Source organism: Corythoichthys intestinalis, chromosome 1 (genome assembly GCF_030265065.1).
Source record: "Corythoichthys intestinalis isolate RoL2023-P3 chromosome 1, ASM3026506v1, whole genome shotgun sequence".
NCBI classification, from domain to species: domain Eukaryota; kingdom Metazoa; phylum Chordata; class Actinopteri; order Syngnathiformes; family Syngnathidae; genus Corythoichthys; species Corythoichthys intestinalis.
Window position 1 is genome coordinate 49,442,298 of NC_080395.1, and position 62,314 is coordinate 49,504,611.

Consider the following 62,314-nt stretch of genomic DNA (forward strand, 5'->3'; position numbering starts at 1 on the left):
CACCAAGGCCAAAATTCAAAACAAGCACGATAAATAGATTGGTTGTGGTTCCCTGACCAACACTTTTGTTTCCATAACACTGTTCAGAGTTTATTTACAAGCCCAAAGCAGACCGAAAAATTACGCGTGAGGAACATTTGACTGCCTACGGTTAAACAGTAAGTGACCTCACGTCATGTGATGGCCACGGCTAGTTAGGAGCTCTTTTTATGGGAGCCTTTAACAAGAGGTCATGGGATTTATACTGCTGGGATGAATTTTAAATTGCCTTGAATGAGCCTCTCCCACTGCTCTGCTCAAAACACAGGCAGCACTCTCACCCAGAGAGGGAGGAATAGGCTGCATACAGAAAGAGTTGGAGTGGTCAGCACCGGATGAGAGGAGGAGGGACGAGAAAAAAAGGGGGCGGACTGAAGAGGGAGTGGGGATGGGGGGGTCACCAGAAAAGTAGATGAGAGGGAGAGGAAAGAAGGAAACTGAAGGAGTCAGAAGAAGATACTGCAAGCGGAAGAAAGGGGAAAAAAGACAGCTCGGCAAATGATCCTCCCACAGCAGCGTTGATCCGAGGAAAGCTCACCGGGGAGAAAAGAAATTGCGCTTTTCCTTTCTTTTTTTTTTTTTCTTTCTTTTTTTTTTTTGTGGAGGAGAAGAGGAATCTGGAAGCTCCTCAAGTCCCACAAGAGAACATGGACTCTGACTCCGGAGAGCAGAGTGATGGGGACCTCTCACCAGGTACAAAACACTTCATTTCACCTATGTGTCCATGTGCATTCAACGAATTACACGCACTGAACAGGTGCAGGTACAATTGTACCGAACGCTCCAGGTATTTAATAATTATAATAATAATATAATATAATATAATAATAATAATTTAATAATTCATTCATATAGGACATGGGGTCTCAAACTTGCAGCCCAGGGGCCAAATGAGGTCTGCAGGACCATACTGTTGATGGCATGTATTTTGCAATGGTCAAAAAAAACAACACCATATTATTAATTTCAAATGAAATGGATTAATCATTTTGGAATAAAATGAATTCATTAAATCATAATAAATATAATGAGACTAACCCTAACCATTAATACAGACAAGTATAAATAATTCAAAATAAAATAAATCTTTAAAAACAATAATAAAACTAGGTATTTTGCACTAGGAATTTTAGTTTTGTTATATAAATCTCTTGTAAACTCACATAGCTTAACTCTTTGGCTACCATTGACACCATTAGACGTCCAATCCATTTAAACCGAGAAGGGCTGGAAGCGCAGCCCTTGTCATCAATAGGTTTTTTTCAATATCAATTTCCTTTTACTCTGGGCTGGCAGTGAATACGTTAAGACGATGACAACCATCGCCACCCATGGCAGCAAATGAGTTAGTTTAAAAAAAACAACAACAAAAAAAGCTTCCTTTGAAAAATTTTGATTTTTTTTTTTTCCTCATCTAATCTACACTTAATTTCTAAGTAGTTAAAATGTGTTTTTCTCAGCTCTGTTATTCCTCCAAAAATGACTATTTGCTGGTGTTAAGCATGTGGTCAAAGCTGCTGTGCCTTCAGAGTTCAGTCCTGTCGGCGCCAGTTACCGGCAAGCTCCAACACGCGTTTGCTCATCAACACGTCTGAGCGCAGCATCCCTTAGCGCTTCTCTTTTGACACATCTCGTGTAAATACTTTAGCACTTTGTGTGGCTATTGGATGTTATCTAAGCTATCTCTGTTGAATTGTTGCTGTTTGTATGTTAATAGTACTTTGTTGAACTCCACCATCTGTTTGTCCATCTGGCACATGATCGGTCTGTCTTTTGATCCACTGGCAAAGGTTGTGGAACACTGACACACGAGCCAGGTGGCAGCAGAAACGTGGCAGCACCACTTTCATGCAGACATGGTCTGAGATGATCTTTTTAAACTTCCTATTTTGTCAGAGAACAGTACATTCAAGTCCAGGAGAGTTTCCTGAGAGTGAAGGAAAATTATCTTTTTTTAAAACATCCAATTGAATGACTCATACTTAAATGCATCCTGCTTTGTGGCTGCACTGCACTTTTATCATTCGCTTGACTGTCAAGGGAAAGAAAAAGTGGCACGGCTGTCTTGTAAAGGTCAACATTTTTGCTATACGATATTTAATGAAGTCAAGCTGTACAACTACTTAAGTCCTTTGTATTTGAGATGTTAGCAGTGGTTGGCCTCCATTTATAATATATATATATATATTTAGGGGTGTGACAAATTATCGAAATGGTGATATATCGTAATACTTTGTATCCCAAAAGGTTATCGATATGCTCCTGCCAAGAATCAAGATATCATTTTAAAAAGGTGTCAATGTCAAAAAAAATAAAATAAAAAGGAACTAACAAGTTGCTACCAAAATTTTCCACCATAATAGTGTTTCAGTTAACTCTAAGGGTGCATTGATGGTGCACGACGCCCTATCCATTTAGACTGGGAATGTTCGATCATTCGAAACCAGAGCATTCAGTCATTCTGTCCGATTTTCAGGGCATTTACAGGTCACTTGCAGTTCATTTTAGGGCATTCACAGGTCGTTTCCTGTCGAGTTTGAGTCACTGCCTACTCATTTGGGTGATTCCCAGGTCACTTTCTGTTCTGTAACTTAAAATAAACAGAAAGTGGCCCATAAAATACCCCAAAATCAACAGGAAGTAACTGAACATCAACAGGTAAATGACCTTAAATGGCCCAAAATTACCTCATTGCCTGGCATTGGCTGCCACTGACGGGCATAGACGTTCAATCCGTTTGAAGTGGGAGGGATGGCAGCGAATGAACGAACGTTCATTCGCTGCCACCCTCCCAGTTCAAATGGATTGGACGTCTACTAGTGATAAACTCATTCCAATTCACATCAGAAGCTTGTTTTTCTGTTTGTATCCCAAATTGTATCGTATCGTATCGTGAGGTACCAAGAGGTTCCCACTCCTATATACGTCTTTGTTATTAATTAATCTTGACTGGTCGTATAGAAATACAGTATTTGTCCCAAAGAGCTATTATTATTATTATTTTTTTTTTTTTTAATTTGAAAGGATTTTAGTATGCGATTAATTGCACTTTGATACAGAACAGAATGGAAAAAAACTACAAGGGCAAAAACCTAAAATATTTTAAGACATTAATTTGGGAGTGAAAAAATGGCGGGGTGGCATAAAATGTATCCTTTTCATCTATATATTGTTATCTGAGAGGCCTAAATCTCCACGTAACTATAGCAAAAGTTATTTATTTTGTACTTTAGGCGATTTCACGTGAAGACAAATAGTATTTTGACGTACATTTTCAAGGAGCCCCTAGTTTTATGGGTGAATTATGTAAAGGCTAGCACATTGAATAAGTACTGTACATAGATAGATAGATAGATAGATAGATAGATAGATAGATAGATAGATAGATAGATAGATAGATAGATAGATAGATAGATAGATAGATAGATAGATAGATAGATAGATAGATAGATAGATAGATAGATAGATAGATAGATAGATAGATAGATAGATAGATAGATGATCGATCGATCGATCGATCGATCGATCGATCTAAATTCGAAGTTAATTCGTTCCAGGAGCTTGTTTGTAAGTCGAAATAGTCGTATGTTGAGCAGGATTTTCCTATAATACATTATAATTCCATTAATTCGTACAAAATTCTTAATAAATACTGCTGTTACTATTGCAAATAGCAATTACAAAGGGCAAAACAAATGCATTCTGAATAAAAATCTGAATAACAATAATGTAATCATAGCAATAATAATGATAATAATAATACCTGTAATAAAGTAATGAATCTGGTTCTGATGTGGCAGACTTTTTTTTGCTGTACCTGAACGCACCGCGGGTCTGACATGACGGTAAGCAAGAGAGCGCTATTTTACTTTCTGTTTTGATTTTTGTGAGCAGTATAGTACAGTATATACCGTACTGCTCACAAAAATTAAAGGAACACTTTGTTTCTTTAGTTTATATAAGCAGTATATGGCAGAAAACACTCAGGTGACTTGAAGTTCCGCTCTGAGACCCCCAATTTGGCCAAATTTCAAAACTGTCCGATATGCATGTGTGATATATCATTGGAAAGCTTAAAAACCTAAATTTTGGGGGGGGAAGAAAAACAAGAAAAACATTTAAACAGCAAAACCCTAACTGGAGATGAGAGCATGCAGGAGCAGAATTAAAGACGCTACGATTTTTAATGCGATATTATCGCGTACTTACAGTGGGGCAAATAAGTATTTAGTCAACCACCAATTGGGCAAGTTCTCCTACTTGAAAAGATTAGAGAGGCTTGTAATTGTCAACATGGGTAAACCTCAACCATGAGAGACAGAATGTGGGGAAAAAAAAAACAGAAAATCACATTATTTGATTTTTAAAGAATTTATTTCCAAATTAGAGTGGAAAATAAGTATTTGGTCATCTACAAACAAGCAAGATTTCTGGCTGTTCAAGAGATATAACTTCTTCTAACGAGGTCTAACGAGGCTCCACTTGTTACCTGTATTAATGGCCCCTGTTTTAACTCATTATCGGTATAAAAGACACCTATCCACAACTTCAGTCAGTCACACTCCAAACTCCACTATAGCCAAGACCAAAGAACTGTCGAAGGACACCAGAGACAAAATTGTAGACCTGCACCAGGCTGCGAAGACTGAATCTGCAATAGGTAAAACACTTGGTGTAAAGAAATCAACTGTGGGAGCAATTATTAGAAAATGGAAGACATACAAGACCACTGACAATCTCCCTCGATCTGTGGCTCCATGCAAGATCTCACCCCGTGGTGTCAAAATGATAACAAGAACTGTAAGCAAAAATCCCAGAACCCCAAGGGAGGAAGTAGTGAATGACCTACAGAGAGCTGGGACCACAGTAACAAAAGCTACTATCAGTAACACAATGCGCCGCCAGGGACTCAAATCCTGCACTGCCAGACCTGTCCTCCTGCTGAAGAAACTACACGTCCAGGCCCGTCTGCAGTTCGCTAGAGAGCATTTGGATGATCCAGAAGAGGACTGGGAGAATGTGTTATGGTCAGATGAAACCAAAATAGAACTTTTCGGTAGAAACACAGTTCCTCTTGTTTGGAGGAGAAAGAATACTGAATTGCATCCGAAGAACACCATACCCACTGTGAATCATGGGGGTGGAAACATCATGCTTTGGGGCTGTTTTTCTGCAAAGGGACCAGGGCGACTGATCTGTGTAAAGGAAAGAATGAATGGGGCCATGTATCGAGAGATTTTGAGTGAAAATCTCCTTCCATCAGCAAGGGCATTGAAGATGAGACGGGGCTGGGTCTTTCAGCATGACAATGATCCCAAACACACAGCCAGGGCAACAAAGGAGTGGCTTCGTAAGAAGCATTTCAAGGTCCTGGAGTGGCCTAGACAGTCTCCAGATCTCAACCCCATAAAAAATCTGTGGAGGGAGTTGAAAGTCCGTGTTGCCCAATGACAGCCCCAAAACATCACTGCTCTAGAGGGGATCTGCATGGAGGTATGGGCCAAAATACCAGCAACAGTGTGTGAAAAGCTTGTGGAGAGTTACAGAAAATGTTTGGCCTCCGTTATTGCCAACAAAGGGTACATAACAAAGTATTGAGATGAACTTTAGGTATTGACCAAATACTTATTTTCCACCATGATTTGCAAATAAATTCTTTAAAAATCAAACAATGTGATTTTCTGTTTTTTTTCCACATTCTGTCTCTCATGGTTGAGGTTTACCCATGTTGACAATTACAGGCATCTCTAATATTTTCAAGTGGGAGAACTTGCACAACGAGTGGTTGACTAAATACTTATCTACCCCACTGTACCTTGTTTCGATCCAAAAACTCCATATAGCATGTATCACCGAGATTCAAGACACAGAGGTGAATGGCCACAGCCAGATTTTTGGGGGATTTTATGGGTGAAACATGGTAATATAACAAGGGTCGCGATACAGAAATCGCAGACATCAAGGAGTGGTCAAGATGTTATTTTTCATATATAGTCACACATATATATCTCAAATATTACCCTTTTAAACGTTCTTTTTTTTTATTATTTTCTTTGTTTAGATCGATTATTTATCATCTAAAATATTGGGGAAAATGCGACAGTAACGAAAAAAAAATACAACTAAGTGATAGTTATGAGGTAGATATCCGTGACTTTTTTACAGACGGCAATTTTTTCATTGTGACGTAATTTGTTTAAATGTTTAAAATTTGCAACTAAATAATTTTTTTAAGTTTTTTTTTTTTTTTTTTTAAACTAAATATTAGACATCAATTAATGATTCAAAGCTAAAAATGAAAGACATTTCAAATATTAAATACGATTACTTACTAACTAAAAGTTCCATGTTTTGGAATACACCCCGTATTTAAAATGTGTGTGTTCTTCTTTAACTGGTAAAATCTTTTGTAATTAATTTATTTTATTAATGCATTAAAGTCCCACCCCTACTTGTGAGATGAGAAATGTGTGCTAAATATAGAGTCCTTACTATGTACACTGGAGCGAAGTGTCAAAAGAGGAAATATTGATGTGTTTTGTACAAAGTGACCTTTTTGGCTTGAACAGTTTATGGTTGTCATTAGTAAGCATATTTTATTATACAACTTGCCTCCACTCGGTAACCTCTGACTCGCATCAGGGGAGATGCTTGATCCAAGCCTGTTGAAAAACATCATTTGAATCCTAGTGTTCCAATGCCTGAGGAGTACCACTTACATAACTGTAACAGTGTTGAACAGGGTCTTAAATGGTTTGGTGCAATAGATGGAATAGGAAATTTGCTCTTTACAAAAAAATCAACATTCGCCTGTCAGTGGCTATTCACTGCATTACCATCCAAAATTTTGAATTGATTTTTTTTTTTTTTGTTGCAACTCCAGTACCTGTTTCACTTTCTCGGCCAAAAACTTTTGTGGCTGAAGTAGATTCCTCTGGCGACTGCCATTATACTGGTGGACAGTGAGTCAGCTCGCAGCCTATTTTGGCAACACAATCCTGATGATTCAGTCGGCCAGAAATCCTTCTGCCATCTGCTAAAGTTATTTCCACGCATTTTTGCCGACTCTAACATTGCAGTGGAGCTCAGACTTGTTCCGGAACTGTTTGGGAGTGTAGTGTATGCCGACTGTAACATCCATAGGGGCATGATGGCTGTTGGATTGTATTATAAACAAAGACACTACAGTCTTTATTTGATGACACAATAAAATGTAACCCTCAGCCAGGACATATCTGTATTCACAACTGTCCTCACTCACAAGTGACAAAAAATGCACTGTTGTTATTACTTTTATGAATGTTTTTTTTTTTTTTTTTTTTTTTTTAACCAATCAGTATTAACCTTTTCTAGAGCAGTCATTGAACTCATTGGCTGCCTTTGACAAATGATCGCTGTCAACCCTCCCTATCAAAATGGATTGGACGTCTAGCACCATCAATGGCATTGAAAGATGAGCATTTGCAATCAATAGTGGGCAATGAGTGTATTGCTATTTGTATTCATTCTGCATGTATTTATTTTGTTTTTAGCAACTTTTTATCGGTTTATAAATCTTGAATGAATAGAGTGATTAATATTTAAATATAAGACCTGGTGTCCATACATGTGGACATTTTTGGATCATGTATGCCATAGACTTCACCATCATCGTCATCTGATGGTGAAGTCTATGTGTAGGCCTCATTTGTGTGCCAAATGTTAATATTAAGGCCTACAACTAGTCTTAATGCGCCATAATCTACTGTACTAATAAGCTCAATTGTCTGAATGGTGGTGACAAAGTGCACATTGTCCTGAAAGGCCATTCTATAAGAGACGGTGTGTTGGTCCTGCTTCCCCCACGTTTTTAATCAGATCCACAGATGGAGCGTGCTCACTGCACCCCAGCTCACGACACACACACCCCTCCCACATCCCAGACTCCACGAGCTGCTTCTGGAAAATTGAAACACAAACTGTAAAACAAAAAAAGAGCAAAGCTGAAAGTGGAAAAGGCAACTCAGGAGATTTTTTTCCTCTTATGGTTGCAAAGAGCAAACGCTTGGACCCGCAGGTGTTATATGCATCATGTGACAGGTTTCATAACGATCTGTGGGACATTCGGAGAGGAATTTAGTTTCTGTCTGCTTGAGTTGGTAAAACACGGACATAAACCAGAGGTATTTTGAGCAGACCTCACAAAAAGTGTGTGGTTTGATTGGACACAAAGCGAACAGCGATTGGCTATTGGGCTATTAGTTCAATGTCCAGTTGTGGTTTTGGACTCACAGTAGATTGTAATAGTGATGGAAAGTAAAAATAACAAAAGTACCTAACACCTAAACTCACAACAAGAACAGAGCCAATAGTGCTATTATGATGTATGAGTTGGAAGAGCAATTAGAGGGACCTCATTTAATGTTATTACAGTATTCCCAATATTCAGCAATAATAGTAATACCAAAATCAGGGTGGCACATTTTTTTTTTGTCTTGAGAGCAACATTTCAAACAATCAACCCAAAATTTTCTACCTACCTACCCACAAACACACGAATACTGTATACAGTGGGGCAAATAAGTATTTAGTCAACCACTAATTGTGCAAGTTCTCCCTCTTATTAGAGAGACCTTTAATTGTCAACATGCGTAAACCTCAACCACGAGAGACAGAATGTGACAACAACAACAAAAAAACAGAAAATCACATTGTTTGATTTTTAAAGAATCTGTTTGCAAATCATGGTGGAAAATACGTATTTGGTCAATAACAAAGGTTCATCTGAATAATTTGTTATGTACCCTTTGTTGGCAATAACAGAGGCCAAACGTTTTCTGTAACTCTTCACGAGCTTTTCACAGTGTTGCTGGTATTTTGGCCCATTCCTCCATGCAGATCTCCTCTAGAGCAGTGATGTTTTGGGGCTGTAATTGGGCAACACGGACTTTCAACTCCCTTCACAGATTTTCTATGGGGTTGAGATCTGGAAACTGGCCAGGCCACTCCAGGACCTTGAAATGCTTCTTACGAAGCCACTCCTTTGTTGCCCTGGCTGTGTGTTTGGGATCATTGTCATGCTGAAAGACCCAGCCACGTCTCATCTTCAATGCCCTTGCTGACGGAAGGAGATTTTCACTCAAAATCTCTCGATACATGGCCCCATTCATTCTTTCCTTTACACAGATCAGTCGTCCTGGTCCCTTTGTAGAAAAACAGCCCCAAAGCATGATGTTTCCACCCCCATCCTTCCCAGTGGGTATGGTGTTCTTCGGATGCAATTCAGTATTCTTTCTCCTCCAAACACGAGAACCTGTGTTTCTACCAAAAAGTTATATTTTGGTTTCATCTGACCATAACACATTTTCCCAGTCCTCTTCTGGATCATACAAAAGCTCTCTAGCGAACCGCAGACGGGCCTGGACGTGTACTTTCTTCAGCAGGGGGACAGGTCTGGCAGTGCAGGATTTGAGTCCCTGGCGGCGCATTGTGCTACTGATAGTAGCCTTTGTTACTGTGGTCCCAGCTCTCTGTAGGTCATTCATTAGGTCCCCCCGTGTGGTTCTGGGATATTTGCTCACCGTTCTTGTTATCATTTTGACGCAACGGGGTGACACGGGGTGTCTTGCATGGAGCCCCAGATCGAGGGAGATTATCAGTGGTCTTGTATGTCTTCCATTTTCTAATAATTGCTCCCACACTTGATTTCTTTATACCAAGCATTTTACCTATTGCAGATTCAGTCTTCCCAGCCTGGTGCAGGTCTACAATTTTGTCTCTGGTGTCCTTCGACAGCTCTTTGGTCTTGGCCATAGTGGAGTTTGGAGTGTGACTGACTGAGCTTGTGGACAGGTGTCTTATACCAATAATGAGTTAAAACAGGTGCCATTAATACAGGTAACGAGTGGTGCCTCGTTAGACCTCGTTAGAAGAAGTTAGACCTCTTTGACAGCCAGACATCTTGCTTGTTTGTAGGTGACCAAATACTTATTTTCCACTCTAATTTGGAAATATATTCTTTAAAAATCAAACAATGTGATTTTCTTTTTTTTTTCCACATTCTGTATCTTATGGTTGAGGTTTACCCATGTTGACAATTACAGGCCTCTCTAATCTTTTCAAGTAGGAGAACTTGCACAATTGGTGGTTGACTAAATACTTAATTGCCCCACTGTATACGTGTATGAACCCCTAAAGTACACAACGACTGAGAATATTTTTGGTCATCACCTTGCTCCAATGACTTGCACTGAATGGAAACTCACTCAGAACGAAGCCTTGCTGATTTCCTTACCTTTAAGAAAAAATATCTTCCCCTGCCACACCATTACCTTTCCTGCTCCGCCTTGTCATGTTCTATCTCTTAGTACTGTAAGTGCAATTTTTCCTCACTCTCAATCGCTTAATAAGACGTAATAATTTTGTATATTTGTGTTCTATTCCTGTCCCCTTAAAGCCTAATCTGTCCAGTTGCAATTTCTCAATAAACATCATGATAAGTATAAACAACCGCAAGAGGAGTACACTAAAACTCCCCTGTGGCACAATAAAACTGTTCCAGCCGTTCCAAACATTCAGATTTACTATTCTGTGGGAAAAACAAAAACAAAAATTTGGCCCAGAAAGAAAAATGAATGACTGGTGCCTGAACAAAAGTGATTTTCACTCCATCTTTCTCCATCGCAGCTCACAGACACCCTGTTGGGCAGCTAAGGGGGTTTGGGAATATACATATTGTGCATGACATCTTGTCGTGGTTGTGGTCTTTGAGAAAGTGCGAGGCCGAGTTGGGGAATCTCAGTGGAAGAAATAACATTTTTGCTTTGTCTGAATTAAAAGAACTTTGATTCTTTGCTATTCAGTCACGCTCATTGACCAGAGTATCTCCGAGTGACGTGTGCCAGAATGTCCCAGAATACAAGGAAGTCTCAGCTCTCCAAAACAATATGGGTGTAGGGGAAAAGTCATTCTACCACATTGCATGGATGTGGTCATTTCTTTGTTATACTTGATTCTTGTTTTATTAGTGTCGTAAATGACAGTCAAAGGCTAGACACCAGGGAGGGTTGGTGCATGATAGGCTAGTAGGGCTCTGGCACAGGTTCCTCCACTATACCTTCACTGTCAGCTGCTGCTACTTCACTTCTATTCACACATATTTTATGCGCAATACTTACGTGCAATATATTAACATGCAATATTCAATGTCTTCACTGTCAAACTGCTGCTACTTCACTCGATTATGCACTACCTGAACATAGGAATATCCCATAAACTTTTCATATTTTTTGGGATTTTATAATTTTATACTTGCAAGTCACTTTGAGATTTCTGTAAAGGGAGATCTATTCTATTCTATTCTATTCTATTCTATTCTATTCTATTCTATTCTATTCTATTCTATTCTATGCAAAGCCTGACTGGTTTACCTGTATGTTAATCATATGAAAATTCCAATAGCCAGGAGGGATGACAGATATGTCTGTGGACAAGTGGACTTTCTGTTTTATCTCGATTTTAACGAGGACACGGATCGAACAGTCAAATGCGATCAGTATACAGGTCTTCTCGGCTAGCAACGTACCTAAATTACGCGATTTCAACTGTACAACGCCGGAGTCGCTTCTGCCATTTTAGCGCAGGTCGACTGACACGGATATTACCGCGTCATCGTATAATGTCCAGGACTTAACTGGGGCGCGGCATGTATAAAAGCAGCCGGTTAATTCCCGGGCCACAGCGCGAAGGCTGATGACGTAAATATCATGGCGGGCTGATCGTCATTTCCTCCATCTTCGTAGCGATGAAAAGCGGTAAGATGAAAAGCGGTAAACAAACATTGCAATTTCTGGCAAACCAGAAAGCTAGCAAAATTAAAACTGAAAACATAACGAAATTAAATTGCTACTGGTTCTTAGAGCCGAGTAAACGAAAATTTCCATATTTGGAAATGAGTGGTTCATATTGTTGTTGACCAAAAATGAAGTAATGTCTGGGTTATAAAATCCCGTCTGAAAGTGTCCAACCCGGGTAATTCCTGGTACATCTCCCCATATCTGAAAGCCATGACAGTCACGTAACAGTAACACCTCTCATTATTGATGGTAAGTACAGTATCTTATTTTTTACTTTATTTTATTAATACGACGTATAATACATGTTTTTGGATAGTTATTTTGAGTTTTAGGGGGTGTTTAAGGGTACTGAAAGGGTTAGTTCTGATTTAAGAGTAAATTCCAGTTACGTTGCCAGCGTAGGATTGGAACTCGTTCGTAACCTGGGGACTACCTGCATTAGGCACTTGTGACCTTAATGAATCAACCCAAAGAAAAGAAATGGTATGTACAATGCTCATTACACACTGGAGAGATCAGTATTTAGTGAGCAAATAGAACATTGAGGCAGTAGTTTGAACTTGCCAAATAGTGATCCTACTCATAAATTGTTTAACTGTTCATTACATCATTATAACCCAATGCAGAAAATTGAAAACCGTGAAAGTGTTCCTCTCCAAATTTCAGATCATTTCCTATCCAAATAAGCTCGTGGGAAACCAGAACTATATGTGTGGTTTACAACATTAAATTAGAATAGGGAAATGGAGATTCAAATGTGAGTTTTTCTAGTAGGCTTGGATTAGAGCAAACACATGTGGGGGTTGGATTTACGCTGTCAGTGCAAGAGGGTTCAGTTTCCAGGAGGGATTTATTCTCTGCCAAGCTGAGACAACTTTTCAAATGCATGTTTGTGAGAAGAAGTGAACCGCAGTTATTTCCTTGTCATTAGTTAGCGGTGGTGCACGGCCGGCCCAGGCCAGGCGGAGAACAACGCTATGGCCTTGCACGCAACACTATCAGGTCTTCAAGGCCTACGTTTAACTGTGTTTCAATGCGTTTAAAACAAAAACTGACATCACGAATCAGGTTTCAATTGCAAATTGTACAACTTCAGGGACATTTAGCTGTAGGATTTTACTTCATGTATTGTTTTTTTAGAATGTGAGATCATTTAGCTCACCCACGTTTTATTTTATTTTATGAGTTTCCGAAATGCTAAATGGTCCTCGATTTGCTGAATGCGCACTGCCGTTATCTAACTCCGAGCGTAATCACTCAACTTATTTTTATTCCTTGTGGTTTGAATAGAAAAAACACATGTGGTCCAGCTTCAATGGATGCCGATTCAACATGTGAGGAGAGCAGATGTGGCCTAAGGCGGTTACTTGATTGTACTGCAAAACCCACAGTGTGACAGAACAACATCAAATTTAGCCAAAGGTCAAATTTCATTGCTCATGAGACTGACAAGCATCTTTGAATTCAACATAGAAAAAAAAGCAATTCATCAATTTCAAACTTTAAACAATATAAACAATTCCGTGTGATGAATTTACTTATTTTTGGCAAGTCAATTTTCCCCATTGGAATTAAGTAAAACCACAAAATATAATTATTAAAAACATCTTTGTAAATAGGATAAATTTATTTTTGGGATACAATAATATAGAACAGCTCCTGATCATGATCCCGTACAGATACCATGTTGTTTGAAAAATATGGTTATATTTTTTAATACCAAATTTCTGCATACTGCCTTGAATGTAAAGTATTTGCTATCATAGCTTGGTCAGACACTGCTAATTGTCTGGCATTGACGACGCTAGAGTGATGAATCGATATAAATTCAAACTAGACGGATAAGGTCAGATGAATGGACATTTATCATCATCATGGAAAGGGAGAAAAGCGTTTTCTTTCCGGTTGCTCGTGTACCTGGCGGCTATCTTGGGTAGGATAACTAGCGGTTGGAAGTTAGATCTCGAAAGTACAGTATATACTGCGCAGCATCGACATGTTATTTCTTAGTACTCTCTGATATCGGTGACATCCTTTTAGTGCCGTATATCGATACTAGTATCGACACCAGTAACGTAGCAAGTAAATTTAATTCAAACGACATAAAAAAATTTTTAAAAGCACATTTCTTCTTCGGGATCTGCTAGCAATTTGATACTGAAATCATTGCAAACAAGTTTTAATGTAATAACTTCATGTTAAAACGTGATAAGTGTCATGTTTGAACATGATAACATGTTTAATTTCCAGTGTCTTTGACGATGTTAGACGTCCAATCATGTACCGGTAACTATTCTCATTCTTCTGCTGTGAATATAAATGATTTTGTCACTCATATAAATTTAAAGTGCAGAAGTTGAGGTCCACGCCCGTTTTTACTTGAAGTCAATCGACCAAGTAAAACGGGAGATAATGTCATTTGAGTTTTATAGTTTTATTTCCCTCATAAATAAGCATTAGAACACTGCATGGACCATCTGTTATGTCCATATTTCCATCATTTCTTGTCGTTTTTCAAAACCGGAAGCACCACGAAAGACTACATATCCTAGGACCCATTGTGAGGTCAAGAAGGACGGATGTAATATGAACATTTTTAATAAATTGCCAAGCGAGGCGTCACCTTAGGAAAGGGAAGCGGGGTAGCAAGCGACGGCTGGTTGGATTGAGCGAGCGACTTTGAAACGTGCGGAATGAAGCGAAAACAAAATTTAGCGCAAGCTAATTCATTTTTTTCATCAACTCGAGGAAGGGGATCGACCAGATTTGTCGTTGGTTTCTTCGGATGAGTCTGGGAGTTGGGAAGAGTGACAGGCTCACAGCGGAAACGGCGGAATAGTGGGCTGTGTGACGTAGTGTATGATGTGGCCCTTTGTCCTGTTCAAAGGGTAACTGAGTGGCATGCCTGAAAAAAATTGAACTGAGCTAGTTTATTGTCAATAATTTTTAAAATACATTTTTTTCACTGCTCATTCATTCATTCATTTTCCAAGCCGCTTATCCTCATTAGGGTTGGGGGGGTGATGGAGCCAATCCCAGATAACTATGGGCATGTAGGCAGGGTACACCCTAACTCGGTTGCTATATTTAATTTTTTTTTTTTTTTCACTATCAATCTTTTCAATTTGTATATAGATGTGTGTGTTCGAGAAGCTTGATTGCATACTTTTGATTAGGTGGTGGATACATTACCTAACCAGTACCTAACCTCACAAAGAGATATCCTCCAAACCCTTTTTGTGTTACATGATATAAATGTATTTTTTAATTTTTTTTTTAACTATTTTGCACTGTTGGTCTACTTTATATAACCTGTTTTGACCATTGTATGTGTAAAGGCCAAAAATGTAAATGACCATACGTGCTGTTTCTGTTGAATTGTCAAAGATAAAACTATTCAGTCTTTTTTTTTTTCTGTTGAATGTTTATCCTAACAAGTTGAATAAATATTATCAAGCTTCAAACTGTTCATTGAGCACGTTTGGCTTAGAGCTACCCAGACTAGTTGACATAGTCGACATCATCGATGACGTAAATCCGTCGACGAGCACAACATCCCGTCGACGGTTAATAAAGGGCTAAAAAATATATATGCGTGGAAAGTTCAGAATGTCAGACGCTCTGTATGCATGCGGGGAAAGCAGCACAAAACCAAAAAAGCGCACCAGAGTGTCCAAAACATTGACTTATTTCAAAGAAACAAAGGAGGGTACACTCTTGTGTCCTGTCTCTTCAATGCCAAGCTTGGCTGCACGTCGGCGGTGAATAAACACCTAAAGCGCCGTCACCCAGTTTGTAAGTCCATCTAACTAACTAACGATATGTTTTATTGAAGTTTCTAAGCCTGTCGCGATATGCAGTGAGTCCATTTATAGGACGGAAAATAAAAATAAGGGCGGTAATTTTCACGGCTGCATTTTATCGCTGCGCGCGTGAGTGCGCGTATACATTGGTGCGTGCTTGCTGATGGCATGAGACTCCAGTTCCTTTCGCTTATCAACCGTTGTAGAATTAAAGTCCAGTCATACAAAATAAAAAACACATCTATGTTAAACACTGTAACGTTAGCACTGCTACACTGAGGTGAATGGGGGAAAAAGGCAAGCTACTTTAGCCTGCTATAAAACATTGGCAGTCGTCTTGTGAAAGCATACTTGCGGTTAAAAGGTGACACTTCAAACACGAAAAATCGCTGGTAAACAGCATTTGCAAACGAAAAAAAAATCTATTGCTGACACTACATGCAATGACAAAAAGCTAAAAACATAAAGCTGAAGTTAGCGGTTTAGCGAACGTACTTCCGGTGAACATTTCAAAATAAAAGCATGTCATGTTCGTCACATAAAAAGCGATTTCTGGAGTTAATCGCACATACTTCAGAATTCAGATTCTACACTAAGAAGACCTTTAAAATGCGTACGACAGGAGAAAAAACGTTTTAAAAAGGATTATTATGTAAATTAGAATCATATATTGAGACGATTCGACTATATACAACAATTTAGCAAAGCCCAGATGACGAAAAATTAGTCTTTTAATCTGCCGGTTAGCCACGCCTACCATTATAGGGCTCTAGCGTCCCCAACAGGTGGATGACGTCAGCGGAGTCACGATTTCTTCTGATTTAGTATGCAGCCTATTGAGGGGGAATTATTCACAACGAGGAAAACGCGACAAAGAGAGCCACAAAATGTCATTGTTTCAGTCTATCTACTCCAATATTTATACAGGATATTCTTTTTATCCAAGTATTTTTCCCCAATAGCTAAATAAATGGCTTGAGAAGGACCAGTCAGCCCGTTGAGGGGGAATTATTCAGAACGAGGAAAATGTGACGAAGAGAGCCGCAAAATGTCATTGTTTCAGTCTCTCTACTCCAATATTTTTACAGGATATTCTTTTTATCCAAGTATTTTTCCCCAATAGCTAAATAAATGGCATGGTCATGACAAATAACAGTCTTGTGCTAAATGGAATATGCAATAATAAAAATGCATTTATTAAAGACGACATGGCAAAATTACTCCATAATGGTCCAAACTGTTGACTTCACCTTTACTGTCGCACCACCCGAACGATATTTTATGCCACCTAAATCGGGCTTATGTCATTTCCCTTCCCCGGATTCGGAGAATGTAAACAAACCAAGAGGCGTGACAGCTAGCCGACATGCTAACCCGAACCGAGTGATGTTTCAAAGTCTTCGAAGCAGAAAATCACACATAACTAACCCGTATCATTTCACATGACGACTGGATTGTCGATTGTCAGCAATTTACAGCTCGTTCCCCTACTACGGACAGGAGAGTTCGCCAGGGAAGCAGCTGGACAATGTTACTAATGTGTATGAGGAGAGCTTTTTACATGCCCATTCATGATCAAACGTAAGTAGTCCTTTATTTAAAGAAAGTTTGTAGTATTTACTTTGTAATCGCTGTATTCGCGGCTATTTTTAACTTAAGTAGCAATTTCTGATCGATCGGAAAATTTGACAGAACACCGGGCACATGAGCACAATAAGCCGAAGATAGTGCTCTCCCGGCGGTGGGCTGTGAGACAAGCCGCCGGTGTTGTGCCGAAAAATAGCCGCCCCGCACATGATGTTCACTCACTTCCTCGTAAGTCCCATTGTCCTACAGTAGTAGGCTTGTTTTGGCCAATATCCACCGGTGAATGGGAACCTTTTGAAACCCCAAAAAGGCGCACACGCCTCTCCCTCATACAGCAAGATTTTTCTGCAGCCGTTTGGCTGGCGTGATTCAAAAAATAAATGTATTAATCTGCAAAATTAGATTAATCCTTAGTGCTTCTTATACAACAGCACGGCTGTATAGTGAAGAGGACTCCTTCCTCCGTACACGTCAAAGCGCCCTCTTTCTCAACGCGACACTGTTGCCGGAAGTCACTTATTTTCATGGCGTGGCAGTCAAAAAACTAAATAAATATAGCGATCGCTTCCACACACATCCAAGCGGTCCATTTCATTCAGAAGCATAAAATACCGCGTGCATTATGAAATAAACATGCTTTTTCGTGCCACAGGCACTTTAAAATGACGCCCTTTATGAAAAATCTGATTGGCAATGAATAATTATTATAATTACTATAATCATGGGTGCACATATTTTTTTTGCCCAGGTTCTCAGAGGAGGACCTGGAGATGTGACTTGGTCCTCATTGTGCTTGAGAGCCGACCCGCCTGATGCGATAAAATTATGACAAGCTTTACTTAGAGCCAATTACCTTTAATTAAATATATAAACAATTAACACTTGATTAAACTTAAACTGGCACAACAAAATTGCCATTACTTTGAAGTGAAATGTAAAGAAATAAACATAAAAGCACAAATTCAAAATAAAGGGCATTCAAATGCGGCTCCCACATTAACTCCAAGCCTTTGTAAAAGTAGGATGTCCTCCTCATAAGAGCTCATTGAACGTGCATGTTTAGCTTTGTGAAAAGCGAGCAAAAACACGTTTGTCAGTGCATGGCACTGTTCTTCAATTACTTTTTCCGCCACTTGTCCATAGGGCGAGTGGGGTCCTGTCTGACATCGATAGTTTGCTTAATTGCCACATGCTGTTTTTTTCATGCTTTTCAAAGTTTGGATGGCTAAAATTCTTTGACCCTATATAAAATGCGCTGCTCTTATTAATGACATTGGGATTCTCACGGGAAAAGTTGCACCACATTTCTGTGCGAGCATCATTTGCTTCTAGCCATGGTACCTCCTGCAGCCACTTTTCAGCAAAAGTCCTTTTTTCTGGTAGGTCTGGTGACGTCTCTGTCGTCTGTCTGTCTTTTGACGGGGGCTGGGGAACACGGAAATAATTACTCAGTGGGGCCTGCCTCTTTGACATTTTGAGAAGTGATTTTCTCGTGTCTACCGCAAATATAGTGGTCAGCCATCGGTACGCAAAAGCGTATGGAAGCCGTTGAGGGCCAGCGCGTTTGTCTACGTACAGTACGCATGCGCGCATGCGGACCACTTATGTGCACCCCTGACTATAATACTATTATATATAGTACTATACTAGGATATTAATGCTAGGTGTTTTTTTAAGAATTGTTTGAATCATGTTGGAAAGGCGAAGTCAGTGTTCTGAATCTGTTTACATTCCATTCTTTTGCACTAGTTAATTCTATCATCATTTGAACTCATTGTTTATTTGTGATTTAATATTGCTATTTACGTGTTTATTTGTACTTTAATAAATAATTTAAGTGTTCCAATATGTTTTTGTGAATTGATAAGCATCAACAAAAATTTAATTGCTAAATTAGTTTAAAAAAAATTTTTTTTTTAATTATTAGATTAGTCGACTAATCGTAAAAATAGTCGGCTGACTAATCGGGAGAAAATTAGTCGTTTGGGACAGCCCTAGTTTGGCTGTCAATGGGACATCAATATTACAAATTTTGACAAAAGATTTGGGGATTTTTTTGTCTTCTTGGGTCCAAAATGTTGATTATAATTGGTCAGTGAAGAAAACAAAAATTTGGACATGAAGGTTATGGTGTCCTGAAAAAAGGGACCCAACCAGGCCATTGTGAACAATTTGTTCTTTGAAATATAAAGGCAACATCAAAGGCATGCAAGTTTCAACAAAATGGGCCCAGGTGTTAAAGGGTTACCCTTAAGACGTCATTTAAAACATTATAAACGTCAAACTCAGCAGGTTCAAACATGAAATTTATCACATTATAAACATTATTTTGAAAAGATATTGAACTATAATAATTATAATATTTCTAGTTAGTTTTCTTGCTTCAAGAGGAACAGCAGTCCGAGCTCCAACCTCTTGGTCCTCTTTCAAGCTTCCCACAGGCCCAATTGGACGTAAAAAAAGTCCGAATGGGTGAACTAGTAAACAAGCCAGGAGGCCAGAGTTATGGGGAGGGTTGGCATCGTCCAGATGGTTGTGCATGTGAGCATTGTGTGTCAAGTGGCCGTGCGGGTCTATTTAAAAGCAATGTTACGCCACGCTGAGACTTGGCGAGGTGCAATGACAAGAGCTACTCAACCCAGGCCGGAAAACATTTACTTCTCCAGTGAAATATAGTCAGAGAGGATGAGATTGGCAAAATGAGTGACCCAGGAGATGTTTCTCGCAAGTGGGTAAGTGGATCTGACTCAAACGGATTATGACAATTTGTCATTTTCCTTCTACCACCCTCAGCTTCTTAGAATTCAAATATCTGTGTCACTCGTTCTCAAATGATGTGACATCTGCAGAGTTTTATTTTTCCACCTACCCACACACATCACTCCTTCCCCGATGAGTGAATAGCGTGAAATGAAGATGTACATGTATTTTAAGACTTTTAAAGCAAAATTTCTTTTCTGCCCTGCCTTCTCTCCTAAAAGCTTTGCTTCTCTTAGATGAATTTAAGAAAGAGATAAATCATGTCAAAGTAGGTTTTTAAAATATATACATAAATATTAAAAAAAAAAAAAAAAAACTAATGAATAAGTAGTATCACTAAGTTTTGATTAAATCTAAATAAAAATGCCTTCAAATGGACAAAGTCACCACATAAAGTGTTATTTTTTCAGTCTGATGATGCTTGGAGTATTGGATGAATAAGAGTTTTTGTCATTGAACTTCAATTGGAATCATTAGGCTTGTTGATCATGTGGCAACAACTGCATCAAAACCATAAAACTATTGGATTCCTGATAATGCACAGATTGCAAAATAAGGCCCCTGCTCCCTAGAAAATAAAATAAACCTTTTCATCTCATGAAAGAGATAAATTATTCACAGTAATTTGCATATTTTGTCTTCAATGTGGTCAACACAGAGATTTACAATAGAATATATTTAGAACGTCACCAAAACATGAGCACGTAATTATACATTTGAACTGGACTTTTATCCAATAATAAAATGTTATGTTTCACATGGAAACGTCATTGTGACTCAATATTTGCACAGACCCACAAAAGATAGTTTACACTGGAAGGAAACACAATTTGCACACCAACAGCATGCTCTCTTTGTACAGTGCCTTGCAAAAGTATTCGGCCCCCTTGAATCTTGCAACCTTTCGCCACATTTTAGGCTTCAAACATAAAGATATGAAATTTAATTTTTTTGTCAAGAATCAAAAACAAGTGGGACACAATCATGAAGTGGAACAACATTTGTTGGATAATTTAAACTTTTTTAACAAATAAAAAACTGAAAAGTGGGGTGTGCAATATTATTCGGCCCCTTTACTTTCAGTGCAGCATACTCACTCCAGAAGTTCAGTGAGGATCTCTGAATGATCCAATGTTGTCCTAAATGACCGATGATGATAAATAGAATCCAAATGTGTGTAATCAAGTCTCCGTATAAATGCACCTGCTCTGTGATAGTCTCAGGGTTCTGTTTAAAGTGCAGAGAGCATTATGAAAACCAAGGAACACACCAGGCAGGTCCGAGATAATGTTGTGGAGAAGTTTAAAGCCGGATTTGGATAAAAAAAGATTTCCCAAGCTTTAAACATCTCAAGGAGCACTGTGCAAGCCATCATATTGAAATGGAAGGAGCATCAGAACACTGCATATCTACCAAGACCCGGCCGTCCTTCCAAACTTTCTTCTCAAACAAGGAGAAAACTGATCAGAGATGCAGCCAAGAGGCCCATGATCACTCTGGATGAACTGCAGAGATCTACATCTGAGGTGGGAGAGTCTGTCCATAGGACAACAATCAGTCGTACACTGCACAAATCTGGCCTTTATGGAAGAGTGGCAAGAAGAAAGCCATTTTTCAAAGATATCCATAAAAAGTCTCGTTTAAAGTTTGCCACAAGCCACCTGGGAGACACACCAAACATGTGGAAGAAGGTGCTCTGGTCAGATGAAACCAAAATTGAACTTTTTGGCCACAATGCAAAACGATATGTTTGGCGTAAAAGCAACACAGCTCATCACCCTGAACACACCATCCCCACTGTCAAACATGGTGGTGGCAGCATCATGGTTTGGGCCTGCTTTTCTTCAGCAGGGACAAGGAAGATGGTTAAAATTGACGGGAAGATGGATGCAGCCAAATACAGGAACATTCTGGAAGAAAACCTGTTGGTATCTGCACAAGACCTGAGACTGGGACGGAGATTTATCTTCCAACAGGACAATGATCCAAAAAATAAAGCCAAATCTACAATGGAATGGTTCAAAAATAAACGTATCCAGGTGTTAGAATGGCCAAGTCAAAGTCCAGACCTGAATCCAATCGAGAATCTGTGGAAAGAGCTGAAGACTGCTGTTCACAAACACTCTCCATCCAACCTCACTGAGCTCGAGCTGTTTTGCAAGGAAGAATGGGCAAAAATGTCAGTCTCTCGATGTGCAAAACTGATAGAAACATACCCCAAGCGACTTGCAGCTGTAATTGGAGCAAAAGGTGCCGCTACAAAGTATTAACGCAAGGGGGCCGAATAATATTGCACGCCCCACCTTTCAGTTTTTTATTTGTTAAAAAAGTTTAAATTATCCAATAAATTTTGTTCCACTTCACGATTGTGTCCCACTTGTTGTTGATTCTTGACAAAAAATTAAAATTTTATATCTTTATGTTTGAAGCCTGAAATGTGGGGAAAGGTTGCAAGGTTCAAGGGGGCCGAATACTTTTACAAGGCACTGTACAAAGTAATAGATGGGAAAGCCTTCTTCAGCACATAGTGCGCAATAAAGTCTTTAAAAAGTGGTGCAGTACAACCATCCCTTTTCTCAGTCCACTTCTGTCAAGAAATAAGAAGCTTCAAAATCACTATGACAGAGCTGAAATTTGTTTTTGTTTTTTCCATGTTAGAAATTTACCCTTCTTCCTTAAAGATGCTTTCCTTCAACTCCTAGTTAAAATTGCCTGTAAAAGAGAGATCAACACAATAGAAATTAAAGTACATCGACACACAAAACGGTTAATCTCCCCAAAATCCACTGGCATGTTGCTCACATACAGTATAATTTCAAATACCATAGCTATAGTTGCCTCAGAAACAATCACTAAAAATGACTTACTGGTTGGGAAACTAATTAAAAAAAAAGGCATAAAAGCTCTGAATGTGAAACTAATTTGAAACAATAAATTTCCTTGCAACTTAGTGTCATTCCAATAGGATATATTACTAGGGGTGTAATGGTACACAAAAATCTCGGTTCGGTATGTACCTTGGTTTTTAGGTCACAGTTCGGTTCATTTTCGGTACAGTAAGAAAAAAAAATGCAAAGTATACAATAAATGTGCTAGTTGTTTATTACACACTTTTGTGCTTTCAACAATAGGAACATTACCCTATACAAGCTAGAATTCTGCTCAAAAATAGAAAATACAATATACTGAAATGTAGATATTTTGAAAAACAAAATAAAAATAAATAACATTGGCTAAGACTTTTTCTTTAAAAAGATATCTAATGTGCAAAATTGGACAGTTGCAACACTGAACAGTTTCAAGTTTCTCATATTAACTTTATGACCACAGCCTCAAAAAGTAAGGGTTATTAGGGCTGTCAAACGATTAAAATTTTTAATTGAGTTAATCACAGCTTAAGAATTAATTAATCGTAATCAATCGCAATTCAACCAAAACATGCCATATGTTTCTGTAAATTATTTTTGGAATGAAAATATAAGACACAAGACGGATATATGGGTTCAACATACTGTACATAAGTACTGTATTTGTTGATTATAACAATAAATGCCAAGCTTGGCTGCACGTCGGCATTGAATAAACACCTAAAGCGCCGTCACCCAGTTTGTAAGTCCATCTAACTAACTAACGATATGTTTTATTGAAGTTTCTAAGCCTGTCGCGATACGCAGTGAGTCCATTTATCGCATGACAAATAAAAATAAGGGCGGTAAGTTTCACAGCTGTGTTTTATCGCTGTGCGCGTGCATGCGTGCGTGCATACATTGGTGCGTGCGTGCTGATGGGTGGGGGGGTCGACGTAGACGTTTTTGTAGTGTGCTCCTCCGACAATCTGAGTTCTACATGCTTAAAACACCCTAAATGTGAAGGCATTTAATGTTTAACGTGAGTAAGAGTTTGGCTGCTGACCATTAGTGGAAATGGCCCTGAAGAAACCGTGTCCAGCTAAAAAACCCACGGAAGAAGTCGATAAAGCGCACGGGAGCACTATGCTACCCGGGTTATCTGTTGGGCTCTCTGCCGATATCGCGGCCGTGCTCCCTGCTGGGGAAATGAGCCGGAAAATGGACGAGAGATTCAATGCTTTGCAGTCGGCTCTGAAAGGAAACCAGGCCATTTTGGAAGATCACGAAGGGCGGCTGTATGCGGTGGAAGAAGCAACCAGTGATCACGACTGCAGGCTGGCTAAGATGGAGCAACAGGCTGCGGGGCTGGAGGAAGCTAACAAGGCCCTGCAGGAAAAAGTCACCGACTTGGAGGCTCGTTCCAGACGACAGAACATCAAAGTCGTGAACCTGCCAGAAAATGCCGAATCCGGGAATCCAGTCGATTTGTGTCTAAGTTGATGCCCTCGCTTTTTTGGTCAAGAACACTTTCCAAAGCCTGTTGAAGTGGATCGGGCTCACAGGCTAGGTAGCCGGCCGCATCAAGGAGCTCATTATGCGGCTGGAAATGGAACACTTTCCTTTAATGTACAAGGGACATCAAATTCACATTTTCCCTGATTTCCCTGTTGAGATCGTGAGACCGCGTCAACTTTTCGAGGACACGAGGAAGAAATTGAAGGCATCGCATTGGTTTCATCTACCCTGCTCGTCTTCGGGTTACCCATGGCAATGTGTCAACCACGTTCAACACACCCGAGGAGGCGAAGATCTTCGTAGACAACTTGGAGACCAACCAGGAAGATTGAAGAGAACTTTGGTGCTGGACACTGATGATCTTATGCTTTCCACATTGGGTCCTTGGACACTGTGCGTTTTTCTGGTCATGTGAATAATCATTTCAGGTAAAATTTTGTAAGGATTTCATTTTCGAGTTAAACAGAACACGTCCTGTTTCTGAGGAGTTGGATGTATCATCTTTGCTGATTTTAAAGCCATAATGGTGCTTTATATTTTTGCCTTATATGTTAGGTGTTTTATTTTATTGATATATATATACAGTGCCCTTCATAATTATTGGCACCCCTGAAAAAGATGTGTTTTTTAGCTTTGTTGCCAAAAAGCTCAATCTTGGTCTCACACAAAAATACACACGGTCCCAGGCTTCAAGTGGAACTGTGTGCTTTGGTCAGATGAGACCAAGATTGAGCTTTTTGGCAACAAACACTCTAAGTGGGTCTGGCGTGCCACGAAAGATGTGCATGCTGAAAAGCACTTCATACCCAGTGTGAAGTATGGGGGTGGGTCAGTGATGCTGTGGGGCTGTTTCACTTCCAAAGGCCCTGGGAACCTCGTTAGGGTGCATGGCATCATGAATGCTTTGAAATACCAGGACATTTTGAATCAAAATCTGTTGCCCTCTGCCCGAAAGCTGAAGATGGGTCGTCACTGGGTCTTCCAACAAGAAAATGACCCTAAACATATGCCCAAATCTACACAGAAATGGTTCACCAGACACAAAATCAAGCTCCTCCCAAGGCCATCTCAGTCCCCAGACCTTGTTTTGTTGGCAAAAGGGGGTTGTACAAAGTATTAACACCAGGGGTGCTAATAATTATTTGATGTCAAATAATTTTTTCTTTATGTGGGATTTTTTCCCCACTGAATGAATGCACTTGTATTGAAGGTTGGATTTTTCTCTTTTTTTTCCATTAAGGTCCCATATTATTTGAATTTAAAAAAAATATATATATATTAGAAGCTAAAAAAACACATCTTTTTCAGGGGTGCCATTAATTATGGAGGGCACTATATATTTTTTCTTACCTTGTTCGGAGGAGTTCACTTTAGGAAGTAGTTAATTGTGTTTTAACAGCTTAGTGGTTTAGATATTACTAAGTACTGTTAGAAGTACCTCTTGGACAGATGTTAGTTTGGGTTCTTTTTTTGCCCTGCTTTGTTTTGGAAGGTAGGGTATGGTGGTGGGAGGAATTTTGTGTTTGTTTTGTGTACGTGTATGTTTGTTTTTGTGTTCACTCGGAGTACTGATTTGGACTATTTACCAAAGAATAGGAACCATCATTTTTGATGACAATGGCTAGTAAGAAAGAAAAGGGGGTCAATATGGTTAGCTGGAATGTGAGAGGTCTGGGTTACCATATTAAGAGGGCTAAAGTTTTTGCACACTTAAAGTCTCTGTTTTCAGATATTTCTTTTTTACAAGAAACCCATTTTAGATCACAGGATCAGAGACCTTTGAAGTGTAACTGGGCAGGGCAAATATTTCGCTCAACTTTTTCAAGTAAAGCACGTGGGGTAGCTATTATAATAAAAAAGAATATTCCTTCTGAGTATGAAAAAACTATTAGTGATCTTAATAGAAGGTTCTTGATTGTAACTGGCAAATTGTACTCTGTGCATGTTACACTAGTGAACATTTATGGTCCGAATGTAGATGATGCAGGGTTTTTTTCGCAAAGTTTTTGACAAAATTTCAGATTTGGCAGACACGACTCTAATAATCGCTGGGGATCATAATGTTGTTTTGGATTGGCACTTGGATAGGTCCTCTAGAAAACAATCTGCACCTTCAAACGCCTCAGTAGCCTCGAACAGTCTTATTTCTTCCACCAATTTAGTCGATGTCTGACGCTTACTACATCCCACAGATAGGGATTATTCATTTTTTTCCAAATTGCATAATTCTTACTCTCGAATTGATTTTTTTTTATTAGATTCTAAACTCTTACCGAATGTTATTAATAGTAAATACCAAAACATCTTGATTTCAGACCATGCACCTACTAGTGCAGTTTTTGATTTTAATGTGCCAAAGCGAGGTTCAACTTGGAGATTGCCTTCATGTTTACTGAATGACTCAGACTTCTGTAAATACCTGTCGCAGAAAATTGAGGATTTTACCCTCACCAATGACACTAATGATACATCAGACTCTATTTTATGGGAAACATTTAAAGTGGTTTTGAGGGGACATATAATTTCATTTGAGGCCTCACAAAAGAAAATGAGAAATTCTCGGCTACGGGAAATTAATGACAAGGTATCAGAATTGGAAATACTTTATAGACAAAACAATTGCAATCTTACACTACAAGAAATTATCACTCTTAAATATGAATAAAATATAATTTTAACAAAACAAGTAAGTGCCCAAATTTCTCGTTTGCGTGTGCGTTATTTTGAGCTTGGAGACAAGCCACATACTCTCTTGGCTCGACAACTTAGAGGTCAACAAAATAGTAGGGCCATACATAGAATTAAATCCGAAACTGGGGACATACTCCCAAAGTCAATCAATGAACATTTTGCTGGTTTTTGTAAGGATTTGTATAGATCAAAGGCACAAGGGAATGTTGACTCCTGGCTTAAAGACGTCCCCATTCCAAGATTGGACGATGCCTCACGTCATTCCTTAAATCAACCTCTGACCATATGAGAGGTTTCTGATGCCATTAAATCACTACTCTCTGGGAAGGCCCCAGGATCCGATGGGTATGGATCAGAATTCTATAAAAAGTTTGCTGGACAGATATCCCCACTCCTGCTTAGAATGCTCTTACACTCTATGAAAGCAAAAGCACTTCCTGCCACTTTATATGATGCGAATATAACCCTGCTTCTAAAACCTGACAGAGATGATTCTAATCCTGCATCGTATCGTCCAATTTCCATGTTAAATCATGACTGTAAGAGTTTCGAACCAAGACAGATCATGCCCGTTTTTACTGGAGAGGGGCACTCGTCAGGGGTGCCCGCTTTCACCTCTGCTATTCACTTTGGCGATTGAACCCCTGGCCATCAGCATAAGAGAAAATCAACTTATCAAACCCATAGTGATCGGGGGTGTTGAACATAAAATATCACTTAATGCTGATGACATTGCCATTTTCATGTCAGACCCTGAGTACTCTATTCCCAATTTGTTAGATTTGATTAATAGTTTTGGTGCAGTATCTGGGTATACCATCAACTGGCAGAAGAGTGACCTGATGACCCTTACAACAGATTTAGATCCTGTATTTGCAGCTTCGATTCAGTTTAAAATCTCAGATACTGTCAAATACTTGGGTATCAGAGTTACAAAAAATCCAAATTCTCTATTTAAACAAAATTTTACAGAAAGGTTAAATGCCCTAAAGGAGAACATAGAAAAGTGGAGAATGCTACCTTTATCAATGATTGGCAGGATAAATACTATTAAGATGGTCTCCCTACCAAGATTTCTTTACTTATTTCAGAACATTCCTGTGTATATCCCCAAAAAGTATTTTAAGCTGATTGACTCTGTTATTTTGCCTTTGCCATTTGGGGGTATAAGGCGCATAGAATTGCAAAACAATACCTCCAACAAGCCAAGGAATGTGGAGGTCTCGGCCTACCATGTTTCTTGCACTATTATTGGGCCGCCAATGTAAGAGTCATGGTGTATTGGAAAATTAATCCTGACTTGGTGTCGTTGGAGAATGTTCCCTCTTGGTTGACAATAGAACATAGTTTAGTCCCAAAAACATCTCTGCGGGCAATTCTTTTTTCCTCGCCTAGACCATTGTCATCTCAGAGAGGAGAACATTTTATCATGCTGCATGCCCAGAAAATCTGGTTGCAGATCTCCCTAGCACAGCTGTACATGCTCCAATGTGGCATAATCATGCTTTCGCTCCCTCATTTACGGATCCATTTTTTACGGAATGGAGTCAGATGGGTATAGAGTCGATTAAAAAATTGTATATTGACAACAAATTCTGCTCATTTGAACAATTACAAATAAAATATGGTTTGCCTAAAGGTCATTTTTTTTTAGATTTTTACAATGAGGAATTATGTCAGACAAAATATCCCAACATTCAACTGTCTCCCTTTGGCAATTTGTTTAAAATCTTAATGGGGCCCCCAGAATCTAAACATTTAATCTCTTCACTTGTAAAAAAACAAAAAATTTTGAGTAAATATACTCGTTCCACATCTTTGATTAAAGAAAAATGGGAAGAGGATCTCAATATTACAATCAGGGAAGATATATGGCAGAGAGCGCTGAGTGACATTCAAAAATGTTCTGTTAACTCCAGGCTACAGATAATTCAGTATAAAGTAGTTCTTAGGTTACATTATTCAAAGGTGAGGTTAAACAAAATATTCCCACAAACATCACCCGTATGTGAAAGATGTAAGATAATGGATAGCACATTAGCACATCAATTTTGGCTCTGCCCAAGGATTCGAGATTTCTGGTTTTCAATATTTAAATGGTACTCAAAAGTATTCAAAACACCAATTGATCCTGACCCCATAATTGCTCTGTTTGGTTTCTCTGGAACATTGCAAAAACTGGGTCATGATAGGACTTCTGTGATTGCTTACGGAATGATAATAGCCAAAAGGTGTATCTTAAAATTATGGAAGTCTGATGTCCCACCCCACTTTGAAACCTGGCTCAGGGAATTTACAGGAGTGTTACATATAGAAAAACTAAGATACGAGGTATCAGGCAACCCTCAATAAGTTCCTGATTGTATGGCAACCAATTTTAGAACACTTGAATTCATAGTAGACCCCTACTCCTCTCCTCCTGTCATCATTTGATGTATACGTGGACTTTGGTTAAAACAAAAAAGAAAAGAAAATGTGACGAGTACTTCAAGGTGTTTGTGTCTTTGTGTGTATGTATTGCAATATGTATAGCACATATTTTTGGAGAAATGTATTCGTGTAGAGTATACAGTTGTATAGCTTGACCTACATTTCTTCATGTGGTGATTTTTTTTTTTTTTTTTTTGGTGGTTGTTTTATATTTATGTATGTGTGTATCTCGTCTCCTGTATGTCAAGGTGACAGTAGAAAATGCCAACAACTGAAAGAAATTGATAGTCACTGTTTGTTGTTCATTGAAAACGTTGTAAATAAACATAGTACAAAAAAAAAAGTTCAGACATACAAAATAAAAAACACATCTATATTAAACACTAACGTTAGCACTGCTACACTGAGGTGAATGGGGGGGGGGGGCAACCTACTTTAGCCTGCTACAAAATATTGGCAGTCGTCTCGTGAAAGCATACTTGCGGTTAAAAGGTGACACTTCGAACATGAAAAATCGCTGATTTACAGCATTTGCAAACGGGGAAAAAATCTATTACTGACACTACGTGCAATGACAAAAAGTGCCTTTTTTGCGGAGTGTAAAGCTGGAGTTAGAGGTTTAGCGAACGTACTTCCGGTGAACATTTCAAAATAAAAGCATGTCATGTTCTTCATATAAATAGCGATTTCTGGAGTTAATCCCACATACTTCAGAATTCAGATTCTACACTAAGAATACCTTTAAAATGACACCCTTTATGAATACTATTACATTAAGTACTATAAAAGTACTATACTAAAATATTAATGCTACGTGTTTTTTTAAGAATTGTTTGAATCATTTTGGAAAGGCGAAGTCAGTGTTCTGAATCTGTTTACATTCCATTCTTTTGCACTAGTTAATTCTATCAGCATTTGATCTCATTGTTTATTTGTGATTTATTATTGCTATTTACGTTTATTTGTACTTTGATAATTTAAGTGTTCCAATATGTGTTTGTGAATTGATAAGTGTCAACAAAAATTTCATTGCTAAATTAGTAAAAAAACTTTTTTTTTTTAAAATTATTAGATTAGTCGACTAATCGTAAAAATAGTCGGCTGACTAATCGGGAGAAAATTAGTCGTTTGGGACAGCCCTACTTATTAGTCTTAGTCATTTCAAAATGTGTTTGTCTAGTTTTAGTCAACAATACTCAAAATGTTTTTGTCTATAAAATTGAAAAGTTTTAGTCCATGAATAAATAAATAAATGAAAGGTTTCCAACAATTTCGAATGAACATGACAGACAAGCACATAACTGTAGAGTCAAGGACAATTTTCATGATGATAATACACACTCAGCAGGGAAAACAGCACATTACTTGCAATTAATTAAACTCACCTAGATGCCATAAACTGTATGTAAAATGTTTTCCAAGATTTTAAGAGGACACCAAGTCACCACGCTAAATGCTAACACGAACGCTATGCTAACACTACAATTTAGTTTAGTTTGTGATGATCACTCAGCACAGACCTTTAAAGGCTAAAGCAACATTGCCTATCTAGCTAAAATAAGAAAGCAAAACTTGCCAAACAGCATCTGACACATATGTTTACACACATGTATAATTCAGCACATCATTGTGACGTCATCGTCATGAAAAAAATTGTTCATTGACGAAATATTTTCGTTACTGTCATTGTTGACAAAAACAACACTGCTTGGGGCTACTGTCTTTCACATGGTCTTTTATACTTGGTGTTATCTGTCCCTTTAGTGCAGGGGATCCAAACTAGACCATAGATCTTGAGCCCGAACCCGATCAGACCCGAATTTCAGGCTAGGTAGGGCCCAAAATGTCAATTATTTACGGTCAGGTCGGCCCGGGCCGGACTTCTCTTGCTAGCTTTTTTTTTTTAATAAATATATATTCATATATTTATACGAGAACGATGAATGGATGTTAAACTAAGGAATACTTGATATAAAAATAATTTGGATAAAACACAGAAGGCACTGTGCATGCCTGCCCACGTGAACACCGTGGCACTGCTCTCTTTTATCTTCCCCTCCCGCCCTGGAGGCCTCCGCGAGTCCGCATCCTGTTATTTCCTTTTCGATAAGAAGCAACAAGAAGTGAAAAACATACTTAAGACTGGGGAATTGAAAAGAAAAACATGCACCGCGGTAGGAATGGGGCATGGAAAGGCTTTAAATTGATTGTTGGAGATGCTATACAGAAACCTTAACAAACTTCTCCTGCGTTATTTTGTTGTGCATTTTCTAATGATCATAAAAATATGTAGACTATTTAAACATTGAGAAAACTTGCGTTTTTTTCTGCTAACTCGAAGAGATTAAAATAAATGTCAAATCCACTGTCCGCTTGATAGAACAGACACACAAATATAAAAGATATAAATGTTTATTGAATATCCATCTTACAGTCTTGTTTAACTGGGATAATTAGTTACAAAATATGGGCTTTGTTATCATTATGCACAGGCATCGTCACAAATGTGATCACACAAAACACAAGCACACATCACATCCTCGTATTTCCTCCTTCTCCTGACAAATAAAACAAATTTTCGGGGGGGTTTCGGCCTCGGGCCTACAAATAAAACATAAAGTTTCGGGGTGGTTTCGGGCTCGTGCCTACATATAAAACATAAAATTTCGGGGGTTTTCAGGCTCGGGCCTGCAAATCAAGCTAATTGATCGGGCTCGGGCCGGGTGGGGCTTTAATACTCGCGGGCCGGGTTTGGTCGGGCTGGATATTTTAGGCCCGATCTAACCTCTAATCCAAACTACTCCACATAGGGCCCAGGTGGGTGCTGGATTACATTCCAACAAAACAAGACGACTCCTTTTCACCGATTTGGTGTCTTATAAGTGTAATCAGTTGATTGCAGTCAGGTGCTGCATATTTTAGCAAAAAACTTCATTGGTTAAACTGTCTGTGCTCGATTAGTAGGAACAAAAACCAAGACCCACAGCGGCTCTTAAGGTTTGAACATCCCTGCTTTAAAGTAATCGACTGGCATCAGGAGTGGAAGGTGAATCCATGTGTGCTCAATAACTCCTTGTTAGTCAACTAGGAATTAAATGTTCATCAAGTGATTCCTCTATTTATTTCATTATACGGTGAGCTTCCTGTGTATTCCTTGTATGTGCCAAAGATGAGTATTTGACAGTGAATTGATAGAAAAAAATGTCCCACAGCACAGGAAAGAAGCGGGGAAGCAAGCCTGCAGTCAATTCCCATGCCCGACGAACCATCAGAGTGAGCTATGTGAACTAAACAATAGCAGTCTACAGCTGCTTAAAGCATTAACGTTATAGCAGATAGAGGTTAAAGGGCAACAATCTCACAAGGTCCGCTATCTGATCAGACGGGATGTCTTGAGTAACATTTGTTATCCCCAGAGAACACTTGGTCTTGGTCTTGGTAGTTGCGGCTGTGATGAGAGCTGAGGTGGAGGTCACTCATGTCACTTTCTTGGTGACAGGCAATCAAGAAGATAGCGTATTAATCATTCGCATCTCCTGCCACTTCCTGTTTGGCCCTCAACTCTGTAGGGACACAGCCATTAAAACGGAGACTCATGCCATGTGAATGGATTTTGTGCTCCAGTGTTTTAGCTTCATTTTTAATTTTCAAGGAATTTAAAATGTTATGTTTTACTTTAATCACACTTTACATGTGGAAAATGAACTATTTTGACATTTAACAGCAATAAAAATAGTTCGAATGAAAAGCTGATTTGACTGCATGTCCATTCATAAAGGTGGGAGATACAAATGTATTAATCCAGTACTTCTCAAATAGTGGGGCGGGCCCCCGCCAGGGGGGCACAGAGCGATGCTGGGGGTGTCGCATGTGAGTTTGGGGAACAAACTTTTTTACCGTACTAGAATAAAGTGTAATTGCATATCCACTTAGTGGGTGGCAGTACCGCTCTCATTTTCAGCGTGTGCGCGATATTTTTTGACCAAACAAGAGCACACAGCAAAGAGCACTGGAGATATGAAAAGATAAGACAATAAAATGAACAAAGCTTATGTAGCATTTGGCTTTGACTTTTAGTACAGTGGGAGACGAGGAAAGGCCAGTCATTACTTTTTGTAAAAATGTTTGCAGCTGACAGCAGGAATTATTTTTTTCATGGAAAACATGCCGAATATTGCCAACAATCCTACCACTTTGTCAGTGTTACATCAGTAAACCGACGAGCACTGTCAGTATCATATAAGGTGGTATACCAAGTTGTTCAGTGCAAAATAATCCCACACCATAGGAAAGGAGCTGATACTGACTGCAGCAAAAATAAAAACTGTCCCTCTGTCCAATGACATTGTCTTTTTTTTTCGACTATTTTTTGTTTTTCAGTCTAATTGTTTGGCATATTGTCCTCGTGAGTTAATGTTGCTAATCAATTTGAATTTATTATAATTTTATTACTATTATTTATGTTATTAAATTTTATTTTTCCGTATCAAATGGTCAAAAAATGTATCAAGTGTATTTTTACAGTATGGTTGTGTTTTTTTTTTTTTTTTTCTACTTTAGTAAGTTGATCTATATTACTTTTTTCTTTAATATTAAAAAGAACGAAATGTTATGCAGAGGTGTTCTTATAATAGCAAGAATTTTATATACAAATGATACTACAGTATATTTACAGTGGTGGCAGAGTTGGGGGGGCGCGGAAGGTTTACGAAAATAATTGAGAAGCACTGTATTAATCACAGAATTGATAGAAAATTTTCTGGTAATGCTGTAGATTGTCGAGGTGTGCGCTTGCCATTACAAGGCTAGGAATCAGTTGATGATTCACATTGTCATTTGTTTCTAGATAGAATTGTATCGGTTCCAAACTTCATCAAATTGTTATTGCAACGTTACATCTTTCTAAATATCTTCTCGTATTAAATCCCAGCACGTGCATCTGCAACCGCCATTAAATCCAAAATACTGGGGTTATCGCGATATTATTTTTAGAAGTAAAAGTAGGCACAAATAGATATTTGCACAGACGTTTTGATGATTGATCACTTTTTTAGACAAAAAGCTATATTAGGCTACAAAGTACTGTGCAAGATAGGCAGCGTTAGCGTTACTGTAATCTGATTACTTTCTTTCAGTTGACGTGTTCATTTTTCCAAACCAGTGATCTGATTAAAGGTAATTTCCTTAGTGTTTGTGCGTTACTATTTTGTTATTGCCTCATAATGTAATGCATGAAGAGCATTTTGAATAGAAAATGCTAGAAAGGATCCTGCTACGTGTTCGTTTCCATGGTAACCGCTGACAGTTACTTCCTGTTTTGGTCTCAAGTCATACAAGTGTTTTGGAACTGAGAAAGGCGTGTGTCAGGTTGCCAGTGCGGTTGCACATTCGAGCCGAGTGCAGCCACCCGTTGATATGTGTGAGAGAATGTTGATCTGTGTACGTCCATAAATGAACATATTTTTCCTTTATTCTAGAGGGTTCCAGCGATAGGTTAGACCCCGTACGTGTGCGACCATTTCGTAGCTTTGCCGTTGCAACGGCGGGTAGTCATAGCTCCAAGTTGGCAAGCATTGTTTACATCATATTCGTGTTGCACATTTATGCCGTTAGGTGACGTGTTCGTTTGGCATCTCTGAGATGTGTTGTAAGTCCGATTGACTGTAAAGTGCTTAGTTGCCACCATGTTTTGTGGCCAAATTGACCGCGTGTGTGTACGGCTTACTTCCGGGTTGTGCGCGCGCATCCGCGCCCGCTCCCACCTTTGTTTTTAGTGCACTGTGCAATTCATTTGTGTATTGTTGATTATTGTGCAGTCATGATATGCTGACAACACTAACCCCTAACCCAAATTTCAGATTTTTTGACATTATGCTTAATCTTCGAGTTAGCGGGGTGTAATTTGTCGGTAGGGTTGATTTCAACGAACTCCATCTAGTTTGTCAGTTATTTGTTAGTTTCAGGGCTCCGGAGTGCCTAAACGAGTCAATGGTGGTTGAAATCAACACCATCGACTAATTAAACCTGCGCTAACTCAAAAGATTAAAGTGCCCGTGACACAAAAAACATATTTATTTCATATTACACGCTGTATTGTATGCTTCTGAATAAAATGGACTGCTTGGATGTGTGGAAGCGATCGATATATTTATTCAATTTTTTTAATCCCGTGCTACGAAAACAATGACACTTTTTCGGATTGAGGAAGAAGGCGAATGTAATGTCAGGGGATTAACCATTTTAACAATACAGCCATTAGTATTGTATGCAAAAGGACTGTGGATTCAGATGATTTTACGGATTCATTTGTTTATCTTTTTGCGTCACGCCAGGCCTGCGGGCTTTTGTTGCAACACCAGGGAGAGTGGTGTGAGGCTTTTTGGATTTGTAAAAGATTGTTTTCACCACGAATAATGGGCAAAACAAGTATGGGAATGGAGCCACCACTGGACGGATGACTAAGTGAGTAAGCTACGTGTTTTATATTATGTCAAATACTGGGATCATGGCAAACGATTACTTAATAAGGAGGTGGCTTGCATTTTGTGGGCGACAATGCTCCCTTGTCCACCGGGAAGGCCACTCAGCCGACGACCGGTAGTTTGTCGCACACCGTGGTCGCCTGCCGTTAAAGGCGTTCCTCAGCTTGGGCCCGGAGAGCCCCCCGCTCTCGTCTCCGGTTCTCGATTGTGTCTAGACATCCACACCCCTCGGTCCTTTTCGTGTGCCCGCTGAGAGAACGCTATTCTTGGCTTGGGCTCCAGGAGCCCCCCGCTCTTGTCTCCAGTTCTCGACTGTGTCCAGACTTCCAGCCCCCGTGGTCCTCTTCACTTGCCCGCTATACTCTACTTGGGCTTGGACAGCCAAACGCTCTGACGGGCGGTTTGTCCACCCAGAATGCGCTATTTTTGGCGTTCATTCCCTTCTGCATCCCGGCGACGAGCACTGCTTGCCTGCCAGGGCCGCAGCAGAACGACGAGCTGAAACTTGGTTGCCGCCAGGGGCTGGCCAGTCGGTAAGAGCAATCAACCCCGCTGCCTTGTGTGATATGATCCGGGGTAGTTTTGTATGATTTTTTGTTTTCGAAATTCGAGAATAACACTTGTATACGCCACTCGGTTTGGATTAGCATGTTGGCTAGCAGTCACATCTCCTGTTTTGTTTACGCTCTTTCCCCCGTCTCCGAAGCCGGGGCAGGGAAATGACAAAAGCCGGACTAACTACAGTGGCATAAAATACCATTCGGGACGTTTAAGAAGTTGGCAGTTTTGACCTTTATGAAGTAATTTTGCCCTGTCAAATTTAATAAATGCACTTTAATATTTCATATTCCATTGAGCACAAGACTGTTATTTGTCATGACCATAACATTTATTTAGCAATTGGGGAAAAATACTTAGGTAAAAAAAATATCCTGTAAAAATATTGGAGTAAAGAGATTAAGACAATGATGACATTTTGCTGCTCTCTGTCGCATTTTCCTCGTTCTGAATCTTCCTCCTCAATGGGCTGAATTCTAAATCAGCGGAAATCGTTACTCTGCCGACGTCATCACCGAGCTGCAGGCACCAGAGCGATGCAATGACAGGCGGGGCTAAACGGCAGATTAAAAGACTCATTTGTCGTCATCTGCACTTTGCCAAATTATTTTATGTAGGGTTTTTCAAAATATGAGTTTAATTCATATAATGCTAGTCAAACTTTTTTTTAATCCTGTCACAGGCACTTTAAGCCTTATGTGAAAAATTCTGCTCATCCCCTTTAAATTCAATTATCGGAAAGTCAATTATATGCGATGACATTTTTCTGTTGTCATATGTTGAGGCGGCCAAGGTAGAAAAATTGGTAAAAAGTAACTGACAAATTGCTTTTAAACCAACTGAGTTACTTTGATAATAAAGCAATCAGTAAAGTAACTAGATTCCTTTTTTAGGCATAATCAGTAATTATATAACTTTTTCAAGTAATCCGTGACAACACTGAAGATAGGACAATCCTTTCTTTACTTTATTGAAATATTACCATTTTTTAAGATAAATTTAGCATATGTCCCTTTCTCACACAACATACAATGATTAAACTACAGTGTAGGAGTTTACTATTTCAAGCAAGCCACAGTCATCGAGAAAAAAAGTCCTGTTCAAGCAGAAAGACCTGCAAGAAGCCACCGTTAATTTGTCGAGCTCCCATTTTCTTACAAGTAAGCAAAATATCTCTATGATGTACGCTATCTCCTCATCTAGGAGGGCTTGCTTGTTCCAGTTTCTGCCACAGTAAATAATCCAAAACTTCTAAAAGGGAAAGTACTTTCAACTCAAACTGATGAAAACCATTAGATGAAAAGAGAATTATTCATTAACCCCGCAGCTCTGATTGCCTCTCTACATCCTGAATAGTTATTAAAGAGGAGGTGAATGACCTCCTTCTAGACAGAATGCCTTAAGTAAGATTTTTACATGGCGTGACTATGCACAAGACCTCTTACTTTTCCCCCTCTATGAGGAGACCACAGCTTTCTCTAGAAACCATTGTTATTTTTCCTTTTCATATTTACAGAAAGAGCACACGTGATGTACAGTGCTGGCTTGTTAGACGTTTTTTTGTGACAGGGAAAGTTAAAAATAGGCCGAAGTGAAATCTGTACACTCCCCCCAAAAAAATCTGCATACTGTAGATTCTTCGAGCTGTCGTGTGCTGTTTTCAACAGCAACTGTGTCCTCTCAGGCTTGCGCAACGAGAAGGTCATTAAAATGTTATTTTCCATGTGCAACGCAGAAAATGTATGGAAAAACAGTCATGATGCAAAGATACATAAAACCTGAGAAAAAACAGTGAAAGGCAAGCTGTCAGGCACCATTCGAGTCAAGTAAATTTCTTTTGACATTTTGTTAGTATTGATGCAAGCTCGGTGCTGTTGCATTTGTCCCCGGGGATGACGCATTTTACAACTGGGAGCATGTCCAGGCATTTTTCTCCACATTACGAGCAGGAATAAATGGACAGATACACAGGAATGGATCTCTCTGAAAACACATGCATTAGCAAACCACTGGCCAGATATTTGGTCAACTAAAACTTACTCCTGAGTCAACTCTTTAGCCCTAACAAAGATAACTCACCTACCACTACCACAACTACCACATTTATAGATGCCAAAGAATAGTCCTTAACTCTTTGGCAGCCAATGAAGTTGGTAGATGGACCAGAGCTGCTTTAAAAATGTACTGTTTTTACATTGACCACACATTTTATATTATTTGTAAAATTAGTTATACTAGTAGGTCGCCATTGTTGTTGACGTTGCAGGGCGATGACGTCACATGGTTACGCTGCCGGCCTTCCAGAGTATGACTCAACCCTTTCAATTTGACCCCAAGACGAACATTAGTGAGCATGATAGCACTGTTGATATTTCACAAAACGAGCAGCAAACGCAAAATAAACAGGAAAGACGGGATGAGACGTGACAAGAGTAGGAAAAAAAAAAGCTTGTTTCAGCTTGTTTTGTTTGGATGCATACAGACAGAACATACTAAAGATGCCTTAAAATAATTAAATGTTGTAATATCAAATAAGGGTAGTTTAAATATGCTACCTGACTAATGTGGACAACAGACAAAATTCAGAATTTTGAGTTTTTGACAGTATCAATATTACTGACAGTCAGGACAGAGTTCTTGTACTAGGTCTCACTAAACTGGAAAATAAATATGCATTTATTATTTAACAAGCACACCACAGATAAGTGCAACAAGAGTTGAATTGCATATTTGACTGGCTTCCAAAGCACCAACATTGTACTTGGAAAATTCTCGTCACTGCGACATTTCCTAAGACTCAATGAAGCTTTAATGGGCCATTCATGTGAGAGGAGTATTGAACGCAATGGAAAAAGGTGGATAAATAAAAATATCTATTTTCAGGATGCTACCGTCATCACCTGCCAGCAACACTCCTACCCTTTCACATCACAGCTCTTTGACTGTTTGTATGAATAATATTTGGAGGGGGACAAAAAAAAGGTCCACATGCAGAGGTAAATAGAATGCATGCCTTTGTGTGTGCACAGCACCAACATGTGACGTTGGTGTGTTTTTACGCCTTGTTGCAAAATAACACATGCACCTGCGGCGTGTCACCTGGTGTCATCCAATGCTTAACATCTGTCTGTTGTCACTAGCAACGCATGCATGTTTGCGTGCTCCTGTATGTGCGTGAGGGACCGGATCCAGTCAGGATTTAGAGCTGTAAAGAAGCACACAATAGATGTGTTTTTTAAAAATTCAAATGATCTATAACACATTTCTTTTTAAGGGTGCTTTTTTTAAAATGAGTTTAAAATTATATTGAAGTATGATGGCATTTGAGTTTGTGGTATACAGTGGTATAAAAAAGTATCTGAACCTTTTGGTGAATGTTCAGGAGTGGCCAAGTCAAAGTCCAGACTTGAACCCCATTGAGATGCTGTGTCATGACCTACAGACAGCGATTCATGCCAGACATCTCAAGAACCTGACTAAACTACAGCAGTTTTTTAGAGATGAATAGGTCAAGATTAGCAGCTTCAGCTACAGCAAGCGTCTGGTTGAAGTTATTGCTGCCAAATGGGGGGGCGGGAGGCACAAAATATTAAATGTGATGGTGTGGCGGATGCGAATGCAGGAGTCTTGTTGGCCTGTTGAGCAGACGGCCGCTTGGGACTCTCTGTGAACTCCAAATTCAGCCGGAATGTGCACGGCTCTTAAGTATCTGTCACGTGACTGTGACGTAGCCGGTAACGCGCTCGGCCAACTATACATATAAGTTCCGTGGATGAATTATGTCATATAATAAAGGGTCACCACAATGGTTCACTTACTTATATTTCCCCCTTCTGTCATTGTTTGCATACTATCCTCATTAAAATATGAAAACTAGGGTTGTTCCGATCATGTTTTTTTGCTCCCGATCCAATCCCGATCGTTTTTAGTTTGAGTATCTGCCGATCCCGATATTTCCCGATCCGATAGCTTTTTTTTGCTCCCGATTAAATTCCAATCATTCCCGATAATTTTTCCCGATCATATACATTTTGGCAATGCATTAAGAAAAAAATGAATAAAACTCGGACGAATATATACATTCAACATACAGTACATAAGTACTGTATTTGTTTATTATGACAATAAATCCTCAAGATGGCATTTACATTATTAACATTCTTTCTGTGAGAGGGATCCATGGATAGAAAGACTTGTGACTTTGTATATTGTGACTAAATATTGCCATCCAGTGTATTTGCTGAGCTTTCAGTAAATGATACTGCAGCCATTCAACCCAAATGCATGATGGGAAGTGGAACCATGACTATGCGTAGTGCTACCAATTCATATATCTTCTCTGCGTTGGGAAATAACATAAGGTGTTAAGAAAAAGATCAATTGTTACCTTGCTTCCCCACATTGCTTCCCATGATATTTCTGATCGTAGGGAGAGGGATTGTAAGGCTTTAGCCTATTAAAACAAGGCTCCAAAGGCTGCCAAAATTCACTTTACTCATATTACGCTGCGTTTTATCTCTCTATATAGGTAAAGCGGCGCCATTCCAGATTGAGCACGACAATGCGTGAGTGGGTCGTGCAACGCATGCATTAATTGCGTTAAATATTTTAACGTGATACATTTTCAAAAAAATTAATTACCGTCGTTATTGGGATAGATTTGATAACCCTATCTTAAGCCTAAACTAAATACTCTTGATGAGTGTAACATATTATGTCTTTAACGTTAAATACAATTAGAAAACGATTTAATTAAAAAATATATATATATTAAAAAAAGGCATGGCCGATATTTTGTTGCCGATTCCGATACTTTGAAAATGACGTGATCAGACCCGATCACATCTGTAATGAAAACCTATAAATCTTTGGGTGGTTTTAGTTAAAACACACTGTTTTTTCATCTGTGTAATTTTGACAAAGATCCGATCACATTGGATGGTGATTTGATGCAGAAATGTGAGAAATTCGAAATGGTTCAGATACTTTTTCATACCACTGTATTTGCGGTTTAGAACTGTTCAAATAAGAAATGTAGGGGAAAATGCTGTGCATAAAAAGGCAGATTGTTGTCATATCATCTCAGCTGCCATCAAATTACTGTAAATATGTTGGTGTACAACATGATGGAATCAATTATTGTAGTCATTTCACCAAGCAGGCGGATTAACCATCTGTTCAGATCCAGCATGCCATGTTTCAAAGTTAACAGTTATTAAGTGCGAGTTTTAAGGCGTGTATTTTGTTTCCTGTGCATGTACTGTAGTTCCTTGGCATACTAAAAGTAAATAACTAATTCCAGATGTACTTTGAAGAGGACGCCATATTTTTTTTCTTACGGCAGCTTTGGCTGTTCTCCATGTTCCACACTGTATGTATATTTTGATGAAATACACCAGAAAGTGTTGACTCAGCACTCTAAAAACAGGCGGAACAAAGAGAGACTGTCTAGTCACCAGCCACAGCCGGTGGAGCGGTGGGCACCTTCCTAATCCAGACGTCAAATATAAACTTCCAAAACAGCTCCCGCATCCACGCATGGCAGCCATGGTTGGATGCCCCTGTATAGGGCGCTTGACTACCACAAGCGCGCATGTTTGAGGGAGGTGGCCCGTAACCACACCCTCTCCAGTCTGTCCACATAGACGAAGCTGACATTATGATTTTTTACGAGAACCGGAATGCCCGGAGCAGCAGGCGGCCACAAACTTATTCGAGGAGTCTACTTTTAATGTGTTGCGACTCTGACTCACGTGTGTTCTTCTTCATGCAACATGTTGACTTAAACCTTGAAATGTCTCACCATGTTCATTCTTCATCATCGCTGCCTGTATACATTCCAAAACATGCTTTTAAAGGGGCTAAAGAGTCCACTGGCAACTATTTGTGAGGGGTGTAAACATAGGTGGAGTTTGACTTTTGGGACAAGGTGGGCACAACATGTTGATGACACCGAAACGCAGTGTCAGCAATAAAATTAACTTACAAGAATGTTTATAATAAGTTGAAAATGGGCGTTCTTTGTTTCCCATCATTCTTGATGGGAATTCCAAATCAGGCTGCTTAGGCTATACTTTTCGCCAAGATCGTCATCCATTGAATATGGTACGCACACAGGTGTCGTGCCAATGTAATTACCCCTGTCGAAAATTGGATCCCCTTGACGGAGCCATTGTGCTGCCCTGATTTCCGTGTTTTAGTGAATTAGTTATCTACGAGGTTTTAAAACATTACCTATCCATAAAAAATGAATAAAAAAGTGTTTTTTTTCTGTCATATAACGTAACATACGTACGAACGTTAAAAAAGGCAAAGTTTCACTGTTTTTCTCGTAGGAGGACCTATAACTGTTATTATTGTAATTCAAGTCCTGTATGGAGTTTCTCCAGTTTAATAAACGTCAATGTCCAAAATATATAACTGTGGTTCTCTTCTGGCTTCAATTAATTGTTTAAGTCGACATAACTCATAACTAACTAACTGTGTGGGTTTGCTCCCGTGGCCAGGGGACCCAATTTTTGAGGGGGGTAACTACATTGGCAAGACACTGGTGGTGGCTCAGTTGTACAAATAGCGTCTTTAGTGGGGCAAATTGAAATTAGCCTCTCCATTTTGACGGTGGTCTCTAGCGTTTAATGTTCCTCAATTTCAATCATTGGTTCTTGCTCGGTAGTTGTTGTTGCTTTTGAAAGCTTAGGTTTGAAAAAATTACATATCCATCTGGCCTCTTTGGTCCTCGGGTGGTTTTGGCTAAGCAAAGCAAAGCAAATGACCGTTATTCGGAAAATAATTTTGACCTATTATAAAAAATATCTGGCGGCACGGTGGCTGAGTGGTTGGCACGTCTGCCTCACAGTTCTGAGATCAAGGGTTCAGTCTCGGGCTTCGGCCTTCCTGTGTGGAGTTTGCATGTTCTCCCCGTGCCTGCGTGGGATTCCTCCGGGAACTCCAGTTTCCTCCCACATCCCAAAAACATGCACTCTAAATTGTGCGTAGGTATGAGTGCGTGCGTGAATGGTTGTATGTCTCCTTGTGCCCTGCAATTGGCTGGCAACCAGTTCAGGGTGTCCCCTGCCTACTGCCCATAGTTAGCTGGGATAGGCTCCAGCACCTCCGCGACCCTCGTGAGGAAAAAGCGGCATGGAAAATGAATGAATAAAAATATCTTTTTTTTGTTCGTTTCATTCTTTTTTTTTTTCTTTTTTTTTTTTATTACTTTACAACTTTTTTAGACAATGTTTTACCGGAAAATTATTAATTTTAAAATCATATACAGTGTATAGGAAAGTCAATTACATGCAAAGACAGTTTTCGGCCCCCTAGGTCCCCTGAAAATCTGTATATGGGTGTAAATGAAAATTCGATACCATATAGATTCTTTAGACACAGATACGACATTTGCAAATTATTAGAGTTTTCCACAATTCGATTTTGATTCAACTACACCTGACCGATTTAATAGGATATTATGTATATATTTAACATATATTTAGGTGACATTTTACCTAAAGCAATTAAAAAACACAAAGCAATTATGTGGCTTAAACATTTCAGATATTTCAATAAAAAAATATTTATTCTAAGAAACAAGCATATCTAAAAGATGAAGGATATTGATCTATGTTTTGTGTTTTGATCAGTTTAACTGAATCACTGCTGAATTGAACAATGTATTGTTGTACGTTAACAATTAATGACAGTACAATTCTTTGGACAACGATACAATATGTGCTCAAATCAGAAAGTCTGCCTGTTTCGATTCAATACAAGGCCTTCGATCAATGTGTTTTTACATGCCTACTGTTTGTGAAGGCACATATTATCAATTGAAGGGCCCCAGTGCAAAACAATCAAGATTAAATTACTGATAAAGGGCTTTTCTTAAACTACTAAAGCACTAGGTTATGAAAACAAAAAAAGAACAACATTAAAACAATGATGACAGAGCGCAGCAAACTAAAAAAAAGTCAGACTACTCAGCCAGTTAGGATGAAAACACAGAAAAGTTACACAAAGGGCGCAAAAAATGCAAGTCACAACCATAACAAAAAAGAGCAGACAAATTTTTGTCCAACTAGTCAATCAAATCACAAGGATAGAGTTAAGTGGCTTGAGTACAGAGCGTGAGTACTTTTTCCACCGCTGGTGTTTGTATGGTTTTCAGCTCCTCTGACAGATTTCACTCATCAGTGATTCATATTTGAAGTTGACAGTGCACGCATTCTTTGTGGTTGGCAGAGGCGTTGCTTCCACAGTGTACTTTCACAAATCAAGCCAGTTTACTTTCGGAATATCGGCCGCTTGCGACAACAAAGAGATGCTTGAGAGAAACAGGAAATGACAGTGATAAAGAGCCTGTTAATGTGAAGCACAGATCTGCCTCACTATTAAATCCTTATTTTGCTGCTGGAAAGTAATGACGTGACATTGATGATGATCGTCTTGTAGTGGGATATAAGATGTCAGTTGGTCAAAAGCGTCATTTCAGTGATGACTTTTCTGTATGACTTTTGAGGTATTCTGCTTCTATAATTAATCGGTATTCTATGTGGTTCGTTCTTCAAACCAACCTCTTCCCTGCTGTTGAGCCTCTTTAGAGGTCCCGCTCATCCTCCCATGGTGCCACACAAAAGAGCACAAAGAGGGCACATGCCATCATTTGTATTTTGAAATGTTTGCAGTCAGGCATTTGCTTTTTTGTTGCTAAATGTCATGCCCAGCTAATTATATGAGAATGAAATGTCATTTTGCTTTAAACTAACTCACGAAATGCCAGTGAGCCGCTTTTGCCCATTGTGGTGCTACTTTGAGCCTCTTGTGGATGTGCTCACAGCTTCCCACACATAAACACATGTTCAGATGATCTACTAGAATCGTACTTAAACTTTTTACACAACGTGTTACTTAATACAACACTAAGCCAAGTACTACTATAATGACTAACATTAAAGTACTGTAGCACCCTCAAAAATGAGGCAGAGGTTCGTGTCCTAAAAAGTATTTTGGATATTATTGTAAGTCACTATAAAATTGCAAATCCACTGTTATATCATTAATACTTCGAATAGAACCTATGTAAATAAATGTATACAAACAAAGGTTTGTTAAGATTAAATGCAGATCCGTACCAAACACATTTGGTGAGAAAATTGGTTGTTCTGGATGAATGAACAAAGCAACAACCGTTGTAATTTTCTGTGGTTGTTGGCACCCAAAGGTCAACCACTGTCATGTCCTGTGGTGTTCCTCAAGGGTTAACCTTGAGTCCAATCATTTTCTCAGTCACTTTCTTGCTTTCCCTCTGCCTTATAGTCACCTTCCCACTAGACGACCATGTGATTGATTTATAGTCTTTAAACAAAGCCGAACAAAGACGGAAGGATTCCGGTGCATTTTATATGACAAAATTGATGTATTGTAGTTGCATCAATAATTTGAGTGTGTCCTCTTGTGAAAAATGCACACAAAAAAAAAATAACTAAGTTAATATTCACCTCCTACTAGTTTTGCACCGATACCATTTTTTGACCCCGATACCAATACCTGGCTGTGCAGTATCGGCCGATATCGATACCAGACCGATACCATTCCATTTGAAATATACAGTATATATATTCATACTGTATATACACTGTATATATATTAAGAGCAACATACTTGTATGTGAAATCATTGTTATCATGGCTTTGTCAGGCTGCTGCCTACCTTTGTGAAACAGGAAAAAGACTAATACAAAGTGAATCCATGAGAACTTTTTATTGCATACCTTGTATGGGTGACAAGACTTGAATAAACTTTTGGCTCTTGAAGGCCAAAATAGTGCTAAATTTGTAAAATTAAAACATGTATTACCCTAGCCCAACAGTAAGAAATTACTACAAAATACAAATACAAAATACATTAATAATAGTAAACTCTGAATGAACTGAATAAACTTTTTTAAGCCCTGAGTTTTGGCTCTCAAAGGCCACACAGTGCAACTTTCATGAAATCATAAGTAATGATAACAATAATTGACCACAGCATCCTGTCTCTCTATCAGCCTCCCACTCTGTGCAACAGCAGCAACAAAACTCAACTTCATCTTTATAGCAGCCCACAAGTGAGACTCTCTCTCTCAGACAACACACACACACACACACACAGCCCCATACTCAATTTAGCCACCTAACTTTTCTTGCTTTGCTTACTTCTACACCACTTTTGAAACGGGTCTCAAATTACCGCGGCATTTGTTTCATTAAAAGACAAGAAAAGTAAAGTACTTTTGACCAGTTGAGCAGCACGCTCTGTATTGCTCTAGCAGTAGCTTGGCTGGCGTGTGATCCCTTCAATTCATATGCATGAAGTACTATGCTTTCCAGTGGGCTGTCAAGCAAAGCAGGGAAAGTTGGGAGACCTCGCTGCTCCAGACGTCGGTTGAAAAGCGTCTTCAAATTTTTCATCAGGTTCGAGGTATTGAAACTGACCGATTTAACTCCACCTCTCGAAACTTTCAGGCCACAAATCTTGCATGCAGCCATTGTACTCGACTGAGTTTCTATGTTAAATTAATTCCAGATCGCCGACATTTTCTTCTCCTAGTTTGTTTTTCTTTCATATGAAAAAGCTGCCCCGGTATTGGTTAAGAGCAGCTATTGGCCCGCTCTCATTGGTCTGGAGCAGGCCAATAGCGATAGCTGCTTGGTATGCAAAATGATCATGTGTGATCACACAGCAACAGAGTTTAGTGAGCGTCAGGAGAAAGAAGGCTGCGGTCAAGTGTTATAATACTGGACCGGTAAATGGTATCGGCGCCCTATTTGTTGGTACTCGCCGATATCGATACCACCATTTTAGTGCCGGACCCCCCCGCCCACACTGGTATCGGTATCAGTGCATCATTACCCACAAGCCTTACGTACATTACCTACACAAGCTTGCTTAAATCTTTTTCTTTCTCCAATGACTTATTGCTACCATGGCAACGTTCTGTGAATGCCGTGAAACTGTCACTTCCCAACCGTTAGGCATCTCAATACTTTAGTCACAGTGTGTGATCTGCTCCTTAATAAAATAAACTCTTTCATTATCCAGCTCCTTACATCCACATGTTAAACATGACTGTTCTTGACAACATTGACTAAGTATAGATCCAGCCACGCGTGCACAGCTGTGAAGCATGTGGACAGCGAGTGTGCAGAGGCGTTGTTATCACTCCGCAGCTGCTTGATGTTCTCCACAGTAGATAGTAATCATTCCTCCTTCTGAGGGCCAACCGCAATGCTGCCAAGTCCAAGAAGTACACCGCCCTGTTATAGAATGTGCTTGCAGTGCACTACTGTACTGTACATCGGTTCAGCTCACATTTTGCCTTAGTTTATTTCTATTCAATTCAGCTCAACAATTCAATTCTGTGTTACATGGTAGTCTGTTTTTGCACAATTTCAGCAATTATATTTTAAAAATAGGCTTGTTCTAGTCTCAACAGTCGAAAGACTCAATTCTAAAATGACTTCGATCTAGTATCGATTTCGATGAGTTACAGTATTTGTGTCAGAGAGTGTGGGATTTTGAGCACACCACTAGAGAAGGGTTGTTATTCTCTTTGTTCCTGCAACCCTGCTTATTGCTAAAAGCCAGTTGGGATAGGGTCTGGATCCTGCAACTCTGACCAGGATATTGTGTCCAAAGATGGATTTCTGAATTTACTTTGCTTGGTTATTATGTGCCGTAGTTGAATTGAACTCTTATTTCAGAGCAGCCTTCTCACATCTTCCTCTTTCCTCTCCTTTCTGCAGGTCACGAGAGCTTCAACTCACGCTCCTTGGCTCTGCAGGCTCAGAAGAAGATCCTGAGCAAGATGGCGACCATGGTAGTGGCCAATATGTTGACAGATGACACCAGCAGCGAGATCTTGGACGAGCTCTACAAAACCACTCGCGAGTTCACCAAGAGCAAGAAGGAGGCCCACAAGATCATCAAGGACGTGATCAAGATCGCCCTGAAAATCGGCATCTTGTACCGCAACCACCAGTTCAACCCGGAAGAGCTGGACACGGTGGAACGCTTCAAGAAGAAGATGAACCAGGCGGCCATGACGGCGGTGTCCTTCTACGAGGTGGATTACACCTTTGACAGGAATATTCTGTCCGAGCTCTTGCTGGAATGCCGGGACTTGCTTCACATGCTGGTCGAGCAGCACTTGACGGCTCGCTCGCACGCTCGCATCGACCACGTTTTCAACCATTTTGCCCACGGCGAGTTCCTAGCTGAGCTGTACGGGGACGGAGATGAGTACAGACTCTCTCTGAGGAAGATCTGCAATGGTATCAACAAACTGTTGGACGAAGGCACGCTTTAACATTTCAGCTCTCTTGCTTCTCGGTCTTCCCCGGACCGCTTGCCTCACTTCCTCCTCTTTCTCTCTCCACTTCCTGTTTCCTGCATCTGTTTCCATGGAGCTATTTGTAACATCCTGCAGCTGTGAATCACTGAGGGTTGTTTCATTAAAATTGTCTCTCAATTCACACACTTGGATAATGTGTGTCACGTACTGTATGCGTCCACAGAAAGCCGTTTGAGCATTTATTCCATATCGCGGATATCCAGCTTAAGGTCCATGTACTAGTATGCACCTTTTCAATTACTATTTCCACTTTGGTCTACTGCTACAACATTAAACTGGATAGCACGGTTTTATGGGAAGCTTTTGTTTAGCATTCATTCAATATCCAAAATCCATCTTAGTTTATTCAACGTCATTGGCAATATACTACCATTGAATAGCAGTAATGCTAAGTCAATTACAATTTTCTACAGGGAGAATGTTGGAGAATCTGACCATGCTTCCCTATGAGTTAAAAGGTTGGAAATAATTTTACCGGTGCAAAGGTTCCAGTAGATGGCAGTAATGAACCATGTTAGATAAAGTATGCGATCAACCCAGCGTGTGATTCTGTATGTGAGCTTTCTGGGAGAAAAGGCTGCATTTTAATGGTTTGCTTCTAATTGCTTAAGACCAGAAAAAGGTAGACTCAGTGTTTTTCCCTAGTGAAAAAACAGTGTATTCTTTCACTTTGTAGATAAGTTGTACAGAATACATATAATTATAAAACACAATATTCCATGGGTTTTGAAATTGAGGATAAAATAGTCTCAAATCAGTAGCAATCAGGAATTGGCTGTTCTGAAATAAGCTGACGGTGAATGAATTATGGTCCTTGTACTCATAATCTTGTTTTCGATTGCCAAAAACTTGCCTTCTATTTGGATTTTAAAGATAAAAGTAATCAGTCATATCTTTTTGTGTCGTGTATATGTGTGCGCACATGTGGTTGTATGGGCTTGGCATGAATCATATGTACATAAGACCAATGACAAGTCTTGTTTCTGTGTCAATTCTCCAGGGTTGTTTCACTTGTCTTTTATTAAAGATTTCTTGTCAACGTCATCTTGTCCTTTCATCTGACAATAACAGGAACAATATCATTGACTCTTTCTTTTCAATGTTCATTGTCAATATTGATTGATGTTTATGCTGCATATGAGGGAAGAGAACCATTTCCATGCCCACTGTTTTCAAAAAATCTTCCAACATTAGCTGTTCACTCACAAAAAACAGAGGCTTGAAAAACTTGAAGTTTTACTGCGTCTTTTTGAGGGGTGGGGGGTGAAATTGTCTCCAAGACGAGAATTATATGGATGGATTGGATCGGGGAAATAAACCACAAATTGCACACGAGGCCACAAGTTTCCTGCTGGCTTGACAAAGACGCACGCGAAGCATGACTTTGCCGACATGCATTTTGAAATATCATCCTATAAACCACTTCTGCTTCAGTGGAGGGCCTGTGGTGCTCCATGGTCCATGATGACCAACCATACAGTCAGCATAATTTCTTACACTGAAAAACAAAAACATCAAAGTCAGCGATGTGGTTATTGTTTTGGATGGGAAAAAAAAACATACTTTTTAGTTTTTGATTCTTATGTGTAACACATTTGGAATTTAATGTAGTCATTACTTAAATTATGCTTTCACTTAATATATTTATGTAAGCACAGTGTGGCTTTTCAAGATGCGAACTATTTTCTATATCTATATAGATTTGAAAATGTACTACTTTCAGATGGACATTTGGGCATACTAGCAATTACATTTTAAAAGGAGCCACGGATTTAAAGACTTATAGGCTCTAATAAGCCACAATTGTTCTCTTTTACTAAAATATGTTATTAGAAACATAAAGTATTCCCATTGTATTAAGTCTATAATATTGAGTGCATGTTTTGACCTATTGAGGGCGCCATGTTTTATGCGCGCAATGGAGGCACGAGGTGATGATGTAAATTGTCACTGTCACTAGACCGTGTTTTGAGAGCCGCATGCGGCTCTTTAGCGCTGCCCTAGTAGCTCCCTGTAGCGTATTAAAAATGTTTGAAAATAGAAAATGTTGGGGGAGGGAAATATATTTTGTGTTTGAACATGGTTTCTGTAGGAGGAGGAACATGAGACATTCGTAATGTTTTCCAGTGCTGTAAAAATGTGTAGAAAAAATATTACATTTCAACATATCTGTCAATGAAGATTTGCGTCATAGCCTGCGAATACGTTTCTATCAGCAGGGCGGTTGTTGAAAACAAACCGGCAGCTATATACTGCGTTGAACTGAGCCGCGGTTTCTAATTCAGAACACCTATTTGCAGACTTCAAAAACAAAACCGAGATAATACAGAAAATCAAATACATGCCTCTCGCACTAAGACAGTGAAGGAAAGGGCCATAAAAATGGCAGGCAACATCACCAATCAGCAAATCAAGGACTTTAATTCTCTGTGATGAGTCGTGTGATGTGATCGATATTGAACGCCTACCACTTTTATGCAGGTACGTGAACTCCGATTAAATACTTTACCTTTTCAAAATGGTGCTGTTTTATTTTTTTTTAAATGCAGGCTGCGTTATGTTGCACTATGTTTGTTGGCCAGATAAGGGGCACGTTATACACATTGTATTTTGTTGTTGTTGGTTTTTTTTTAATCTTTAAAATATAAATGACATTAAAATTTGTATTTCTATATTGGATTTCTTTAATTTTATCAAAGCAATTAAACATAATTCATTAATATTGTAATGAAGTTAAACTTGAGGCCGTATCGAACAAAAACAAGTAGTCACGTGGTGCATCATTCTCTATAGAATGCACTGCAAAGAAAATCAACTTTTAATCATGAAGAATCATTATGTATTTACACCTAACTTAATCATTTTGATAGTAGGCTAATATAGATACATACAACATGCGCTGCCTTCATAATAATGCTTCTACACGCATTTGTTTTTTTGTTATTTTGGCCGAATATGGCTCTTTCAACATTTTGGGTTGCCGACCCCTGCACTAGACGAACACTACCAGGTTACTCCAATTCCATCTACGCGGCGAGACGTCCAACACATGTGCACATCAGTTAAAAGCGGCGAATATTTTCTACTTGAGTTTTTATTGCATCTTTTATTACCTTTTCATTGACTCAAAATACTTTTTGCATGTGTTTCCCTCTCATTCCCTCTCAAGCATTGTGTTTTCTTGTGGTAGCTTTAAAACAGATTGTTGATCTGTTGACCACATTAGTCACGTAGCATATTTAAAACCACTTTTATTTGATATTACGACGTTGCAATTATTTTCTTAAGGCATCGTTAGTATGTTCTGTCTGTATGCATCTAAACAAAACAAGCTGAACGCGAACGGTAGTATTTTGGGTGTCAAATTCGCCTCTTGTAGACGTTTCGCCGGTGTGACATATTTTGGCAGAACACCTTTTTTTTTCCTGCTCTCGTCTCGTCTCATCCCATCTTTCCTGTTCATTATGCTTTTGCTGTTCATTTTGTGAAATATCGACAGTGTTGTCATGCTCATTATCGTTCCTCTTGGGTTCAAATTGAAAGGGTTGAACAGATGACAAGTTTATATCGCTAGAATCATACCCTGGAAGCCCAGCAGCGTAACCATGTGACGTCACTGCCCTGTCCTACTAGTTAAACTAATTTTACAAATTGTGTAAAAACGTAAACATCAAGAGGGGTTTCGATATCAAACTATTTTAAATCATAATAACGTTTATTTTAAAGAACTATAAGGCTTTCTATCCGGGGATCCCTTTAAAGTTGGCCCAGATGGTGGGCCTAAGGATAATAGCCAAAAATATTTTTAGGTAGCAGTTGGTGTAAAAATGTATGTGGACAAATATCCAATGATGATTTACTTTTTGGAAACAGACCTTTCTCAGGTTCAACATCAGTGACTAATTTCATGCTGTGTGATACACAACATTCCCCGCAAAACACACTCTCACATAAAAAGTTCTCCCAGATGAATGGAAGTTACAAATTTGAAATACCGATACTTCTAGTTTTAAAATATGTAAAGCCATGACCTCTAGTGGTGATTCAGCAATATTGTCAGTTTTGAGTTCATTTCATCGGGCGAGCACATGGACTTCAGTAGATGCACACAGTGCCGTTCCTGAACAATTTGGTGCCTAGGCAACACATTTATTGGCAACCCATTTTCACCACATATTTAAACACTCACACTGAAAAAGCACATTATCTCTTTGTAATTTATTATATTAAAAAATATAACGAACAAGTGCATAAATTAAAAGAAAAATGCTGTAATAACTATTCAAAAGCACCAATAAAAACACCTCAAAAACAAATGCATTAAATAAATTAAAATTGTTATAACAATATGATTAACACCCACCAACACAAACCTATATAAAGACACACAGAACACTTTAAAATGAAACTTTTTTTTTTTTTCACCTTGACCTATAACCTTACATTGTCTTCACTGATGCAAAAGCATCTATTGCACTTTCATATGACAGTTGTTTTGGAAGGTGCACTTCTTTGCTGGACTTGGTGGGCTTGGACTTGGTGCTGATGTGGATAAGTTCGCTGTAAAAGATGGCCCAGGATGTACAGAGGTAGAAGGAAAATATTTCAGAAGAGCACCTACAAAGAGAAGAAAGTGGAATGTTACATTATATTAGTCAAATAGCTGTTGATTGTGAAACCAGCATGACATAACCATAATAGCGCCTAAATTCTTGCAGCCTACTGTACCTGTTTATTGGATCCAGCCACTATCTTTGATGGGCGTAGTTAAAAGAAAATAAATTCTTGAAGCACGGCAACTACACAGGACTATCCATCCATTAATAATGAATTAAATAATATATGATAGCAAAAAAAATAGTAAATTGAATATGTTTTTACATGAACGTGATCACCATTTTAATGAATTAATGACACATTTAATCACAAATGTTTGCATTTAAATCCGTGGCACTTTTAGTCCCCCAAACCACAGAACTTTGAAATTATTAATTCCATATTTATTGGTGTATTTATTTAATTAACCTTGGCACTTTTAGGCAAGGCAAATTTATTTGAAAAGCACAATTTAACTCAAGGTAAAAGTGGTTCACATCACATGAAAATAAGCAAGACAATTTTAGTCTCCCATACACTTTGTCCAAATTTCTCTAAAATTGGAGGGGGAGTAAATTTAACTGAAACTAATCCACAGCTGGCTGAATACTGAAAATATTTTTCTAAAACAGCCTGCCTAATGATACAGTATAATTTTGCTTTAGCACTAAGTCATATAAGCTGTAAGTAAATAACCGCTAGCTTGCAGTTGCGCTAAATCCATGTGCTTATGCTGTTGAAAAAAATCATCACAACAAACCTCTGTTTTTCTCCACGTCTTTGCTGTCTCCTTTCTTTTTCTTCTCGGTCCCAGAGGGCTTTTGTCTTTTCACGAAGTTGACTTGTCACCGTAACGTCGCTCAATTGTGAAAGCTAAAAATAGCACCTTCAGGTAGCTCGCTGGTCTGCTGGGTGGTGAGTGAGACTAGGGTCTGTAGTGAAATTAGAAGACACACTAGAAAAATTAGAACGCACACTAGAAAAAATGATTTCATTTTTATTTAAAGACTTATTATGAACGGTTTTGTTGTTCTTTTGTTCTATTGTCTTGTATAATTTTTTGAATACTGCTATCATCAAATATTATTTGAATATTTTTCTTGACGCCTTTTTGGACACTGGTGCGCCCTTAAGCGGTTGCCTAAATCGCCTTATGAGCGGCACGGGTCTGGATGCACCTTTACATTAAACTCAATATAAGGTATATTGATTAAACTGCTTGGCATAATAGCCACTCATTAAAACCATCTAAATAATGAATAATTAATGAACCCAATGCTGTTCAACTCAAACAAACATCTCAATGCAAGAAACACAATGTGGGTCAGTGACCACAAAGCGCATTTGGAATAACGCAAAGTCTGTAGTTTGAGCCCAGATACGCTGATGTTTCCAGTAAATTGCTCTTCAAGCTGCTTGTTTTGTGGCGTTTGGAGGGACTTAAAAGGATTAAAAATGCTCTGATATGAGTCAGTGTGAAGTCTTTGAAGGCTCAAAAGCAGTTTGGCTATAAAAACAAAAAACTGAATGTTCTTCTGTGGCAACATCACTGTCAGCACAAAACCGTTGTCAAAACTATAAGGAGAAAGTCTCGTAAAGTGGTTGGAACACTGAAAAACAACAGATTCTAACTCATTAGTTGCCACTAACAGCAATGGCTGTCCAACACATTTCAACTGGGAGGGCTGCCCTCCCCAGTTAAAATGGACTGGGTGACCATTTGATAGTTTTCCTGACAAAGGTAGGGTGACCAAATGTCCTCTTTTGCCCGGACATGTCCACTTTTTACATCCTCTCCGGGGCGTCCGGCGGGGTTTTATAAATTCTTGAAAACGTCCGTTTTTTTGAATGACGATTCACACAGAAAACTACGGTAAAGTGCTGCCTGTGACGTGTTCCCAAAGAGCCTGCCCAGTTGTTAAGACTTGTTTTCAATACTTATATAATCAAATGCTAATGTACCTAAAAGTGCAATCAAGTCGAAAATACCTTTATTCTACTTTGGATACAAATTTGCGCATGCGTGCGCAATCACAGACTGGCTTTATCATGGCATCCACAGTCAATTCTCATTACAAACTTTCCTGAGTCTGACAACATGAGCTCACAGGCTATCGGTATGTACACTTGCTAAACTTACTTTTCGGCAACTGTTGACCTCTGTCGGAGCTTTGTACCGGAGTGATCTGTAAAATCCCGTTTGGTGTCGCATTATTGCGCTGCCGATGATTGTAAACTTCTATAGCAATGTTTGATTTTTGCCTCGGCTACCGGTGCTAGCTGTCAGTGAGGTAAGCCGCGCTACGAATTGTGGGATATGTAGTTTTGAACTGCTTTGTTAGGAAACATGCAGGTGGAATTGTTTGTCAGTTTATTTGTCAACAACAGTTTATTTGCCAACGACAGTTGTCATGATAGTCTTGAGGCTTCGGTTTAATTTACATTATTTGACTGGAAAGAGGAATGAGCTTTTTGTAAAAGCTGGATTTTCTACAGAAGAGATATTATTTTGAACATTGTTCAGATTATTTATTTGTACAGTAAGAAATGAAAAGACAGCTATTATTTTCTTAAAGGATTTAAGGATTCGCCAATACAGATGAGCCCCTTTTTTAATCAGTATTTAATTCCCAGTGTTTGTTTGCTTTGATTTTTTAAAATTTTTTATTGCCATTATTTTAGGAATAACAAAGCCTCTTAGGTAACCTCTGCGAATTTGAATTTGTGGTTTTGGTTATACGTATAGCTATTTTTTTATTTATTCATTTATTTCTTTTTTTTTTTTTTTTAATATAAAACTGAATTTTTCTATACAGACGGAGTAGGCACACTTTAAATATATTAAAGTGATAAGGCATCTTTGAGTAAAACTTAAGTATCTCAAGGCTTTCTGTTTTTTTGGAAATCAAAATATGGTCACCCTAGACCAGGGGTGCCCAAGTCCGGTCCTCGAGAGCCCCTATCCAACTTGTTTTCCATGTCTCCCTCCTTGAACACACCTGAATCAAATGATCAGCTCATCACCAAGCTCTGCAGGAGCCTGATACTGATCCTGATTATTTGAGTCAGGTTTGTTGGAGGAGGGAGAAATGGAAAACAAGCTGGATAGGGGCTCTCGAGGACCGGACTTGGGCACCCCTGCCCTGCCCTAGAAAAAGAAATAATTCAAAATAATAATAATGAAACCACGTTTTATTTGGCATGACAGTCATCAAGGTCTTTATATAGAAATAAATAAAGACATTTAAATGGCTCTGAGCTTATGATGAAAACTATGAACGCAGAGTTCGATACGCAGTTCAAGCGAAAATTATCTTTGTATAAACAAAGTCGTAATTGACATATGTGCATCAAAAACTGGGTACATATCACTGGCGTATTAGAATTTTGTTTGTTTGTCTGTCTGTCTGTCTGTCTGTCTGTCTGTCTGTCTGTCTGTCTGTCTGTCTGTCTGTCTGTCTGTCTGTCTGTCTGTCTGTTTGTTTGTTTGTTTGCTTGCTTGCTTGCTTGCTTGCTTGTTTGTTTGTTTGTTTGTTTGTTTGTTTACTTCCATGTTTGTCTACCCGCTAAATTCTCAAAGGGACATACTATGTACCTTCAAAAGAAATTGCTTTACGTCAAAGTTGTTAAATTTCAACAGAAACCATGTATTATGGAAAATTTCATAAGTTTTTTCTAACAAAAAATATACGCATCTTATATATTGCCAAATAGATTTATTCCTATTTATTTACCTATAGAAATGCTTCATGAATGCAAATCTGTTTTATTTTGAAAGATCTAAATCTCAGATTTTCCTATAAAGCATGTACTTGCAGCAAACAAACACAAGATGTCAGTATTGACAAAGTCCAATTTTGAAGACCTCACATATTGGTGAATTGTGATTAAGTGCTTCTTTGGATGGTGGAAATGATTTAAATCAACATTTGCTAGGCTACAGAACGTGTATATTTACACACACACACACTCATATATGAACATTATATAATTTGTTTCCATTTAAAGTTTTATAAGTAGCAGTCTCCGTCTGATTGGTTCCGGTGTACCACACAGACATTATGAAAGCATATTCAGGACTGTATATATTTAATGTGATCTTGCGTGATGTCAGCATGCGTTTAATGGTTTTGCTTGCACTTGTTGCACACAAGCCAGCGGGCAGAATATCGACACTATTGACAGCACAACCAGCATGGCACAAGGAGGCAGCTCTCGCTGGTTTGTGATGCACATTTACTCGACCGGTTATTCTACAACACTGCAAAAAGTGATCATCCGCTGAGAGATAATAAGAAATTGAGGACCATTCATTCATTCAAGATCAGTTACCACTTAATATTTGATTAAACTGAAGATACTCATACTGTTTTTTTTTTTGTTTGTTTTGTTTTAATGAGTTCTAGCGCAATGCCTTGTTTGTTTCCCCCATCAATATTATTGTATGGTACTTTCCTGCCTTTTATTTATCATGAAGTGTACTATTTTTTACTTTGTTGTTAAGAACTTTGACAACCTTTTAGTTTTTTTTTTTTTTTTTAAAGGCTATATATGTATAAATAAATTTGAATTGTTAATTACAAGTTTTATTTGATTGATTGAAATGTTCTCGTGCTCTGTCATTTTGACAATTGAGAGTATTTGCTATGGTAGTTAGTAAAAGAAAAAAATTATATTCAAAAAATATATTAATGGCCCCAGAACATCCAATCCATTTTGAGTGGGAGGGTCTGGCAGCGAGTAAGCGTTGCAAAACCCCCCAGTCAAAATGGATTGTGCGCCTATTGCCGTCAATGGTAGTGATTGATCTTATATTCAATCACTGACATCATGTTTCATCCCAAACTAGAAACTGCAATTTCTGGAGAAATTATGACGGGGCTTTGCTGTGGTAGAGACAGATCTATCAGGTCACTTCCTGTGTATTTGGTGGGGACATTTCGGGGACACGTCCCTTTGCATGGCTATCAATGGCATCAACTTACATCGGCACCAGTTGTATGTCAATGGGCAGCAATGGTTAAGTTTTTGGTCAAAAATCACAACGCCACAGGATTTTCTGCCATTGAAAATGAATGGGAAATTTGGACGTACATGGCTGTCAATGGCATCGACTCACATGGGCCCCAGTTGAATGTCAATGGGCTGTAATGGTAAGTGGTGAAAAATCACAACCACCTATGTTTTCCTGCCAATGAAATTGGGAAATCTTTGCTTTTAGAAATGAATGGAATGCCGTACATGGATGTCAATGGCACCACATTAGAAATGAATGGGCAAGTTTTTGGCGAATTTTGGGGGAACCATATGTTTTTGGCAAATTCTGTATGCAACTTTTATGCTCCTTACCTTCCTGGAAGTATTTACAGTATATGTAAATTATGTGATTTGGTCAAAACTTATATGACAAGTAGCGTTTTGATTTTGTTTTCTTTTTTCAAAAACCCGCGTTTATGAGCGAACAGAATATTTTGGGGGGTTGGTCGAAAAAATTCCGGTCATTTTGATATTTGAACTGTGATGGTCGGTCAAATGGTTTAGGCTGTGCGGTATGCCGAAGAAACGCCATTCAAAAAAAATTTAATTTTACTATATGGGCTTTTGCAAGGCAAACCTCCATATATTAAATAATGTGCAGTATGTACCAGTGTGTAATAGCGACAGTTTTTACAGTGTTCACTAAGAGTGGGAACCTCTTGGTACCTCACGATACAATACGATTTGCGATAAAAAAGCTCACGATAACGATGATCTGACGATATCGTGATACAACGATTATCGATACATTGCTCAGGAAATCATTCTAGGATATTCTAACAACAACTAATAAACAGAAAAACAAGCTTCTGCTGTGAATTGGAATGAGTTTATCACTAGTAGACGTCCAATCCATTTGTACTGGGAGGGTGGCAGCGAATGAACGAATGTTCCCACTGGCATCCCTCCCACTTCAAACGAATTGAACGTCTATGGCCGTCAGTGGGAGCCAATGCCAGGCAATGAGGTAATTTTGGGCCATTTAAGGTCATTTACCTGTTGATGTTCAGTGACTTCCTGTTGATTTTGGGGTATTTTATGAGTCACTTCCTGTTTATTTTGAGTTACAGAACAGAAGCTGACCTGGGAATCACCCAAGTGAATAGGCAGTGACTCAAACTCAACAGGAAATGACCTGTAAATGCCCTAAAATGAACCGCAAGTGACCTGTAAATGCCCTGAAAATCGGACAGAATGACTGAATGCTCTGGTTTCAAATGAACGAACGTTCCCAGTCTAAATAGATTAGGCGTCGTGCACCGTCAATGCACTCTTAGAGTTAACTGAAACACTATTATGGTGGAAGATTTTGGTAGCAACTTGATGGTTCCTTTTTTTTCTATTTTTTCGACATGGACACCTTTTTAAAACGTTATCTTGATTCTTGGCAGGAGCATATCGACAACCTTTTGGGATACAAACAAGGGCGTAGGTTTGGTCTCAACATTGGAAGGGACATTATAACAGCATAACCTGCATGTACACTTTTTGCTGAGGACGGGACATTAATAAGACCAAATAGAATGGGTGAAAGGTAGTCAGGGCTTCATTTCTCACCAATATCAACCTAATTAATTGATAGGCTAAATGATTAATGCAAAATAAATGAGTATTGACTTATACTAACTTTCACACTGCAAAATTTTTAACAACTTAATCTGATCATTTTCCTTAAATCTAGTCGAATAATTTTCTCCATCTTGTTTTGAGTGTTAAGGACTAGTTAACGGATTAATGTGTCAGATTCTTCCATCTACAGTGGGGCAAATAAGTATTTAGTCAACCACTAATTGTGCAAGCTCTCCCACTTGAAAATATTAGAGAGGCCTGTAATTGTCAACATGGGTAAACCTCAGCCATGAGAGACAGAGTGTGAAAAAAAAAAAACAGAAAATCACATCGTTTGATTTTTAAAGAATTTATTTGGAAATCATGCTGGGAAAATAAGTATTTGGTCAACATCAAAAGTTCATCTCAATACTTTGTTATGTACCCTTTGTTGGCAATAACGGAGGCCAAACGTTTTCTGTGACTCTTCACAAGCTTTTCACACACTGTTGCTGGTATTTTGGCCCATTCCGCCATGCAGATCTCCTCTAGAGCAGACTGTTTTGGGGCTGTCGTTGTGCAACATGGACTTTCAACTCCCTCCACAGATTTTCTATAGGGGTTGAGATCTGGAGACTGTCTAGGCCACTCCAAGACCTTGAAATGCTTCTTATGAAGCCACTCCTTTGTTGCCCTGGCTGTGTGTTTGGGATCATTGTCATACTGAAAGACCCAGCCACGTCTCATCCTCAATGCCCTTGCTGATGGAAGGAGATTTTCACTCAAAATCTTTCGATACATGGCCCCATTCATTCATTCCTTTTACACAGATCAGTCGTCCTGGTCCCTTTGCAGAAAAACAGCCCCAAAGCATGATATTTCCACCCCCAAGCTTCACAGTGGGTATGGTGTTCTTTGGGTGCAATTCAGTATTCTTTCCCCTCCAAATGTGAGAACCTGCGTTTCTACCAAAAAGTTCCATTTTGGTTTCATCTGACCATAACAAATTCTCCCAGTCCTCTTCTGGATCATCCGAATGCTCTCTAGCGAACCGCAGACGGGCCTGGACGTGTACTTTCTTCAGCAGGGGGACAAGTCTGACAGTGAAGGATTTGAGTCCCTGGCGGCGCCTTGTGTTGCTGATAGTAGCCTTTGTTACTGTGGTCCCAGCTCTCTGTAGGTCATTCACTAGGTCCCCCGTGTGGTTCTGGGATTTTTGCTCACCGTTCTTGTTATCATTTTGATGCCACGGGGTGAGATCTTGCATGGAGCTCCAGATCAAGGGAGATTATCAGTGGTCTTGTATGTCTTCCATTTTCTAAAAATTGCTCCCACAGTTGATTTCTTTACACCAAGCGTTTTACCTATTGCAGATTCAGTCCTCCCAACCTGGTGCAGGTGTACAATTTTGTCTCTGGTGTCCTTTGACAGCTCTTTGGTCTTGGCCATAGTGGAGTTTGGAGTGTGACTGACTGAAGTTGTGGACAGGTGTCTTTTATACCGATAATGAGTTAAAACAGGTACCATTAATACAGGTAACGAGTGGAGCCTCGTTAGACCTCGTTAGACCTCGTTGGAAGAAGTTAGTCCTCTTTGACACCCAGAAATCTTGCTTGTTTGTAGGTGACCAAATTCTTATTTTCCACTCTAGTTTGGAAATAAATTCTTTAAAAATCAAACAATGTGATTTTCTGTTCTTTTTTTCACATTCTTTGTCTCATGGTTGAGGTTTACCCATGTTGATAATTAAAGGCCTCTCTAATCTTTTCAAGTAGGAGAACTTGCACAATTGGTGGTTGACTAAATACTTATTTGCCCCACTGTACTTTAAGTAAATATTACTATTTGCCCATACATCTAAAAGTTGGTGATTTCTCACCTAATTCAAGAAAAATGCTTTCAAATAAGGTTTTGAACAATATCCATTTTGGAATTAAGAACATTTTTGACAAGTTTTTTTAAAGATTAAATATGCCAACATTTTGCCTAAAATAAGTCTGTTAAGCTTAGTTTCAGCTAGCTATTTTCTTCTGATATCTGAGTAAAATTTACTTGAAGCACTGGTGGATAATTTGACTTATTAGTAGATTTTCACTAAGAACGAGGGAATTATATTATATTATATATATACAGTATATGTACAGTATATATACTGTATATATACATATATATACTGTGTGTATATATATATATATAT

General features: G+C 38.9%; 1 protein-coding gene across 1 annotated transcript; it reads left to right on the plus strand.

Annotated features, from left to right (window-relative positions):
* Positions 1-469: 469 nt before the first annotated feature.
* tnfaip8l3 (tumor necrosis factor, alpha-induced protein 8-like 3) lies at positions 470-52,104 on the plus strand. Its single transcript, XM_057853348.1, has 2 exons — positions 470-732; positions 48,329-52,104. Exons 1-2 carry the CDS (start codon positions 687-689, stop codon positions 48,889-48,891), a joined length of 609 nt encoding a protein of 202 aa, XP_057709331.1. The 5' UTR covers positions 470-686; the 3' UTR covers positions 48,892-52,104.
* Positions 52,105-62,314: the final 10,210 nt, after the last annotated feature.

Excerpts from the sequence above, each read along its gene's own strand:
- tnfaip8l3 (XM_057853348.1), top strand. The coding sequence starts at position 687 with ATGGACTCTGACTCCGGAGAGCAGAGTGATGGGGACCTCTCACCAG. Across the intron at positions 733-48,328 it reads TGATGGGGACCTCTCACCAG|GTCACGAGAGCTTCAACTCA; the intron begins GTACAAAACACT and ends TCCTTTCTGCAG.